The sequence below is a fragment of the Carassius gibelio genome, chromosome B23 (assembly GCF_023724105.1).
Source record: "Carassius gibelio isolate Cgi1373 ecotype wild population from Czech Republic chromosome B23, carGib1.2-hapl.c, whole genome shotgun sequence".
In the NCBI taxonomy this organism is placed as follows: domain Eukaryota; kingdom Metazoa; phylum Chordata; class Actinopteri; order Cypriniformes; family Cyprinidae; genus Carassius; species Carassius gibelio.
In genome coordinates this window covers 20,456,023-20,521,062 of record NC_068418.1, presented here as the reverse complement: position 1 = coordinate 20,521,062, position 65,040 = coordinate 20,456,023, and the positions used below count along the sequence as shown (strand labels likewise).

Sequence of the window (65,040 nt, the reverse complement as noted above, 5' to 3'; positions counted from 1 at the left end):
TAAAAGTACATTGGGCCTATTTTAAAGACTTTAGGGTCTAGGGCAGACTGTGATGAAAGATATTTTAAAATCCAAATGTGTGGACATCAGCGAAATTTCACACAAAACTATATGTTCATTGTGCATTTGTCAGTAGATATTTTATATGATATAAATAAATAAATATATAAATAAATAAATAAATAAATAAATAAATATATTATATTATATTTATATATATATATATATATATATATATATATATATATATATATATATATATATATATAACAGGGCTCTGTGGAATACTTGATTCTGATTGGTCAATCGCGACACTCCAAGATAATAACTAATTAAAATAATAATAAATGTTACATCTGCTTCACGTTGTGGTCCTGATCACTTGTTTCTGTAAATTGTGGGGACTTTCCATAGTCTTATATTACTTTTATACTAATATTTTGAGTCTATCACTAAACCCAACCCTACCCCTAAACCTACCCCTTACAGAAAACATTTACTATTAAATACAAAAATAGTCCCCACAATGTCAGAAATTTCAGGTTTTACTATCTTTGTGGGGACATTTGGTCCCAACAATGTAGCATAAACATGCGCACACACACACACACACTATAATTACCTATATTAATACAAATGTGGCTCTCTGTGTTCCAAAGGGAGAAGAGCATCTGTGGAACGATTATGAGGACAAGCTGCGTAATCAGGCATTAATCACAATGGAGTCTTACATGAGCCAGTTTCCAGATGTCAGGGTAACGACGGCCGCCTCACGTACTGGCAAATGCACCTTGCACAAAGCTTTCAATCATTTTAAAATGCAGTTTGTAAACCATTTTCTTTCATGATTCAGGAAAAGGTGGCCAAGCGAAACAGGAAACTCGTAGACTATGACTCTGCTCGCCATCACCTGACAGGGCTGCAGAATGCCAAAAAGAAGGATGATGTCAAAATTGGAAAGGTATTATTCTGCCTGACATAGAGAAACACTCACTCAGTAAGTTTGTTCATTGGCTTACTGATAAGTCGCATGTTCTTTTCTGCCAAACATGACATTACTACCAACATATGGGTATGATTCAGATTTAATGAAGACCAAATGTATAGGACTTTGTTTTTATAGGCAGAGGATGAGATGAACGCGGCAAAGGTGATATTTGAGGACATGAACAGGGAGCTGAAGATGGAACTGCCTCTTCTGTTTGACAGGTTATTATTTTTATAGATCTGGTTTAAATCTTAATGTCCATTACCCTTATTAATTTCTGTTTGTTCTGCGTTCTGTAGTCGCATTGGATGCTATGTCACAGTCTTCCAAGCCATCTCCAACCTCAGAGACATCTTCTACAAGGACCTTACCAATGTAAACCAAATGATTTCAAATAAGATACTCGAATCAGACAAAAAAAAGTGATTGCTCGTGTTCTGCAACTACCTGAGATTTTTTTTTCTTTCTGTTTTGGCCTCAAGAACAATGAGGTTCTACAGACTGTAATGAAAGAGCTGAGCACCCAGCATCCAGACAAGATCTTTGTCGTGAAGAACGTCAACTGGTATAAGGCTTTATAGTCTGTTAGTCTATTTAAATACCAGTAGCATAATACTTTATTTTACCACATTACTCTTTTTGTTTTCCTTTTAAGTGCTGGTTCCTTGAAGAGAAGGTCATTTAGAGACACGTTGTCCCCAAGATCACTTAAAAGCTTTTATGATTTCCACATGAGTTACAACCCCAGGGGATCTCTCAGGTAAAAAGCATCATTTCAGTTTCTCTGGATGCCTTGTAGATTTTAAAGAACTAACGCCATCTGCTGGTGAATGTGCATGATTAATAATAATAATAATAGACATAAAAAAAGTGTTGCCATTTATGGTTCAAGCAATGATTTACTCTAAAATTCAAAAGTGCTTGTTTACTACTGGTTGTATTTTTATTTATTAATTACAGTCAGTTTTGGCCCATATAAGAATAATGTGGTATCTTTGTTAGGATATTTCTTCAAACATATTTCTCTGCACACTTTCTGTTTGTTACAGGAAAGAAAATGCATCCAGTTTTAGGTCTGACAGACCAACATATGGGTCATACAGCCCTAAGCAGACAAGCCCCACCAGCCCTCGACCCCTTTATGAGAACGTCTCTGGTGTCAAGGATGCAAAAGGCAGCCCTGCAAGATTAGATTATTCTACAGAGGAAGGTACCTCGCCCCATGAGCCACGACTGGATAACACCAGCTACTCTGAAGATAAACCAGTGGAGGAAGACAAGAAAGCCAAAAAGGAGGAGTCCTCGCAAGCCTCAGATCAAGAGACGCCAAACGAGGAGGAGTCTTCCGAGGAGGACAGTGGTGAGAGAGAACTGAAACCAAACTCAAATATCGTTGAAAGCTCCAAGATCGAAGATCAAAAACCACCTGAGAAGGTGAGGAGTGATGGGCCTTCAGGTGTGGAGAATGGAATAGCTCATGACAATAAATCAGATGTGGAACAAGCTGATGCGTCAAACAATGTGAGTTCTGTAAAGGTGTAAACACATTATTAAAATACATGAGTGCATATTAGAGAGAGAGCGAGAAGGAGAGAGAGAGACTTCTTTTAAAAACATTCACTACTGTTTGTTATTACACTTTAAAGTTTGGAATAAATATGATTTTTTAATGTTTTGTAGTGTTCTATAAGCAACGAGGTTGCATTTATTTGATGAAAAAAAAAACAGTATTTCATATATTTTAAAATCAAAATTTTTCATGTGATGTAAAGCTGAATTTTCAGCATCATTTGTCCAGTCTTCAGTGTCACGTGATCCTTCGGACATAATTATAATATGCTGATTTGGTGTTCAAGAAAAATTTCTTATTATAATCAATGTTGAAATCGTTTACTGCTTAATATTTGTGAAGAAACAGTATTTCAGAATTGTATTGTTTTAGCATTCTTTGATGAATAGAAAGTAAAAAAAAAAAAAAAAAAATTTATTTGAGATTATTATTATTAACCTTTCATGTGCAGTCCATATGTATTTATAGTCATGCTTTTAACAATTCCAAATAATTCCTTCCATAATTTCTACTTTTATGTACGGTTTGAAAAACATACAGTATACAGTGTACTGCAGTGTTGTATTTCATTCTGAACATAACCATTATGTTTATTCTTAAAGAAACCTAAATATAAATCAGAATGAGGTGTCATTTTGATTTGTTTGACCTGTTTCAAGGCTCTTACCAAGAGTGACCATCCGTCAGGAGAGGTGAAGGAGGGAGCTACAACAGAGACCCCTAAATAGCAGACAAAAGGTCAGCATAATTTGAGAGCACTTCCATCTCACACTCATGTCGTGCAGATGTGTTTCATTTCATCCACTATGAGCAAATGGCTTAATGTGTTTCTTATTTCAATTTCATATCTGTTTACAGAGAAGGCACACTGAATATTGGCAGTACTGAATCGGACCTAGGATGTAAAATGCTGTACTAATTTTTTTTTTTTTAATCTTGATCTTTTGAGATATGTATTTTCAGATAAATATTTACATTTTGAGTTATAATTCAAGAACAGCTTCTTTTAGAAAATAATCACTTTCATGGACTGTCTTTTATCCTACTGTATGTGGTGGTCTTCCTTAAGGATTTTAATGTTTTTAGATACATAACTCAATAACTCAATGTGACATGCATGTATCTAATTGATTAAAAGAACAAATGTGTATAACGTAAGCTACTTGACAACCATCCATCATTAAATAAATTAATAAAAATTGTCACTCAGTTGCTTATTGTTTTTGGTCCGTCACGCACTTAAGCAATTAAACTAATGATCCAAATCACCTTTCTTTTTTTAGAGGTTGGTCGAGCATGCTTTTAGAATGGTGGTTGTTGTTGTTGGTTAATATTAGTCATTTAGTGTAACGCGACCATTGTTTGATTCTTCGTGGGAGCGAGCGGGCAGGAAGAAACGATCGTGAACGCGCCTACACTCCGCAAAGGGAAGTCACTCGTTTCAGAGAATCGACTCTTTCGAACTGTTCTTTGTTCCAAAGAAAGAATAAATGATTCTTTTCGTCATGACGCAAATACGTCACCTTGGATGCAATGAAACGTCCTGATAAAAGCAAACGTAGTTTATTCGTTTTTTTCTATTACTTTTTATAGAATTGTTATTTTATGTGCACCAGTTTAGTTTGTTGCAGCTATGATATAGGTCATAAAAACATAAAATACATTAATAATTAAACTTTTTTGTATTTAGGCTAGATTAGGCCTAAACAGTACTTATTTAGTCACAAAATGTACATGTTTTAATAAAATAGTACAAGTAAATGAAAACAATTACAGTTATTTTACATTAAGGAACTCTGTGATGTAAGCTATAATACGTGCGTTGATAAAACTGCCATACATTCAAGCTGTAAACCTACTTTTAGGGTTTTAGACTCGAAAACATTCAGTCCTATTCGTGAACGGATCGTTCAGGTTGGAATTGTGAACCAGTTCGTTCAAATGATTCACTTAAAAGATTCAAATCAAGTAAACGATTCCTTTACAAATCGGACATCACGCACTCACACAGTATGTGGATGAGCTTGTGGTGGATTCATACCGTTCTGCGTTGGCGTGCCTTGAACACTGCTTACTTTCCATGATTTCTCAGGCTAAAGTTTAACTCTGATAAAAGTTTTCTGAATCTTCAACTTAAAGCAGTTTATCCCCGCTTTTTGACACTCAAGCAGGTAAGTTTTTTTTTGTTCCTGTTGGGCTGGAAGTAACGTTAGATCTGACGGTTTCAAATGGCTGAACGGCTGAAGATGAGTTTTACAGCTCTTTAAAGTGATCGTTCACCGTGTGAGAGGGGATTTCCGACTACTATCGATCAAATCAAAGAAACAGAATCGTGAGGATTACAGCTTTAGGTGGTCTCTACTACAAACAAACAAACAAACAAACCATCTCGCCGGTCGCACCTCTGTCTTTGTGTGTGCTGTACCTGGCTACATCACAATGAGAACCGGTTAAAAATGAGCTTTGTGTTTTAACCCTACGAGATTTTAAAGAAGGAAAATGGATTCAATTTAGGAAGTGAGACTTGTGACTGCTCTCGCAGCATTTTATTTTTAACTTTAAGGTTCAACAGAGTACATTATATTCAAGTGGGTAAATATAGTAAAAAAAAAAAAATGAAAAGCTAATGCAAACATTTAATTTATATTAATATTGACATTATTCCCCTTAACACAGCAATAAAAAAATAAAATACATTTTTCTCCCTTAAATCATGCCTTATCTGACCTGTCTCCACCCTTGTGTGAATTTCTTCACACTGACTTCTTCTTTAACACTAGCATTTTATCCTATCATATATATAGACGTAATTATATAATAATGATATCTTTATATATTTTAAGATTAAATTGATGTATTATTAAAAATATTTAAAGTTGTGTCTCCATGTATTGTAACAGTAATTCAATAATTAAAATAGTTTGTGATAATGACATTGTTATCCTTTCAAGTATATTTCCAAACACAAGTGTGTGTTTTTTTTTTTTACGCTTGTCAACCACATTACTCTGATTTTGTGTAATAAGCCAAAATCAGCATTACATTCTTTTTTACTATGAATTTTGTAGTATGATGAATTTGAAGAACATTTTTAAAGTAAATATAAAGCATCAGTGATGTTGGGCACAGAGAACTAGCTCGTTCTTCTCACTTTTCCCATCACATTAGAATTTTATTTTTCAATAAAAATGAAGAAAGTTTTCTAAATGTGGAAGTAAAGTGCCAAACGAGTGTTTAACAATTATAAAAGTATTTATAAATGTAATCATTTACAATCTGTTATTATTGCATCCTGTTAATGTACAACAATACTGAGGTGCAACTAAGTCCTAGTATGCATCTGCCTATGCGATACCATGAAAATTAATAGCCTTTTAGTTCAATAACCTACCGTTCTGCCAATTTTCACCTGTGATATTATAAAAGTGATAAGAATTAAACTTGTATTGAGAAGTATGCAGATGTCTTTTTGGCGGGAGCTGTTGCCATGTTGAATCGTTATATTGGAGCTCCATTGATCATGGCTTTTCTTAGTCTTGGTGCGTGAGCTAAACTCACCTACTCAGAGTTGACTGAACTTCCACAATTCAGCTGTTCTGAATCTGACAACTCTTTGAGTTTCCCATCTCAGACCAAGTCAACTCAAAGTTCAAGTTTTAACACAAAGTTGGTTGAACCTCCTTATTGAAACAGGCCCCAGGCCGTCCAAGATGTTGATGGGGTTGTAGTGAATGGGTGCCGTCAGAATGAGAGTCTAAACAGCTGTTAAAAACATCACCATAGTCCACAAGACTCCAATTAAAGTCTTGTAAATAAAAAAAAACTGCTTGTTTGTAAGAAACAAATCCATCAAGATGTTTTTTACGTCAAAAAAACTTGGATGGCCTGAGGGTGAGCAAACTCTCAGGAGAGTGAACCATACCTTTAATTTAGCTGGAAACCTCAATTATGTGCAATTAATATTGTACAATTTATAATTATACAATGTTTAAACTAAAAGAAGCACCCTTATTATAGCATGACCTTATGATGTATAGCTGTAGAATTTTTGTTTTTTTAAAGCAGGTTTACATGAGTCTTTGAAAAGTACTTCTCTTTCAAAAAGTCATAATGATATTTAAGTCCCTGAACATTTGATACACAATTTCTTATTCCTCCACCCACATATAAATGTCCCTCTCTTCAAACAACACCAGTAGGCCTCAATGGGACATAAAGTGTACAGGTTGAGTGATGCAGTACATCTGTCTCACATCCCAGTGATGTTTGTCCACTTTTAGTTAATGCTTAAACGGATGTTTACTTAAGTCATCGTCTGTTACAGAATGCATATATGTAACAAGTAACCGTTGGACTATAATTTTCATGTTGAAACATGTCAACACTGTTTATTTTCCTTCATATAGGTGTCCGTTTCAATACAAATATGAATTTCACCGTGACTACCATTGCACTTACTGGTAAGTTCTGCACTTTGTCTTCTCATATAAAGAGCAAACTGCTTGATGAGCATTAAAGGTTTCCCTCACAGGCTTCGGGTGTGTCACTCATATCAAACAATGAATCTGAACAGTGCAAAAGGCTGGTTTAACAAAAACTTGGCACTAGCACTATTTATTTTACTTAATACTTGTACACTAGTCTAATCTGAACTCATTTGGGTCTAGAAATGTTTCATTGGAGGCGATGCTTAACACCGTGCCATGTTGCATTTCTCCTAATCGGATTACTCTTCAACAATGCTGAGCAGTTCCTCTAGTTGGAAATGGTTGTAATTCCACATTTGGTTCATGTAATGTTGACATACAGGTTTTGTGTGTCATCTTCAGTGTTGTTTTTTTCCTCCTGTATAGATGTTGCATCAACAACTGCAGCTCCTCCGGAAACAGACACGACTGTCATTGGAGGTAATTGATGTCTAGTGTATTACACTAATGACTAGGAATTATATACTGTGTCGGACAATCCTAGAAAGCTCTTTGGGGATAGTAAAGGTACATACAGTATACACAGTGTTTGCCCGGAGGTGTCATGATAATGTTACATATTAGAGGTTTGCCACCTGACTCCAGCTTCAAGCCTTTGGCTCTGGTTTGGGTCATTCGTCATGTACAACTTCCTGATTGCATGCAGATTTGGGCTTGTGATCAATTTTATATATTAGTAATGTAAGATTTTCTTTTGAAAGATCTCTTATGCTTACCAAGGCTGCATTCATTTGATCAGAAATATAGTCAAAACAGTAATATTGTGAAATATTGTTACCATTATTATTAAAATAACTTTTTTCTATTTTAATATATTTTAAAAAAGTAATTTATTTTTGTCATTACAAAGCTGAATATTCAACACCCATTACTCCAGTCTTCAGTGTCACATAATCCTTCAGAAATCATATAATATATAAAAAGTTTTATTTGAAATAAAAAAGTATTATTTGAAATAAAAATAACATTTGATGTCTTTACTGTTACTTTTGATAAATTTGTTGCATGCTTGTTGAATTAACATTAATTTCCTCAAAAAAGGTAAAAACTTTGTTTTCGTCTATTTATTATATAACAATAATTCAGTCTATTTTGCTGATTTTTATTCTGACTTGTTTTGGCATTATCGGTCAGGTTGGATTGTGTAAATCATACTTTATATTATATAATATATTTGATTTATTGCATATTTCTGGCTGATTTGTCTTTTCTCTTCAGTGGTAATTGCCCTGATCCTGCTGACTCTTGTTGTCTGTGGGATCCTGCTGTACAGATACCTGTGTCACAGTAAGGGTGTTTACAGAACCGCAGGTGAGCCTGCTCCTGGAGTGGACCCTGACCAGGTCTACAATGACACCGTCACTGAAAACAAGAAGGAATACTTCATCTGAACTGCTTGGCATCAGAGGGATTTAACCCATTATGATCAATACGCATGGACTGCTGAAGACATCCGAATAGTCTGTGTAGAGCGGTATATGTGCAAGACATATGGGACATAAACCACTAGTCTGTGCTGTATGAAAGAATGTTTAGTTGAAGGGATACAGGTCGAGTAGAAGTAAAAAGTTGTTTATTCATGAGGTTAATAAGCTCACCATCGGTTTCTGTATGGTAAAGTTACTGAGACGACTATTTTTTGTTACAAACAAACTCTAAACTCACTGCATCCAGCAGAAATTACAAGACTTAGTTATCAACAAATTATTTATCAGTAATTATGGAATTTTTTATCAGCTATTACTAGCGTTCAGGTAGCATAAGTGGCACTGCACCTCACTCAAACTGCAAACATTGGCGGCACTGTATAATTTAGATTTTATTTGGTCATAAGTCAATATAGTGTTAATTTGAGGCTTTTCAATGTGCCTTTTTGGATTTTGCATGGCTTTTTATTACTATTTTTATTTTTTTTTTATTGGCGGAACACATAGATTATGGATAGTTGGTGGGTCAACTGTTAAGAGTGCCTTGTAAAACATTTGCATGTATTTTACTTTTTTTTTTTATATATATATAATTCAAAGTGTATTTTTGTTACACAGGCATGATGTAACAGTGCCAAATATAATACCTGTCATTATTTGTAAAACAAACACATGCTGATCATAATATCAGATGCATAAATGATACTTGATATTTTTTGTGCAGGGTTACAATCATATGTTACTTTTTATGAAAATGAATGTAATTTATATATCGTATTCGGTGTAATATTTTTTTTAAATGTGCTATCAATATGATACTGCAGATATTGATTATAATACAATGTCAAAAACAAGTGTCTAGCTAATTTAAAATTGCTAGTAAAACCAAATGAAATTAATTCTGTGCTAATAGTTTTGTCAAAAATTGTATATTGAAAGATATTTAACTTCCAAAAATATAAAGTATCCTCTCCAAGATCTAGAGTCATTATTGCATTGAATGTGAATGGGTGACTTTTGACCAATATTTATAATAACCTTGAGATAAATTTCCAAATATACAACTCAGCAGACAAAAATATAAACATGAAACACTGAAAGAAAATTAACACATGAAACATTGAATATTACAACACAGATGTCAAAATTCAAAATAGTTTTTATTCTAAATTTTGTTTTATACTTAAGGTTTAGTATAAAAAAAGTTAAGTGCACCACATTTTCATTGGAGACCATTTTGTCATGTAGCAAACTAAGGACCTCGGTTCCTTGATGCTGCAGTGTGCATCCATTCTAACCCTTCACAATATATATATATATATATATATATCAAAAGGGTTCCCTGAACTGAAGTGCCCACATAGACATATACCATCCATGACTGTCATGGTTTTGAGGCTCAAGATAAGCAGTGTATCCGCTACATTGCATACACAAACACACGGTGCCACATGCCATGATAAAATGCTGTGCTAAGTAGAAATGGATATTGAGTTCTGAAGGCTTTGCCCTCATGTTTTTTTGCCTTCTGTTATTTTCATAGCGAAGTAAGAATAAATGAAATGGGATTAAATAAGGAATGGCATAAGGTCCGTTTAGGAAACTAACAGGTCAGAAGACTACGTCACAGAAAATTATAGAAATGGTGCTAAGGCAATGCCAGCATACTTGGCATGTTTTTATTTTTGTTTTTACATCAGAAACATTTCTTTCCTTTGTTTGCAGAGAGAAAAACTACCTGAATGGTCTTTTTTTATTCAAATGGGCAAAACCTTTAGAACGGTATTATAGTGTCGGATACCCAGTGATGCACCTAATACATGTAAAGCCTAAAAATGAGCCCCATTTGCCAAGCTAGCATAAAATGTCCTATATTTAAAAATTAAATCAGAAAATATATATGGTATAGTGACCAAAAATAATTTGGTATCAGTGAATGTACGGAGAATAAACCTAAGTAAGCATTTATAAGCGTTTCACCTCTGTAATATCTAGCAAAATAAGCAGCATTTTAGATTTACAGTCACATCTAAAATTGATAACTGCTGCAGAACCCAAGCATGTAAAGTCAAAGAGGAAACAGCTGCTTTTAAAGACCATTCTATCACTGTTGGGAATAGAAATGAAGATTTAGCCATTAAATAAATTAGAAGAGAAGAAAGCAGTGGAGACAACTGCTGGTGTAACTCAGTGCATTCTGTGAGGTTTTCCTTTTTTGATAGGTATTTTTCTAAATCACTTTAGAGACGAGAGAGAGCAAAACTTTAATCCCTTGAGAAACATTTACAAATAAACACCACAATTTCTCAGCCATTGTACTTGCTGCTACGTGTTACCGCACTGCTTTGAAAATCATCAATGCAGCACCAATTATAACTGATGCTATTCGTATTTAAACGCATATGTACAAAAGAAAAATGCAAAAACATTTCAGAATGGGTTGACCGTGCACATAAATTAATCCTGTAGTACTCCTTAAAAATGTAACAATGAAAAGTCTTTATTAAGAACAAAACTACTGAAAAGTACATGCAGAAACATCAAGATGCAACTAGGAAACATTTATATATTTTTAAAACACAGCCCCTAGAAAATGCAGTCACAGCAGTGGTTTGCTCTGCCCGGAAAGCAATCACCATCATCTAAGTATGATATGTTTATTAATTTCAGTATGAATCTGTGTGCAGATGTACTATGACAGAAGACTTACAAAAAAAGCAAAAAGCTTTTAGTGCATTCTAGTCCAGATCTTTGGTACAAGCAGCTTCCCACAAACACACACACAAAAAAGAAAACCCTTGATGTGCCAAATCGTTTAAAATACTGAAATTAAGTTGTCTCTTGATTAAGCCCTGACCTCTGTAAACAACTTCACCTTTGTGGAAAACGCTAAGAGTTTTGCGTAGAAGCACATATAGCTGGAACACACATAACACACGCTAAACTAAGTGAAACTGCTATATGTACAGCTCTGGGTATCCGACATTGGAGGGAAAATATTGGGGGGGGGGGGGGGGGGGGTCCTACTTTTCTGAAACGGTTTAGTTAATCTGGTTCTCTCTCTCTCTTTTACTGCATTTAGGTTCATTCATATGTAAATTTTAAATAATGGTGCAGTTTTGGCACCTGATAATATTTATATAAGCTTGCCCAAAGGTACGATACGCCGCCGTTGTTTGACGTTGTAAACACATCTTTCTCTTTGATTAAGAGTGCTTAAATCAGCATTTTACCTATCTGACAAGACCTTAATAATATGAATGAAAGGCGTGTAGTTAAGCTTACTATTCAAAGAGAAAGTTTCAAGTGCATAGCTACTTTACAAAGATGATCAAACTGACTCTTGGCAGTTCTCTTGGCATGATCTCTGGCTCAAGAAGACAACCAAAAACTAGAAAATGTACTGTAAAAATGAAGTTGTAAGAGTCAGTAAAGGTAAAAATGACCTGGTCTTCACCTTCAAAGTTGTTTACTCTCTAAATTAGCCAACCGATAATTATGGTAGATGACATATGATCACTAGAAGTTCCGACTTACAATTATCATGCGCTTTTTAATTGTGAATACGCAATAATTGTGTTATACATTTTGTAATTGCGATATTACACAATTATTTCAACAGTGGCGTATTGTACCTTGAGTAAGGGGCTCTAAAATATTACATTCCATTAGATTAAATCAGTATTGTGGCTTAGCCAAGCAGCCCCAAAGGAGGCAGGGGTGGGAGAACAGGTAAAGGGAACCAGGGAGAAGGAAGGAGGGCTTCGGTCCAGGCCCAGGGGGGTGCTCACTGTTACCAGATGGTGTAACCGCCACTGGAGCCACCCATGAAAAAGTTGCCCTTTCGTTGTGTCATCATCACATTTGCACCTTGCATGGCTGCCATCTGAGCCGCGTTAGGGAGGTGTCCAGGAGGTGGAGGCTTGAATGTGAAGACAAATATGCAAATCAAATACATATTTCATCAGCTACATTTTCAGGCACATCTATGCCAAGAGAAAATGTGAAGTCATAACTTATATTTCAGAACAGACTGAACCTGAAAGGAGTTTTGTGAACTGACGGTTGAGTTAAGGGACAAAACAGGCCACAATAGCGTCATGAAATCTTTTTCTTTCTTTTTTTAATTTATGTGTAAGCATGTTTAGTGCAACCTTTTCTTAAAAGAATTCTTAAAAAATTCTTAGAGGTTGAAAGCGGACTTTGTTGAAAACACTTTTTTTTAACATAATTAAAAACACACCATATAACATACTTTTCTAAATTATGAATTATGAATTATGAAATAATCTAAAAATCCCATTATGATGACATGGTTTAATACATCTAAAATACCTAATAAACATATACATAAAATATTTGTACCACATCTCAATGAATCAAATCAGAATAGGTCCTGCAACATCCACTGGGTTTTGCTTAAAGGAATAAATTACCCAGAAATTAAAATTTGATGTAAATGTATTAACTATCAGGCAAAGATTTGTAGATAGTTTCTTCATTGAAAAAGCATTGGAGAATGTTCGAATTTCACCAAATCTCGGAATGAGAGTTCAAAATATTGATAAAAGATCCACAGTCTGTCAATTAACATCTTGTGAAAAGCTGCATGTTTGTAAAAACAAATCCATTAAGATGTTTAACTTAACCATTGTGTCTGGCAAAAATATGATAATAATATTTCCTCCAGTGAAAAAGTCTTGTTGTCCTATTACTGCAAAATCCACAGAACTATTTTTGCTTGTAAACTGTGCTTGATCTGAGCATATTTCTCTGCTGATTCAGACAAGACAACTTTTTCACTGGAGGCGTTAGTAGTTATGGACTTGTATTTAGCTGAAAGCAAAGATTAGAAGTTAAAATATCTTAATGATGGATTTGTTTCTTACAAACACAGCTTTTCACGTCACAAGATGTTAATTGATGGACTGGAGTCATGTGGATTTTTGTAGTGTTTTTATCACCCTCATTCTGACGGCACCCAATTTTCGGCACTAAATTTACATTTTTAGGTGAACTATTCCCTTAATTGTAGGCTGCTAAATGCATAGTACTTTCTGGATGTTTATTGGTAATACTCACAGGAATGGAAGTACTGGTGCCAGGCCCAAAGCGAGCTCCAGCATCAAATCCACCTTCCACCATGACGGTGGAACCAGTGGGGTAGACGGGCCCCATTGGATAATATGCCATTGGGACACTATGGCCCATGGCCCCCATTGGCACAGTCTGAGCATGCATGGGCATGTACATCTGAGTACCATGGTAAGCTGAGGTCATTTGGGGCATCTGTCCAGGGGCTGGGGGAGGAGCCATATACCTGGCCTGATAAACCTGCAAGAGGGAATATTTCAAAATGTTAAACCATAAATTACTGCAACCATTTTTTGTATGGAATAAATAAAGTTTATAAAGTAAATTTTATTAAAATGATTTATCATTTTGATTTAATTGATTAAAACAAGTGATTCATCAAGCACATTTTCCAAAAATGATTAATGTTCTCAAAAGAATCTTTAGCGGGAATCTTTATCATGCACTCTTGAGTAATGAAACATACATTTTTGAAAATCCTTCTGAAGGGCTTCCAAAACAAATTGTATTTTTTTTTTTGTTTTTGTTTTTAGTACTAAATTAAAATGTGACATTGTAAAGAGACCCAATTGAATGCTTTAATGAGATATTCTACATTGACATAACCAGAGAGAGAGTAAGTTGGTTACCTCAGAGTATGGGGGAGGGGCATCTGGATATGGAGACACCTGAGGAGGGACTTGCATAGCAGGTGGATAGACGGGTGCTGTGCTCTGCTGAGGGTAAACAGATTGTGGATATGAACCTGATGGAGATGGAGAAAAAAATAAAGAAAATGGTTAAAACGATTCATGTTGGGTTAATGGCTTAAAATGATTCACAACAGAATCTTAAGTTGATTTACTGTAAAGTAGCCAGCAATATTTTGGTTTTGTACTAAACCATTCAGAGGTCTTCCTTAAACCAGAGTAGCCAGGCTTGAAATGTAGATTAAATTAAAAAAGTTTTTTTAAATACATTATCAAAAGAATAAAAATAATTTTGAAGTGACCCCGACATGATTTTAAAAGGTGTTGTGATATTGATCAAAACAGAAATTGTTATTGACAAATGACTTGCAATCAGAAATATGGATGTGGAAACGTATTGCAATAAATGACATTAAGCCACAAACAAGAAACAAAATGGCTAGTCTGCACTGACAGCTAAATTACAATAGAAAAATTAAGACAAACGGTTCTTTAATAAATACCAAACATTATATTGATGAAACACATTTAAATTATATTAATTAACTGATTAAATTGATGGCGTGAGATTTCTTAATGAGGTCACCTTTCCGATCACGTCACCGCACTGTAGCAGCCAAGCTAGTTATCCTTTACCCGTTTTCAATCCAAAACATTACCCAGTTCGCTAAAAAAAGACACCACCGCGTTAAATATTACAGTGTCCGTCAGGAGAACGTCGATGAGAGATGTTTTTGGCACATAATAAATAAGAGTTCAGTACGTGAAGTCGTTTGTTATGTAAGTCGGTTATGCTGGCTAACTCCATTGGTATAGTTGCTAGGAAGCGGCTAAGCAGAATAGCAGAAGAGCGGAGATGATCGTGTATTTACCTTTGTTGTTCATTGTTCTTCACTGTAGATAATATATTCTAGGGGACGAGAATTTAAACAGACCGAATTCTGCGTTTATATGACTATAAATATAAGGTTTACTCAAAGTTCCTCGTCTTTTTGTACTCGTTACTTCCTTGTTTTCGTCGGGCTACGCTTTGAGTATATTTGTGTTGGACGGAGCTACGTCACGCACGCGTCAGTTTTTGGACGCCACTCCCTGTTAAAGAGAAACTCATGACTCATATTATTGCAAAAACGAAAGTCTCTGTAAGACCACCTTATACTGTGAAAATAAACTTTATTGGATAGATCATAAAATTATAGAATATATATTGATGTGGACGTAGGCCTATTTATGAGTAAAATATTTGTGTATAGCTACATAGGGCAGGTGTCACAGATGGAATCTGGCACAAAGGCCATAGGCTACTTTATCTCTGTAATTATAGGAGTTTGAGTCAAAAGTCCAGTTACACAATCATGCATTTTCTCAAATGGTTTTTATGTCATTTTCAAATGCCTATAGTTAAAAAAGCTCTTAATATTTCTGTAATAAAACTGCACTATAGCAAACATGCAGACAAGGTAGATTTTACCAAACATTTTGGACTGTGATTTCAGGTTAAGAGCAGTTCTTAAAAATGTCAGATCAGTGCAATGTTTCAAATGCCGTTTCATATATCACAATTTAATATTCCATTAATTGCAGGCAGCTTCATTGAGACATCTTAGCCAAAAAACTGTAGTGTGACAACATGCCCTTGTATTAATTAAAAGTGTTGACAGTTTGGTATGTTGTGTATATGCTGGATTATTTATTGTCTATTGACTTAAATATCTGATGTGAATATTTGTATATTTTACTTTCCCAGTAACATTATTATTGATAACAGCGTGTAATATGAACTCCTTCTAAGGGTTAGATAGTATGGAACGATTATGCTCACTTGATGAACCTAATGTAATACTGTATAATTAGGCCCTGGGAAGTATACCAAGCAGAGCAGAGGTTTCATTAAGATTGTTTAATTTAATTGCGATATTCAACCCAATATATTACGTATCAGATCTTGAATGATGATCCAAATTTTGTTTTGCACCTGTGTGACTAAATTAAATGTAATTTAAGCATTTTAATAGATAGCCCCACAGACTTCTTAGACAGTATAAAGATGCATTTAGTACATCTAAAATAGAACTTCTCTGTATTAGTTGGGGCCTTTATACTGGATGAGAACCTAACAGATTCGTCTGTATTCAGCAATCCCAGTACTCCTTTGAGCTCCATGGCAATATGCTGCTAATGCATGCAAATGGAAGAGTTTGCCAGCTGGCTTGGCTATAGAGGAGAGACACAGAATGTGTATAGAGACACTGTGTCTCTTTCATAAACCATTTTATTATTATAAAAAAAAGGTCACTATGCCTTGTAAATCACATATAAGAACATGCATCAATATGCATTTCATGAAAAACGACATGAGTAAAGAACATCTTACTTTGAATGCATTTAATGGTGTGCATGACACTTTCAAAAAAAAAATAATAATAATACATGCAATCATCACAACAGTCAACACATTCAAATAACAATTCAACAGGTGCATTTGTCTGCAATGCCCTAAAATGGTCGTCTCTGAGGAACAATCAGAGGGAAAACTGTGCTTGAAGATTAAACTGCTTGGGCTGTAGCCAAACTCTTTTTTTTTCTCTATCACTCTATTTTCTCATTTGTCACTTTGGATAAAAAGCACCTGTTATAGGAATACAGTTTTGTAAGTGCTGAGATGACATGTTTTACTAATTACATTTTACATTTTAATTGCTCCTTTTGTTCTGTTTATTCATATTTTACATATTTAATGTGTTAGACTTTAAGAGATTTAAGTCTAATTATTGTCATAATTTTTATAAGTGATAATAATAATAAATAGTTGTCATTATTAATATTAGTATTAGTGCATACCTTCACAATGTACAGTAAGGTTTGAATAATGCAGTGAAAAACTCAATTGTCTATTTTGTTCTGTTTATCTGTACATTTTGACTTTACATTTTTTAGCACTGAATATAAATCCTCTAAAAACTGCATTAATAGAATGACATGAATATTAATATTTTAAATACTTTATTTTACATATTAATATTATTTTCGCTGCCATTATTATATTATATCATTAAAATAATATGTTTTGATAATAACAATTCATAGACATTAAATTGATCTCTTTATTAATATTATTGAAAGCATAACCTCACACTGTAGCAATATTGCACTCCGAATCAAGTGCAGTGAACTGCAGTAACACTGTGTACTGTCCCTTTAAGACAGCCATCGCTCCCGTTCTGTCGAGCCAGCGCCATTTTTTCAATGCAAGACTCGGCCTGCATAAATTATGTTCATGACGTAGTGCAAAAGAGCAAATTTGTGTTAATTTTTCGCCACTTTTCTGCAGATAAGGGTTTACCTTGCCTATTAAGATGCACTTGCTTCACCAGCACGACAGTTAACGGAGAGACGTCATTAAATATTTAGTTAAAAAGAGGACCAGCGCTTTCCCGAGCCTCCTTATCAATGCAAATAGCTCTTTTGTGTGTATTTGTAGCGCGCGTCGGAAGCAGTGAGATGAATTTTTAATTATGCATATTTAAAACAAACTGTGGCAAAGCTCGCCGAAGGAGGAGAAATAAAGAAAATATCCCACCTTTCAGCGGGTAAGTCGTGAATATGACCACAGCTTGCACGTTATTTTTGCACAACGCAAAACGAAGTCTAGGACTCGAAATGAGTTTTTGGTTAATATGCAATGGTCTTAATTAGCATAATTTATATATTTATGATAAAGAGAAAGGGAATACATCAAATGCCGTCCCGAGTCGTGGCATATTGGCATGCGAGGAGTGTGATCAGTTGATGAAGTGTATGTCCTGTGAGGAGAGTTTTTATTATTTCATTGTGAATGTGTTGTTGGGAGGGCTGCACTTGTTCCTCACAGGCCTGCTTGATGTGGAAATGCGCAAGGCTTACATAATGCTCTATTGTTTTTAGGATAATTACATGCGCAATTTTTTTAATCCAAGGCATGCATCTTAAATTGCACTTGCATAGTGATGTCATTCGAACATGGTCGGTCGAGTTTTATTTAGGAATAATGTAACAAATTCTTAAGAACTGTGATTCCAGTTACTTTGATTCTAATATTTTAAGTTGACAACCTTGAGAGCTGGCGTCATAGGCGTGACGTTACACACTACGTCATGATGACTGCTTAATGCCTTGCAAAGATATACAATGTCAGTCATAGTGTCTGACCAAACACCATAGTATTTACAATACTTGATGTTATTACGGTTAAAGAATAATACATGTAACATGTAATGTTAATGAAACAATGCAGAAATTGTCTTTTTTTTTATATCAGAAAGTTTACCATGGTGAAATTTTGTAAGTGTTTGCTGCTAGTCACAATCATATTTTACATTTTCAATAAACGTGAAATTCATTTTGTGATATCCTTGTGAGACGACTAAAGGTGAAGGACTCTACATTTCAGATTAAATGAGATATGTCATAATTAGTTGCACTAAATCACATATTTATTTTTTTACCTTTTAGAACCTAATAATGCTTTTTAAATAATAATTATTCTTCCATATTGTGAAATATTTCTAACTGAAATTAGTTTTTTGTCAAATTTAGCTGCACTAAATTACAAACTTTTTACCTTTAAAATGTAACTTTTGTAAACTTAAAGTATTTCCAATTAAAAAAATATATGCAGTCATTAGCCAACTGGTGTCTGAGGGTATTTTGGGGCCCTGGAGATGTTTTGACATGCCCTGCCCCATACATTTGTGCTTTAAGTTGCTTTTAAACATTTAAATAGCTAAGGCCATATAACACTGTAATCAGCACAAACTTGGCTATAGTAAAATGTGAGCAGCATGTATGTACGTGATTGTGTTTTTGAGAAAGCAATGTTTATGCATGGTTAGAAACAAAAAAGAAAATCACTTGAATAAGGCCATAAAACACATACAGAACATTTTTGTTTACAATAATTTTGAGAACTGGATTCACAGAAAACAATATATTCATTTTAAATTTAAAAAGTCACTTTTTGTATGGAACAGCTGTGTGCGACAATGATCATGAATCATAGTGTGAGTTACACCTGAGAAGAGAAAGGCCTGCATAATAAGCTGCATAATGAGCCTTTCAGTCAGATATGTGAAAACCGGAGACAGCAGAAACTGCACAAGAAAACAAATGAACGTGAGCAACAAAATGATCAGACAAAGATGGAGCAAACATGGTGACAGTGTGTATATATATATATATATGTGTGTGTACACTACCAGTACCACTACCAAGTTTTTAAACAGTAAGATTTGTAATGTTTTTTTTAACGTGTCTTCAGCTCACCAAGCCTGCATTTATTCAATACAAAGTACAGTACAATAAAATGTGAAATATTTGTACTATTCAAAATAACTGCTTTCTATTTGAATATATTATCAAATGTAATTTATTCCTGTGATTTCAATGCTGATTTTTAGCATCATTACTCAAGTCTTCAGTGTCACATGATCCTTCAGATTTGCTGCTCAAAAACATTTATTATTATTAATCACCCCATAGTGGTACAACGATTTGTGATTATTCGCATCCAAAAAAAAGTTCTTGTTTACATAATATATGTATGCGTACTGTGTTTAATATGTATACACACATATACAGTATATTAGTATATATTATATATATCTTTTTTATGTAAACAAATTTTTTCTTAAATATATACATGCATTGTTTTTGTATTTATACTAAATACATATAGTTTACACATACACATTATGTAAAGAAAAACTTTTATTTTGGATGCAATTAATCATTTTACAGCACTATCCCCCCCCCCCCCCCACTTAAATTAAATAAATAAATAAGTGGGTAAGTGAGCATGTTGATAGACCCTATTAGGAGCAACTATATTACATAAGCGATCACTAATATTGGCCACTATATTTTATATCAAAGATGCACACATGATCGTATTATGATACAAAACAAAAACATATCTGAGAAGCAAAATTAGTATTGTTAAGCACATTATAGGCCCAAACATGTTTTGAGGAAATATTTGCAGACAGAGTATTTCACAGTAAAGATGGGTCTAAACATTCTTGTACATTACTTTTATATCGTCTAAACATTACTTTTATTTTGTATTGTTTATAGAACATAAAACCATCCTTATGTCACAACAACACATTATCTAATGTCAATAAGAGACATTACTTAATTGGCATAAAAGATCTCCTCCGCTGGATCAAGCCACACTCACCTTAATAACTTAATATTTAAATCCTAGTGTAATTGAATTGAATTAAATAGGGTCAACTTTTATATTATGGTGGATATAAAAGTATGTAGTGCTGTCAGGAATTTTTATTGACCAGCTTCTTTGTCTCAGGTGTACTGCGGAGCTGTTAACATCCCCTTCAACCACTATGCAGAATCAGTGATCTCCTCAGAGCTTAGACTTCATCATGGACACTGAGGATCTCCCTGCAAACAATGCGCCACTCACCGTCAATGAACAGGTATTCCTGAGGCAAAATCCCCATACGATTCTCACTACTTACATGGAGTGTAACCAAAACACAGATGTACCTTAAAATTTCATCACGTCCAGCCTCATGCCCCATGTGTGTGAGTGTTCAATCTACGTTCACAGCTCAAGCAATTCTCTTTTGGTGGTGAGGTGTTTGCAAAAAGCATCCTTGTTGTGTTGGTTCTTTGTGTCTTAACGTGTGCTTGGCATCTCTGTCATCTTTAGCCATTCACTGTCTGACTTCAGAAGTGTTTTCTCAGCTTTTAGGTTCCTGCACTTTGAAATTCCCAGCACAAGACAACCAGGTATGCACTTTCTCCTGTACTGTCCTGTACTGCTCTCTGTGCTACGCTGAGCTGAGCTTCCCTCTCTGCCTGAGCCCTGCATTTGCTCCTGTGATGTTTCCCTGATCTTTACTGAAACCTGATAGAGGAATGTTCTTAATAAAAATCAAACATTAAGCTGAGCAAAACCTTTGAAACTGTATCATGCTATATTACAATACACTACCGTTTAAAAGTAACAGTAAAAACAGTAATTTTGTAAATTATTTACTATTTTAAATACAATTTCAGTTTAAAATAGCTGCTTTCTATTTTAACATTTTAAAATTTGTGCTGTCAATAGATAAAAAATTAAATAATCATACAACTTTTTCCTGAAATCATGATTAATCTCACATAACATTTAGTTAATATACCTTTTTATTGCAATAATTTAACATTTAATCTTTAAATTAATGTAGAAACAACATAAAGACAAATATTTTTAATATTTGTTTCACGGTATCTTTTTTACGGCTGAAGGCGATTATCATTGATACAAATACTACTGAAGTCTCTAAGAAATTGTTCTTTTTTCTAATTTAAGTGAACTCAAAGCAATCTTGACACGAACCCGTTATAATAAATGTCCTATTTACCTGTGTCCTTCAGCAAGTAGGAAATATACAGACGTTATCAAACACTCAATTTTAAATTAAATATAGATGAATCCAAAAGTTATTGATCTCCTCGTTTTTCTTTTGTTATTTGATTAGCAGACATCACAGCAGTTGGGTTAATAGTTTATTTGGCTGCTAATACTTTAAGAGCTGCTGCTGCTGAACGTGAAGCAGATCTGACATGCATGCTTGTAGTTTAATTCATGCTTTAATATGAAATGAAACAGGCTACAGCGCGCACTTCCGTATTTGCACATTCAACTGAAGAGCATGCACAATGAGCACAGTACAATGGCTGACAGGACAGGAAAATTAGTTTTTACTGACATATGGCCTGATAACATCTCATTTGACCACCGTTCACTGTTCACTGTCTACTGAAGCTCCTCGTCACCTGTACGGTTTCCACGCTTGTTTAAGTAGCACCTGTCGTTGAGGTGATGCTGGAGTGTGTCTGAAAAGTCTCCCATTTGACGTGGTCGTAAAGGCATTCTGTGTGTAAATAAATGCAATTATCATCAAGAAAGAAAAAGACAGATGCAGCAGTTGTGAGTAGGGTGACCAAAGTTTAGCTCCACCCCTACGTTAACGACATTAAATGTTTTTAACGCTGTTAAACCGGAAAAATGCATTAACGCACTCATTTCGACAGCGCTATTTAATTTATTCCTGTGATGCAAAGCTAAATATTCAGCTATTACTCCAGTCTTCAGTGTCACATGATCCTTCAGAAATTCTAAAATGCTGATTTGCTGTTTAAGAAACATTTCTTATGATGTTGAAAACCATTGTGCTGCTTTATATTTTTGTGGAAACCATCTGTTGGTGCTTGTTCTTACCTAATACTATTGAGCCTCTTGTACAGCTGTTAAATGCTTATGAAGCATATGTGCCAAATAGCGCTGGGCGATATTGCAAAAAAATCAGTAAATATCAAATAATGAAGGTTTGTTTGTAGGCACTAGTAACACAGCATAGTAAAGAAAAGCAATATTTACCAACCTACATGTTCATTTTTTTGTTCCAAAATATTTTAATATGTTAAAATGTGCATGGATGTTCCTCTGTTTTTTGAGTTATACTGCAAAAAAATTAGTCTCTTGAATTAAAATGGACAGTTTTAACTGAACTACGAAAATGAAAACATCCGCTCAAAGTTTTTAGGCTACTGATGAGACTGGAGGTTTTTTTTTTCTTATGTGAGTGTTTTTATTATTATAAATAGTTTTGAAAAAGTATTTTTCATTTCTTTAATTCTTAAAACATTTATTAATCTGGGTAAAAATGGCTGTGTGCACCTTTAACGACCAAATAAAAACCACAATAAATGAATTGCCTATATTTAATATATCGCCCCACTCTAGTTGTAAAAGTTTCATGCTCTTTTGCTCAGCAAATGTCACCAGTAATTTAATAAAATGTCTGAGAGATCAGAATACACACACAGGTGTAAACTCCATAACAGATCATGGCCCATTTTCATCTTGTCAACACTGCCCCTCATTACCGCTGACAGGAGAGCATTTATAACCAGTTCCTAACACCTTTCTCCCAGGTCATTGTCATGTCAGGACAGGAGACCATCCGTGTGCTGGAGGTGGAGGTGGATACAGCCTTGTCCTCTTCAGGGGCTGATGGGAAGCTGGAGTCAGGGGGCGAGGAGGCTGCTGTTCAGACCCTGGTTGTAGCTGAGGAGGCTCCATTGGACAGTTCAGTAACCACAAGCACTACCACAGCTGGTGAGACTAATAAAATTGACTGATGTAAATAGCCCCTTTAGTTTGGTATCATAGCAACCCAGTATTCAAAGCCACCACCATCAAAGAGACATTTAATGTCATAATTGTAAAATATGCATGGCTTGATTATGCTTCCTCTGCATGGAAATATCAGGGCAATTTTTTTAAAGGTTTTCAGCAAATCTACCTCTTTTGCATGTAGTGTCTATGGAGGTCTCAGCACCTGCAGTACAGACCGTGGTCTCCAAAGCCCCCATCATTGTGCCTTCAGCCCAGCCACAGACCAGCGTGCCCATCACTGTCCAGGCCTGCCCACAGGTGATCTCCAATTTCCATTTTTTGTCATTTGAAATATTAGGGGCCACTTTCAGTGTCAGTTTTGCTTGAAATTCTAGATCATTTCTGACTCTGGTCTTCACGAACTCAAGGTTGTTCATATCATGACATTTCTAACTTTCTAAATTAATACAAATATATAAATATATATATAAATTCAGACAAATAAATTCAGATTACGAATACAGACAAAACTAAAATTACGTTTTTAACATCAGCATCTTTTATCTTTTGTAACCATTTACAAAGTTTGTTTGAGTGTGTGATGCCTTGTTTAAAATGTAAATTACAACCTCTAGACTTCTTTGTTTCAGTTATTTGCAATGGTAAAAAAAATAAAATAAATTTCCATCTAATGTTTGGTTAATATTATTTATAAAACTTATATTAACAGAACTGATTTATAAAAGTTGCTTTAACAACATTGGTGCAAAATGTCAGAAAAATACCTATAAGTGTCAAAACATTTGAAAAACCTTTCTCAGAATAATTAAATCTATATGTCATTACTCCGCCAGGTCCTGACTCAGGATGGTTTGGCCTCTCTGATGACTGGCATGCTTGCTCAGCAGGGTTCTCTGGGTCAGCCCCTCCTCATACCTCTGAGTATGGCTGGATCTGTGGGGGGTCAGGGGGGTCTGGCAGTGCTCACCTTACCCACCGCCACTGTCGCCACCCTCCCTGGTCTCGCTGCCGCCAGCCCTGCCGGAGGACTGCTCAAGCTGCCATTTGCAGGACTGCAAGGTACTGATCCTGCACAAAATTCTAATGCCATGCATGGATTGAGGGCAGCTTGAGGGTAGTTCAGAATAATGAACATTTTAATGGCACAAGGTGTTTTACTGAGTAGACAGACTCAGAAAAGAGTTCTTTTTGACTGTTATAACAGCTTGTTTTCTTTTCCAGCTGCTACTGTGTTGAACTCAGTCCAGACGCAGCTGCAGTCACCTGCGCAGGCAGTCCTGCAGCCCCAGGTGTCTGCTCTGCAGCCCGTGCAGACCACACCAGCCACCACTGCGTCTGTTGTGTCAGAGCCCAGTGCTTCGGTCGCTACACTTCAGACTGCAGGCCTGTCCATCAACCCTGCTATTGTGAGTAGGGAACACTTCTGCTGTGGATAGAAACATGTAATTAGGTTCAGTTGTATCATATATGTGCAAAATGGGATTTTAAATGGAAATGTGCATATTGGGACAAAATGAGGTGCTAACCAATTTTTAAAATGTTTTGGCTAGTATTGGATATTCAAGAGGTAGTTTCTTGAAAACTCTTTTCATGTCAACAATCATCTAAAAAATAGTTTTTGATTTTAGCATTTTTTTTTTTTTTTTTGTGGACGAAATAGTATATATATATTTATATATATATATATTTTTTTATATTACTTTTTATAGATATTAAATAACAAACCCTCACACACCTTAAAGTAATTGATAGGTGCGTTGGAAAAAAGACCAAAAAAGGTCCAACTTCAAAACAAAGCCCTTTGTTTATTTATTTAGTTAGTTCAAAAAAGTTTTCAAAAGTTGAGTAAAGTTTTTTTTTTTTAGGGCCAGATTTACAAAAAAAAACGCTAAAGCGCTGGGAAAATTCTGTGGGTGATTTACTCATAATCCACACATTAAAGAACACAGACGCAACCAGATAATATCCATAATGACCAGCGCAATCTACCAAGAGCAGCACAATCACCACCTTCTTTAACGCATGCTTTTTTGGGCGTTGAATACTTATGCAAATACCACTAATTTGATGAGTGCAAACGTTAGTCTGGAAGGGAAACTCCTACAAATGTACATTTGATTACTTACTAATATGTTTGAATATTTCTGTTAAGATTTGTATGAATCTTATTTCTGAGAAGATATAGTTTCTATAGTCAATAATAATATTAATAATTGTTGTTGTTGTTGTTATTATTAAGTAGTTTTTTTTTTAGATTATATATATTTATATAAGAAGAAGAAAAAAAGAAAATAACAAGGAAAGAGAAATATTTCATAAATCATTTGCACACTAGATAGAAAATTTATGGAAATATTCTAAAATCTTAAACTGAAGCTCTAAAACACTCTCTTGCTGCTTTTTAAATAATGGCATTTTCTTTCAGGAAATGCATCTAGTCTTAAATGACTAAAGATGATTCCATAATGAATTCAGTCTAATCTGATCAGTAGTGTTTTTTCCCCTTCAGATAAGTGCAGCTTCTCTGGGAGCTCAGCCTCAGTTCATCAGCTCTCTCACGACAACTCCTATCTTCACCAGTGCCCTGTCTAATGTGGCAGGACTCACAGGTCAACTCATTACCAATGCACAGGGCCAGGTTAGTATTACATTTAAATCTATTTGTTCATTTACGGTAATAGACACATTTTTCCTAAGGGAAAATTTTCTTACACAATTTTTTCATATCCGTTTCATTATGTTCATACCTGTGTTTCAGGTAATTGGCACACTTCCCCTGCTGGTCAACCCTTCATCCCTGGCTGGAGCTGCAGCAGCCTCTGCGTTACCTGCTCAAGGCCTGCAGCTCCAGACTGTGTCCCCACAGCTGTTCCTCAATGCCCAGGGCCAGATCATTGCTACAATAGGAAACGGTCCAACAGCTGCTGCCCCGTCAGCCGCCTCCATCCTCCCAAAAGCCACTGTGCCCTTGACACTCACCAAGACCAGCACATCGGTACTGAAGTGCTGCCCACTGTGGCTCTTCACTAGTCTATAAACACACAATAAACATTTTTGTACTTTTAAGGATAAATATATCTTTCTTGTGTTTGCATAACACCCAGTAAGATCTTAGCAACTGCTTGGCATCCATCTAGTAATGCCAAATAAAATGCCAACGTAGGATCATTGTAAAATGTGTTTCCAAAAATGTATCCATACATACAATTAACGCCAGTTTCTAGCTGAAAGAACACACGTGGCATTAAAATACCAACAACTTTCAATAATTACAGGGCCATTTTATTGATTAATAAAGCCTACCTTAACCTTTTAACACCACTTAGCAGACGTTTCATTTCTGAACTGGCATGATACATGCAACAAGCGGTGTAGTAAAATGTAAAAAAAGAAAACTGACTAAGCTTTTAATGCCACTATCAGAATGAAATATTTGTGAAATGATTGTCATATTTGGTAATTGAATATGATTCGTTCTCTAGGGTCCTGTTGGGAAAGTGGCGCCATCTAAAGTCATTATTGCTCCCCAGCCGCAAGTGGTTAAATCAGTCACATCCCTCACCGGTGCCATCGCCTGTGGAGACATGCCTACCGTGGGGCAGCTTGTCAGCAGTAGGTTTATGCTTTTCTAGTACTTCACATTACTGTTTATGTAATGTTTGCAGTGCTGCTTTGACAACCTTCTTCAGTCACGTAATTGAATAGGAGTGATTCTGTAAGGTGTGTTTAGATCAGATTTCAGTTTTGAAGATTGATGCTTTAGTGACTCGTGGGTAAATGACTCACGTTGTTTATGATCTGGAGAGAATCCAAAGTCCTAATTCAATTTTTGTTTTCATTAGAACCACAGTCTGCTGTGAACGAAGAAGAGGCCATTAATCTGGAGGAGATCCGAGAGTTTGCCAAGAATTTTAAGATTCGACGGCTCTCTCTGGGGTTGACACAGACTCAAGTGGGTCAGGCTCTCACCGCTACGGAGGGTCCTGCCTACAGTCAGTCAGCAATCTGCAGGTTATTCTCTTTTCTATCATTTGTGTCTGTCTGTCTTTACTAGTCTTAACAGGACTGATTGGACCACTCCCACTTCATTTAGGTTGTGTAAATTGTGCCATTAAAGATAGAAAAAAGTAACTAGTGACACATGAGGCTCTTCTTTGTATCCAGCATTTTTGTTATGAAGCATAGTTTATACTAATCTTATTTATTAGGGGTGTAACGGTAGGCAAGTATTGATGGTTTACTGCATACTGCGGGTTTTGCACCTTTTCATAGGACCAGAAGTAATTGTGGAACTCCCCACTTTCGGGCTTTTTTGCACCACAGGAACTTGGTGCGATTTTAGTACCGGACTGCCTTTTTCGAGGACTAAATTAGCTCCTACTACGGAGCAGGGTCTAACCAGCTCAACTGGTACTAACCATGATGTAAGTAGACATTGATTGGCCAGACGCATTCGAAAACGCGCTCACCCGCCATGAGTTAAAACGCTATGTAACATACTGTAAACATTGTGTCAACATATTTCACAAGTATGATGAACAAGGATAAATATATGAACGCTGAAGTGCAGGCACTTGTAGCAAATGTAGCACTGCCAGTTGTCGTTGGAGATTCTTAAAGCTGCAGTAGGTAACTTTTGTAAAAATATATTTTTTACATATTTGTTAAACCTGTTATTATGTCCTGACACTAGAATATGAGACCGATAATCTGTGAAAAAAATCAAGCTCCTCTGGCTCCTCCCAGTGGTCCTATTGCCATTTGCAGAAAGTCATGCGGTCCGTAACTTTGTTTGTGTTCAAAATGTAGAAAAATGTATATAATAAGCGAGTAACACCATGAATCCATTTTCCAAACCGTGTTTTTGGCTTGTCCTGAATCTCTAGGGTGCACCTATAATAAGTGTTTATATTCGGACTATTTTAGATTGCTTCGGGGGTACCGCGGCGGAGTAACCCAGTACCTTTATGATTCTTCATAGACATAAACAGAGAGAAGTAGTTCCGGCTACGATGTTCTTCCGCAAGACACAAGCAGTTCTGTTTATTAACCGTAGAACACAAACCAAAATTTTTAACCCAGTTGCACTCCTATAATCTAAGTGGATGGGAATCACGGCTAAAACATACAATAAAAAAACACAAAAAAACAAGAAAAAACCACATTAAACCCTGCGACTTGTGATGATACATTGATGTGTAAAGACACAAAACAATCGTTCTGTGCAAGAAACTGATCAGTATTTATATAGTTTTTTTACCTCTGATTCACGCAATATTGGAACTGTTTGAACTTGCCTGAGCTGTTAATTTTAACAGGTGCGTGAGGAGGCTTCTTCTTTCTTTATGGCAATCTCAGTTAGGAGTGTCATTGGTCCACTTGAGAGATAGGTGGCGGTAATGCGCTTATAAGTTTCCGATCTGCAATAAAGCAAGAAGAAGCCTCCTCAGGCACCTGCTTACATATTCATTATAAGTGTTAAGGTTCTTGTTTATGTGTGTGTGTGTGTGTGTGTGTGTGTGTGTGTGTATATATATATATATATATATATATATATATATATATATATATATATATATATATATATATATATATATATATATATATATATATATAATATAATATAATATAATATAATATAATATAATATGTATGTGTGGGTGTACTTGTTTTTCTATTCTGGTGGGGACTTAAACCTGAATACACACAGACTCATGGGGACTCGTGTCACGGTGGGGACCTAAATTGAGGTCCACATGGGTAAACAAGCTAATAAATTACACAGAATGAAGTTTCTTGAAAATCAAAAAATGCACAAAGTTTCCTGTGAGGGTTAGGGTTAGGGGTAGGGTTGGTGTAGGGTGATAGAAAATATGGTCTGTACAGTATAAAAACCATTACGTCTATGGAGAGTCCCCACAAGGATAGCTGACCAGACATTGTGTGTGTGTGTGTGTGTGTGTGTGTATGTATATTTTACAGCATTTGTTAGGAGCTTTTTTTTCTTGAAAATATTTGGCATGTATTATACCTGATATATATCCAAAATAATCGAATCGAATCAAGTGAGACAGAATTTAATTGAATTGTGAAATATGTGAAAACCCAGCCCTAGTTTGAAACTGAGGAGCATATAAAGCAATCTGTCACACCAAATCATAGAGAGTCAAAACAGAATTTATTGTTTGAATTTCCTGTTAAAATAGACAGAATTTGAAACATAAGATTTTGTTTCTTATTGAAAGTAACATAACACAAAGCTTATGTCTATTATAGGACGGGAATGCGTGATATAATGTCTAGTGAATTTTTATTCGCGCATCAACTGAAACAGCATAGCCTAAAAGATCAATCTTGGGATTGAAGAGTTGATATTGTTTCATCAAAATGGAGGTGTATAAAATGAGGAGTTAAAACAATGTTGTATTTGTGCAGTACACGTGACACAACATCTGTACTGAAAATGTTCAGTATGAATGTGTGTACTGTACCATCACACCCCTTATATATATATATATATATATATATATATATATATATATATATATATATATATATATATATATACCTCAACCATCCATGTCCATTTAATGTCTTACATACACCTATTACACTCCATTATCTTGTGTTCCTCTTGTTTCAAGATTTGAGAAGCTTGACATCACTCCTAAAAGTGCCCAGAAGTTGAAACCGGTGCTGGAGCGCTGGCTGGCAGAGGCTGAGCTCTGGAATCAGAAAGGTCAGCAGAACTTGATTGAGTTTGTGGGTGGAGAGCCCTCCAAGAAGCGCAAGCGGAGAACCAGCTTCACACCGCAGGCCATCGAGGTCCTCAACACTTACTTTGAGAAAAACTCCCTTCCCACTGGCCAAGAGATTACAGAGATCGCCAAGGAGCTGAATTACGATCGAGAGGTGGTTCGGGTCTGGTTTTGTAACCGTCGACAGACTCTGAAAAACACTAGCAAGATCAACATGTTTCAGGTCTAGCAGGGCCACGGTACATCTCTTAAGAGTGCAACAGAAAAACTTTTTGGACGTTGATGTAGTGGTGCTAGTTGTGAAATGACTGAAATGACTTACTTGCTGTTGCGATGAAGCCAGCGGCACTAAAATTTTGGACGGTCCTGGAATAGTACCACACATAAACTTTCTATTGTTTTTTTTGTTTCTGTTATGCTGCATGCAGTGTGACTTTTTGCCGTGCCAACACCGTTTTCAATGCTAAAAATGGCATCTGAATTACTTAAAATATGGAAAAAGCTATGAAATCCTGTAGTTGCCGTTTTTATAGATGAAAAGAAGCACTTCATTAACACAAAAAAGAAAATGCCTTTTTTTTTTTTGCACAGCTAAAGTTGACCGTTAAAAATTGCTTTTTGCTGTAGCAATAACAGCTATAGCTTTTATCTACATATAGTACATTTAGAAGGTTTTATAATTTTTTTTTAAGTCAATTTCCATGAGTGAAGTGGTTCCCCGTCTTTGTGTTTAATAGCCTACTGTAGATGTGATTTGGTCAATGGACAATCATAGTACTCTGCCCTGCTTTTACGTGGCTAAATACAATTACTCCATTTCGGCTGTCGTCGTTATTTTTATATTCAGAATTGTATGATTTCAACTGTTAGGTCAATCTGTTGATTCAAATAGGAAACTGTAACCGTATCAGAGATAACAATGACTGATGTAGAAGATGTCCTGTGGATTTAACTTACTGTTTTTGCCATAATCAGTCTAGTAAAGCAGATCTTAATATCTGGAGATGCTATTGAAGAGAGACTTACATTTATATCTATATGGGGCACTTAAGAAACATTTCCTGAACGTTTGTTTTAATGTTGATCGATGAGCCGCCAAACAATTGTTAAAGGATATTACTAATATAAAGGCAGTTCTTCATTTATGAATTTAGATTGTGCTCTCGTTTGTATTCCGTCTCAGCAATATTCACGGGTCATATGAACATATCCCTATTTAGTAAAACAGTCCAGACAGAAGTGTGTTTTAACATGTTTCAGATGTTTGTTCTAAGCATAAAGCTATATTGTTCTTATGGACTTTCAATATTTATCTTATGGATTATCTTGATTGGTACAATACCATACATTTACATTTTAATGTTGTGAAGAAGGAACGATATTAGACATAGTGTTTTAACTAATGGCATACATAAACTAAACATGAAAAAGCAGCATCTGTTCAACAGTTTAATCTGCACAGAGCTTGTCGATTTTTTTAAATGGGGCATAAATGCATTTACAGATTATAACAATTGTATGGTACTCCATTAACTATATTTATTTTGTATCAATTGTAATGTTTGGTATTAACTTGTTATTTGAATAAATGAACACTAAACAGATTTGTTGTATTTGAGTAGAAAATCTTGGGAAGCACCATTTGACATTTTTCCGTTCATGATTATATTCATTACACTCGGGCTACTAAGAAAGTTAACAAATTAATTCTCACAACACGAGTAACCTGTAGACATCAAAGTATATGGATGAAGTTAATTTTAAATATCTTTTCTGACAACTTGAAGGTAATATGTTGCAAGGAATGTTTTGTAGGCCTTAGGTTTTTGTTTTGAGTCTTTAGTTTTACTATTGTGACACTGTAGCAGGGCATTTACCACCATAATACTACTATCAAAAAAAATTTTGTGGCTTTTTCAAAATCAAATCATGCTAAATGTTTTTTTTTCCTACATGTGTTCAAAATTATTTTTCCTAACATATATCATAGAAAGTATGATGGTAATGAGGAGCAATCCATGGTTTTTCATGGTTTCTGTGGTCTTAAAGTAGCACTGATAAACCTATTGTTACTATGCAAGAAATAAAATTGCCATTGCCATAGTAACTATATTTTTCACCAAATTACCATCACTGCATTTATAGCCTTCTCTGAAATCATAATACATTTGATGTCTTTAAATAGTGTCGTTTTATTTTTTTTTAGTTTATCCATTTGAAAGTGCAGTGACTAATGTCAAGTGACAGTTTTATTGTTGCAACAGCTGTGCTATTTTAGCAGAATTTATAGTGATGCAGAACATTTGGGCACTTTTTTGAGTAGTGAATTTGATTAGTTTAGTAATTTTTAGTGAATGTCTGCATGAAGTCCATCTGGAATTCACACAGGGGGTCCTACCAGAGCAAATATAGTAATGACTATAAAGTGTAATAATAAATCTTTATTTTTAATCTGCATCTATTGTTTTCTCATTTCCCAGCTAAAAAATAAATAAATACAAGAAAATTGCATGGTTTCCACTACAAATACCATTATCAACATCACAAATCATTAATTATTAACTTTCTATCTATCTATCTATCTATCTATCTATCTATCTATCTATCTATCTATCTATCTATATATATATATATATATATATATATATATATATATATATACATATATATATATATATATATATATATATAGATAGATAGATATATATATATATATATATATATATATATATATATATATATATATATATAGATAGATATATATATAGATAGATAGATAGATAGATAGATAGATATAGTGTGTATATATTGTTATATCATTTGTTTTTAAATTATTAATTATTTCTTAATTATAAGTTCTTGAAAGTTAAGTTTATAGTTAAAGTTATGGGTTATGCGTAGAAATGCTTTAGCGCCACTGTTCCTTCTCTGGCTGTTTGTTGTGCTGGAGGGGAAGGCAATGCGCCTCCGTGGCGATAGGGGCCGCTAGTACATCTGATCCGCTCACTGTTCCAGCCGTTAGTGAGGAAGGCTACTACGGATATTACGGCAATTTCTACAGAGTAGAAGAGATAAACAAACATGTAATATTATACGTAAGACATTTTTCAATCAAAATCCATCCAATCTTTATCCTATACATTTTCTTCGAATTTTTCTCAGCGTCGTCACTTTTCACAGCGTCCAGTGAAAGAAATTAATCTTCTTTCGAGCAAAACGAAGTTGTCTTACCAATCCAAAAGAAGGACGATGGCTGGAAAAATGGCGTGAAACGATGAGCTTTACCGCTTTCTTTATCTGACTGCTGTCAGAGGTAATTTACACTCTTAATTATACAGTTTACGATAAAACAAACGCTTTATTTTAAACGAAATAAACCCATTTGACTTATTTAATGTAATAAATGTGTTTGTCATGTGTAGCACTGTATTTTGAGGATTTGTGATGCAGTTTGCTGTTTATAGTAATGGTACTTAAGTAATATATCTTAATAATAATACCTAATAATAGTAATAATACTTAAGGTCTTTCTTAAATTGTAAAACTATTAACATAAGTCCCAGTTCACAATTAATATGGTATGTAACATTGTATGTAACTAATCCATGTTTTTCCCTATTTTGTTTTTTTAGACAAGTGTCTGTGATCATCCCTAAACCCTAAAGGGAGACTGTCTGGACTGTGATTCATTTGCTCCTAAGTTCACTTGAATTAGACGTCTAAAGTCATGGCTTGGGCTCTGAAACTCCCTCTGGCCGATGAGGTGATCGAGTCTGGTCTGGTCCAGGACTTTGATGCCAGTCTGTCAGGGATCGGGCAAGAGCTTGGAGCTGGTGCTTACAGCATGAGGTCAGTCTGTGTACTAACTTAGTCTCTTTTATGTTTAGGGATGTTTAGGTCATTTCAGATTATTGGTGTGTTCTGAGACCAGTGGTGCTGGATAAATGTCATCCTCTGTTGAATTGTAGCTCTTTAAAGTACTGTATATTCGGTTCATTTGAAATTTTTGCCTTTTTGAGAAGTGTTGTTTAATCTGTTTTACATACTTACTATGTCAAAGCCAACAACTTCTGCTGGGCTGTTTAGAATGTCATGATGAATGTGTTTTGGCACATTTTGTGTCTGATCTTCCAGAGAGGCACACTCTGTGTCTTGTATTCCCTTACATAACTGTTGTGCAGAAAATAACCATTTAGAAAAGTAGAGGTCTGTTTGTGCCGGTGTTATCCTGTGTAGGCTTTGATGGAGTGTTTTATTCCATATTTAGTGTTTCATACATGTTTTAATTTACTGACAAAAAGTTCTGTATGACATGACTGCAGTGCAGTCTGCATATAATATTTTATTCTGCTAGTTTATAAGACAAAAAAAGATTTTTTATTTTAAATGGTTCAAGTAAAATGCATTCCCATGTTGATAGACAGATTCTAGCCTCATTAGTTGGTCTCCGGGTAACAAAATAGTTGTGTTATAAACCACATGTTCCAGTCCTGCTTTGCCATCTGTGATGATTTATTCCAAGATGTTTGAGTATCATTAGAAATGTGCCTTTTGAGCTTTTGAAATGTAGCTGTATGGTAAACCAAAAATGGTAAAATGCATAAGTTTTCACTTTTTTTCTTTCTCTTGTTGTTTTTCAGTGATGTGCTAGCGCTCCCCATCTTTAAACAGGAGGAGTCTAATTTACCTCCGGAGAGTGACAATAAGATTCTTCCCTTCCAGTATGTACTGTGTGCCGCCACCTCTCCTGCTGTCAAACTACATGATGAGACGCTCACCTACCTCAATCAAGGTCTGATCAGCAACACTGGCTGAAGAACATCTGAACTTTCCTTAGCTTTTATGTTTAGATGTCAATATAAATCTATTACACTGAAAACAAATGGTATAGAAACTGTTTTTCAGGCAGAAATTGGTTGAAAATTTCTCAAACAGTTAAAATAAATAGCAAATTGAATTAAACATGAAATGTTAAAATTATAAAAAGCTGAATTAGGATTTTATTGTAAATCGTGCTCCGATAATCTTTGTTTTATTTATAACTTTGAATTTTTTTTATTTTTTTTTTACAGAAACATACATTTATTCATGTTAATAGTTTATAAAAATGAACAAATTAAGTTTAAAAGGTTTGTGCTTCTGAAGATTTAGAAAATACATCACTGTATAAAACTTAAGGCCAGTGAATTAATTAAATTATTCATTTATTTATTTATTGCAAAGAAATTATTTTGTTCAGCAAGGATGCATATTAAATTGACATTTATATGGTTCCAAAAGACTTAAGAAACATTCTAATGATGCTAAAACGACGGGAATAAATTCCACTTTCAAATATATTAAAATTGAAACCTTAAAGTGCAATATTTTAAAATTTTGCTGTATTTACCATATTTCTGTTGAAAAATCTGCCTTTTTTAGCATAAGATACATTTTTCCAATAAAAATCTTGCTGACCCCAAACCTTTTGAACAATTGTGTACTTATATATACACTATCATTCAAAAGTTTGGGATCAGAACTATTTTTTTATTTAGTTTCTTATGCTCATCAAGGCTGCATTTATTTGATCTAAAATAAAGGGAAAAAAAATTATATTGTGAAATATTATTACGATGAAAAATAATGTTTTTCTGTTTTAATATACATTAAAAACTAATTTATTCCTTTTGATGCAAAGCTGAATTGTTTCTGCGTAATATTTTTTCGAAACATGATTTTTTTTTTTTTATTCTTTGAAGAATAAAACGTTAAAAATAAATCTTTGCTAACAATATACACTACAGTTCAAAAGTTTCGGGTCAGTAAAATTTTTCTTTCTCTGTTATTCAGCAAGGATGCTTTAAATTGTTAATAAGTGATAGCAAAGAGTTATATTGTTAGAAAATACTTATATTTTGTATAAATGCTGTTCTTTTTTAACTTTTTATTCGTCAAAGAATCCAGTTTCCAAAAAAACATTTGGCAGCACAACTGTTGCCAACATTAATAATTTTGATAATACATCAGCATATTAGAATGATTTCTTAAGGATCATGTGACACTTTATACTGGAGTAATGGCTGGTGGAAATTCAGCTTTGCATCACAGAAATAAATTATATATTTTTTGGTTGAACATAAGACAAACATATATACCTTAACAACGTCTGTCCACATTCACTTTCAATGTATGGAATAAATGTTTTTAATGGTATTGCAAAATTATTCCCCGATCGGCTGCAGGACAGTCTTATGAGATTCGAATGCTGGACAATCGGAAAATGGGGGAACTTCCTGAGATCAATGGGAAAATGGTGAAGGTGAGGATTTGCTGGCTGTTCTTTCTAATCCCCCATAATTCATTCTTCCCACATACAGGATTATGCTGGCCTCAAGGCTGAATCACTTTAGCTGTTGAGAATCCTTTAAGTGTTCTGCTTAATCTTGCTGTTTTATATCTGAAGAGAGCTTGCTGAATCATGTGCTTATCTCTACCACTGTTTTTCTTGTGGTTACTCCCTACAGAGCATCATCCGCGTCGTGTTTCATGATCGCCGCCTTCAGTACACTGAACACCAGCAGCTGGAGGGCTGGCGCTGGAACAGACCGGGAGACCGAATTCTTGATTTAGGTAAATATTGTGACCCTTCTGCTAACACAAAATGTAAAATCAGTAGTATAATAAGATGACTGTGAATAATTAGCATTTAAAGGTACGTTTGCTACCAATTTGTCAGTGTTGTGGAACTGCAGGAATTAAACTTTAATAACATTCTTACAACTGAAATCCTCAGATATCCCGATGTCGGTAGGGGTGGTTGATCCCAGGGCAAACCCTACACAGCTCAACACTGTGGAGTTCCTCTGGGACCCCTCGAAAAGGACCTCTGTGTTTATTCAGGTATCATAGACTGCTTTTGCTGACTTCAAGAACAGCTTTCCTAAACACTGTGAGTGGAGCCTTAAAAATCCCAACACAAGGTTTCACGTTTGTGTTTGTGTGTCTTTAATTTATCCACTCATACACACTCAATGTATTTTGTCAATGTCATAAGGAAGGATTTTGACTGTGTTAAAAGGATAGTTCATCCAAAAATGTCATAAATTACAAAACCGTATGACTGACTTTCTTTTTGTGGAACAACAAAGAAGATATTTTGAGGAATATTTCAACTGTTTTTGTCAACACATACAGTTTTCTAAGTTTTTATTTATTTTAAATATCATTCACTGATTCTTATTATTGCCTTTTTTGTTTAGGTCCATTGTATAAGCACAGAGTTCACCATGCGTAAGCATGGAGGAGAGAAGGGAGTGCCGTTCCGTATTCAAATTGACACTTTCAAGGAGAATGAGGCCGGGGAGTACACTGAGCATCTGCACTCCGCCAGCTGCCAAATTAAAGTTTTTAAGGTGGGCTGAGGCCTCTGAAAACATTTAGAATGTGATAATGCAAGTACTGTTCATTAGTGCAGTATCATTTTTGTGTAACCTTGGAATCGAAACCAAATCTTCTTAGAAAATGAGATGCTAGTACAAGGTTTGTTTTATGTTCAGCCTAAAGGTGCGGACAGAAAGCAGAAAACAGACCGAGAAAAAATGGAGAAACGAGCACCGCAGGAAAAGGAAAAATACCAGCCTTCATATGAAACCACCATTCTCACTGAGGTGTGTATCTGCTTCCTTGGAAAAAATGAGTTCGTCAGGAATAGTAAAAAAAAAAATAAGAATAGATTTTGGTTTCAAGTTTTTAATTTAATATTTTTATAATATAAAAAATCTTTTATAGCATTATTTTAATATTTGTATTTTTTAAATAGCTTTTTAATATGTGGATTATTATTTGGTTTATTATGTATTTATTTAGTTCTCTTTATTTCTGAAAAACATTGGTTTTACTAATTAATATTATTCTCTGTTATTAGTTAGATCATTTAATGTATTAATGATATTTTTAGGTGTTTTATTTACAATTATTATATTAGTATATTTATAATAACAACTTTTTTTCCCTCCCATTTGATTTTGATTGTGATATCTGGTGTTTTGTATTTGTCCAGTGCTCTCCGTGGCCTGAGATTACATACGTCAACAATTCCCCATCACCAGGTTTCAACAGCACCCACAACAGCTTTCCTGTGAATGAAGGGTAGGAAACATTCATCAGCGTTGTCTGAGCTTTATATTGCTAAAGCTTAATAGAATATTGAATAGGAAAATAGCAATTTTCGATTAAAAACGATGCAGTCATTTGTCTTCTTTGGAATCACATTTACTTTCATCTAATGGCTTATGGTTTTGCCTTGCAGAAATGGTTCACCCACTCACCAGCCGGAGCCTGTGGCACAGTTAGCAGATGTGAGTGTGTCTGTGTTCGTCTTCTCTCATATTTGAGATTCACTGCTCTCAGTAACATTCATTAAATGTTTCTAGTCACATTCTAGGATCAGCATCACTCTGTCCACATACATACATATATACACATGAGATATGAAAGGCAAACTACTACAGACTGAGACATGGTCTTGGTTAGATTCATTCCAGTGTTCTCTTGTGTGTTCTCATTTATGCATTCTACATTTTCTCATTTGAACAATGTTTTATGTTTGTACAAGCAAATGTATCTATGTTCCATTGGCATTTGTGTGGGATTTAGTTCATAACTGATCTTAATATCCACTTAACTAGTTAAGTAGTTGAGCTGTGTTGGTCAATAGCTACCATTCAGTATAGTGTGTGTGTGTATGAAGGCATGCTCCATGCTTCCATGTACATTTTTAATGTCAGGAGAACTCCAATCTTATTTTCCATACTTATCGTTGAAGCTGCTATTATAAAGTTAGTGTTTTGTTGCTTTTGCATGTTCATTAGCACATTTCAGAGTGTATGTTGCCCTTTGTAGGTTTTTGTTTTGTTTTGTTAGAACTAATAGTTTATAATATAGCATAGGGATGTGGGTGGGCAGTATGACCTAGGTATTAGTTGGTTATTTTTTCTGGAAATTCAATCCAAATTGATTATTTTATATTTGTTTTTATATTTGTTTAATATAATTAATTTAATTTAGATGTAAGGTGTATATATATATACATAAAATGGATAAGTGTAAAATTGGTAAATTAAATCATTTATAATGCTAAGTACTGAATGTAATTTTATTAAAAAATGTAAACTTGCCACAGAAATACTATGACATTACATGATCTACAGTTGGACACATTTCTACTGTTATATTATCATACTGCTCAGCCCTTACATAATTAAAAAAAATAACACATTTACTTCAGTTCAAAAGTTTGGGCTACGTTTTTTTTTTTTTTTTTTTTTTTTTCTGAAGGAAATCAGTATATTTATTCAGCAAAGATGCCTTTAATTCATCTTAAAAAGTGACTGGAACAAAATTTGTAATGTTACAAATGATTTTTATTTCAAACAATTGCTTTTCTATTGTTCAAAGAATACTAAAAAAATATCAGTGACACTGAAGATGAGTAATTTCTACAAAAAAATCAGCTTTGCCATCACGGTAATAAATATATTTTTTAAATTATAATAATATAGAAAACATATTTTAAATAGGAATATTGTGAAATATAATTACTGCTTGTACTGTATTTTAAATGTGTAAATGAAGCCTTTTTTAACTTTAAAAAGCTTTCTGACCCCACACTTTTGAACAGTAGTGTGTAGATACAGGAACCAAATTAAATGTGAGCAGCCTTAAATCAGCTTTTTACAGGCTTATCTACAATAATCATTCAGTTTGGTACCTTTTCCTGTAACAAACCTATTTTGATTTCCTCCTGCTTTTGTGATTGTATGTTGATAAACTGATAGTCTTTTAAAATGACTCCAATCCTTTATTTTTACATTAGTGTACATGCTGATGTTATGTGAGGTTTTAGCCCATTGTTTGTTTGCTTTTCCGTTTGTAACGTATAAGCCCCGCTAGTCACCACATGCTTCCTCATAACAAGATAATAACACTCGTGACAAATCTGAGATTTTAAAACTGAGAGACGTTCTGCCTTACAGTTGTCGTGCCACCTACTTACAAGAGACAGTGAAAGCAATCAGGTACATGAATTTATTTGCTAATTTGAATATGTTGAAATGTTTATTTGCCAAAGGTAACACTTGGTTGGTGTGCAAAGGTTTTATTAAATCTGTTTATGAACTCGGTTCAACTCAGGCTGGACAGTTTAAGGGGGAGTGTCTGACTTCAGTACAGGGACTGTACAATGGAAAAACAGACTTACTGTGATCAGTTTATGGTCAGTGTGCTAAGGCCTATTTTGTCCTTTCTCTTTGCCCCCGAACAAACAGAATCTGTTGCCAACGGCAACGCCACAGGAAGCACAGCAGTGGCTCCATAGAAACCGTTTTTCGCCATTCTGCCGTCTCTTCACAAACTTCTCGGGTAAAGGGACGATCAGGCTTACATAAGTGTGCATCACATTTCATACAGGCTTCTGCTCACTCAGCAACCATTACAGTGCCCCACCATTCCTTACATCACTCTCATTCAGATGACACATGCTCTCCAATCTCATTCACTCTTCATGCTGTTTTTAGAAAAAATCTTTCAGAATAGTATGAAAAACAAATTCTAGTGTGAGTGTGTTAACGGTCCTGTGATGTTACTCAGGGGCTGATCTGTTAAAACTGACCCGAGAGGATGTCATCCAGATCTGTGGACCCGCTGATGGTATTCGGCTATTTAATGCACTCAAAGGACGGTAAGAGTCCGCTGCAGTAGTCAACTAAAATTAAAGCTATAAACATATTTGTTACTTTAAATAGTCAAGTCACCATTATTTATGTAGTGCTTTTTACAGTGCAGCAACTTTACTTTATTAAACAGGGAAAACGTGTGACGTTCTCCTCTGGCCAGACAAAACCAGCAGTTTAATTCTAGGCTGCGACAAAGTCTGCAAAAAAAAAAAAAATCTATAGATGTTTAAAAATAAAAACTAAAAATAAGACAAAACACCAAAATTTTACTAAAATTAATTACAAAAACAAAAAATATAAAAAATACAAATTAATTAAATTACTAAAAATACTAAATTATTTATGTATGTAACACAGACACATGTCTTATACTCACTAAGGCTGCATTCAGTAGATCAAAAATGCACAAGAAATGGCAATATTGTTAAATATTATTACAATTTAAAATAACTGCTTTCTGTTGTAATACACTTTAAAATGTAATTTATTTCTGTGATATTAAAGATGAATTTTCAGCAGCAATTGCGGCAAGTCTTACTGCTTTGTTTTCTGGAAACCGTGATTCATCACATTTTTGCTTTTATAAATATCCTTTTGTTCAGTTTCCATATTTAGCTTTTTTCTTGGCTGTTGATGTTTACACATACTGTGCATGTTCCTGTATAGGGTGGTCCGTCCAAGGCTCACCATCTATGTGTGCCAGGAGTCCCAACAGGCGCGTGAACAGCACCAGAAGCATGAGAACGGAGACGGCTCTAGCAACACCTTCTTTGGTGAGTTAGACATGAAGTATATTAAGATCAAACGTGATTACATTGGTGCTCAAATTTTACACCGGTTTCACACTGCAAGCGTGAGCAGCGTGTATTTTTTTTCGCCATGCATGTTAAGCAATGAGTGCATTCACACCGGCAGCAGGAGCAGAACGTGAACGTTGACAACAGCTTATAAGAAATGCACAAGAATATTATGGACACACACTGAACTTGGTTAATAACACATCTGGGTAAGAGCCTATGGTTAACATATGTATTATTAAATTTTTTTTTTTATAATAACAGTGTAAACAGCGCATTCTTATATTTGAGTATGACTGAAATGACATGATAGGAGCGATTTTCCCCTCACACAAATTCCCGTGTTATAACTTTCAAGACTTCAAAACATTCAAGTTTATAACTTGACAAACCTCTAAAAACTAATTTATAGCTGTCTTTTCAAAGAAATGTATAGCTTTGGAGCCGCTGTGGTGACGCTGTACAAACGCTTCTAGTGTGAATACTCTGGTGCATCTGCAGTTACGCTCACACGCTGGTCAGGCGCCGCTCACGCTCGAAACAGGTGTTTGGATGCGATATTATTAGGGAATAATTTTTTTCTGTACCTGCACGGCCTGGTTATGTCAGGCAAAATAGAAAAGCTTAATAGAAAAGAGGCAGTAATGTTTTATTTTCTTTAAAATAATGTGCACTAACAAGAAGACCTAGGACATGTGGTGAATGGTGTCAAATAATCAGGTAAAATAAATATCACGTCTGTATTGATTTCATGTCAGATGTTTTTTTCAATTTTCCAGATTTGTCTCCCTTCTATCCTGTTATTATTTCAATGGCTATCCCTTTTTTCTGCAGTGGTTTGTTGGTTAAGGTCTCCTGTTTCTTTACCCCCATCTTAGTGTATCATGCTATCTATCTGGAGGAGTTAACAGCTGTGGAACTGACTGAAAAGTTGGCTCAGCTCTTCAGCATCTCTCCACGGCAGATCAGTCAGATCTTCAAGCAAGGACCCACTGGTATCCATGTGTTAGTCAGTGATGAGGTGAGGGCTTCCACGGGCTTTCTTTTTCTTCAATGTTTAGTCCAGAGTTTCCCAAATGGGGTTCGTGAAGCCCTAGAGATTTGTAAGGGAACTGCAGGAGTTTTGTGAGCTGATGAGAAGCCAATGATTGAATGGAATGTAAAATTAAAATAAAACACGAGGCTATACAAGTAATGGAAATAAAATAGAAATAACAATTATCAAATCAAAGACTACAATTTAAATAATTAAGCAAAGTCTTTTGCACCATGTGCACCTTGTTGCAAGTTTTGGAGAAACACTGTGCTTTTGGTTCACTTTTTACACATTTGCATGATTTACAACATTTTCCACCAGTATCACCCAAAATAAACATTTTACGATATGAAATGTTAAAAGCTTCAAGAGTTTGAACGTTTGAAAGGTAAAGTGGTAAGAGATTGTTTGCTCATTAATAAAATTTTGTCATTTACTCATCCTAAAGTTGTTCCATTTTCTGTCGAACATAAAAGAAGAATGTGGCGAACTAAACAGTTGATGACTTCCATAGTATAGGAAAAAAATACCTTGGAAGTCAGTGGGGACCAACAACTGTTGGAATTCATTCAGGTTTGGAACAATTTGAGGATGAGTAATTTTCTTTTGGTGATCCATCCCTTAAGATATAAATATTGGTAACTTGTAGTCAAAATTTTTATTATCAAATATATTTTTTTTTCTTACAGTACAACTGTAATTTACAACAGTAATAGATTGGTGTCTTTAATATTAGGGTTCAAACTAATAATAGTAATGAGAAAGATCATGAAAGAGGTCTTAGTTGGTTTCAGCAGGAGCAGAGATATTTTCGTATAAGATGAAATCATATAACTGTTAAAATTGCCATACATGATAAAATAATTGCAATGCAGTTTTTTGGCCAAGTTTTGCAGCCCTATTTATGAATAAGTTTTAAATAAACCAAAATAAAGCATTGACTGAAAAAAGTTTATATTAAATATTTAATCTGTTTGCCTTCTTGTCATTTGACCATTGGCCAAGAGAGAACTGTTAAAAACGTTGTTAAATATTTGAAATATTTACTTGAAGGTGCAGTAAATATAAGTTTGTTAACTTAACTTCTTAAATATCTGCAAACATATTATGGTATATTTTAGTAGTCAAAAACGTACATACAGTACCTTTAATCTTTGGTGTTTCTTCAAGTAAATGTTTTACGTACAAGCAGTTCGGTTGACAAAAAAAGTTTAAGAACCCCTGCTATAGGCACTTAACTTGCATTTCTTTAGATTTCTTTGCGCTAACCTGTGTTCACTATAAGAACATTCCCTTCACTTTATAAGTGTGGCAAAGATCACTTTACTGTTGATATTTGCTTTCTTGAACTTTGAAATTCATCCTCTAACAAATCCATGTTAAAGTTGTCCCTTAGGTCTCTGTCCCTAGAAGGCAGTAGTTTATTCAAGGACACATCAATGATGAGGCATGATAGTAATCCCAGGATTGTGACCCCTCCATTTTCCAGTGCAACGTTAACCCTATTGCTACTTAATAGAGGGCAAGCTTACTGCTAATGTCACACTTTGTTTTGCTTTGTTTGGTCTGAAGATACATTGCAAGAAATGCAAGCTACTTACCGAAGGCCATTTCTGCAGAGCTTGCAGAATTTGCTGCTGTGCTTGCAGTACATACATCGCTTGTCGTCAATCCACCATTGATAGCAGTTCATTTTCACAAATCAGAGCAGATTGCTTTCATACCAATTGTACACCATACTGGAGTCCACAAAACCAAGTTTGCAAAACCAAATGCACTGAGTTTGGTACCAAAAGCTCAAGTGTGGAAAATAAGAGACAGCGCTTGATGTTATCCATCAGTAATAGAACTTAGGCTAGACAGCATATTGAATTTATAATGGATGAAAACAAGGCTTTGAGGGATAGATTTACAGTCTTTACAATCGCAGGCACTCTATAAAGGTCCTAGATCACACAATTTTTGACACATCCCAGTTTCCAAAACAGTTTTATAGTTTTTGCCTACTAAACTTTATTTTTAAGAAAGATTTTTCATCCGCTGAACAATTGTATGTTATTAAACAACAGTAGAATCCATTGATACTTATGTCCCTCACAGGTTCATTTTCTCTGGTGATGAATGCCATACTTCGCACAACATTCATTTTTGAGTTCAAAATCTACTTCAAAATCCAATCAACAGCCGATGAACAGAAGTTCAAGTTCAAGTCTTGATACAGAAGAAAAGATCTGATGTTACTTCTGTTTTATCACAACTTTAAGTAATATCTCTTAATCTTTATGTTCTCATTCGAACAGATGATTCAGAACTTTCAAGATGAGATGTGTTTTGTCCTGGACACAATGAAAGGTATGAGCAAGCCAGTTTTTTTAAAAGTATTGACAAGTTGAACCCACATGTCTTTGTTTCTAGGTAACCTGTGTTTTATAACTTGTACTCTTTCGATTGATTTTGCAGCTGAAACAAACGATGGCTATCACATCATTTTGAAGTGAAAACAAAGGATGAGGGGGAGTGAACAGGCCCCTTATGTTTTTCCTAAGATTCAACCCACAGCCCCTTCCCTGCACACTTCCTGGACCTCACTGAAGATCGTTTGGCTTGGAATAATAATGGAAAGGAAAAAAGGCACCTGACCCGTTTTGAAACCTCTGCTGTTTTATCCATGGAGCTTGTGCTGCCTTTTCCCTCCAATTTCCATTTCACTCCCAAAACAATCGCAGAATTTCTATTTTACTAACTTTCTTTGCGTCAATTTGCTTTACCAGAAAAAAGTTCATAATGTGCTATGTACGGCCTTAGTGGCTCAAACAGAAAATTGGCTGCCGTTGAATACAGTATTATTTAGTGTTGTCTACCTGGATGTCACCCCCTGAGTATTTTGAGCTGCATGTGCTATAATCCCATGTGAAGTGCAGTCCACATGCCTCAGTGAACACATGCTTCATAAACAACATAAGTAGAAGGTTATGTCACAGAGATCCATGGTAGGCCCAGAGATTTCCAGGACACTTATGAAATTGCCTGTGTTTATGATGAACGTTATCGACAGTTCTCTCACCTGTGAGGAACAAGTAGACAGTCCCGTTCTTATGTTGTCCCACTCACTTTTAGCAGAGGGACAGAATCAATTAAATTTGCTCTATACTGCCACTATTATCAAGTTCAGTTTTTATGGCAGGTTCATGGAGGGCGAGCATCTTGACTTAACGCATTGCTGCGCGAATCATTTATGTTTTGTATGAGTTAATTGTTGATTTCTTAAGCCTTTTGGACGCGACTGACTGTTGAGCATGATATTAGGTTCTGTAGCTTTGATTCCAGTCGATTTTTCAGGTTTTGCTGCAAATGCACGTTATTTACTGGTGGGAGATGAATGGCAGCAGTGGGCATTATATACGTGTGTCTTTTTATTTTTATTTTTTTATATTGTCCTTAAACCTCTCCCTCTTTTCGTTTTTTCATCGTTGCATATGCTAAAATTGTTTTTTCAAGTGTCAGATTTGCAAGAGCACTATTTTATGGTATAAAAGAGAGATCATGTTTTACTTTCTTTTTCGTTTCCTTTTGGATATGACCACTGATGTACTAATCTTTCAGGTCGGGGTAAAGGAGAGAAACCTTGCACTGCGTGAGAAATGGTAGCCGGGTTAAGTGCTAGACGCAAATAGACCAAGATGTTAAAGATGTGAGGTATTGTCTGTCGTGACCCTTTACCGTGTCATTGCAATGATTAAAATGACTTACCTTGAAATTATCTGTTTTGTATGTTATATTAACTTTCTTCCTCACACAACTCTGTCTAAAACCATTTTAAGAACTTAAAATGACTTAAGATTTATGAGGTGAAAATGCTTCACAAGGAATTTTGAATTTCACAAAAAAAAAATCTGGTTAACATTGAAGTTCCATCAATATAGAAATATATTTTGCATAAAGGAAATTAAAAACATTTTCAAGACCATCAGTATTTTTTCATTATTATTATGACAAAATAATGAATAACTGTGTGACCCAAGCATGTCCTTTTGTGAAATTTACCCACCTATATATTTAGAATTTATTATTGTCAGTCTCTCGCTAATAGTGTTTGACTACAGTTTAAAGTCAACCCGACTTAGTTTCCATGGAAACCGAGCTGTAAAAAAAAAGAGGGAGGACTACAAATAGGACCAAATAGCCTAGCGTAAATGTCATAGATGGGACGTTTGTTTAAGGGACAGTTGCCCTTTATTGTTTTACACGCCTTGATCCCAAATATAACCGCTCTGAGAAACAATATCCGTTTTCCTATCCATAAAGACAACGCGTCTCCCAATGCTAACAATAGGCTCTTTAGAACTACATTTCCCGGCAGCCTCTACGCCGGTACTTCCATGACGTCACAACAAGTATATATGTGTCCCGTGCGGCATTCCTTCCTCTATTGTTACATTGTAACAAACCGGGGCAGAAGAGAGGCCCATAGGGTCCTCGGGCCGACAGATACTACACATCATTTTTGTTTTTTACTTTCCTTCGGGGTGGAAATATAACGTTGCGATTTGTCTAAACATAGCGCAGAACACAACCACCTATCAGGAGGGAAAAAAACCCCGAAGGCTCGGCTCTATTTGTTCTTTTTGAATGCAGGCATTTTAAAGGATAACCTAAAGATTTTATCTGAACTTATTGGATGCATCTGCACCGGGATTTGTAATTTCCAATGAATAAGGTCCTTGTCTGCCTTCGTCTGCCCCGTTTTAATTTTTACAGAGCTTGACTGCAACGTTGAACGCTCGCACAGCCTTCTTGATACACAAAACCCCCATTTGTAGTATATGTCAAGACTAATATCCATTGTTTACTATGCTTAAATATTCGAAAATCACTATATCTTCGTGAATAAACTGCTATTTCCTTATTGGTCTGGCCATTTCGATGGGCTGAAGTCGCTTTTGTCTGTCATGTTGTAACCTTGTGGAAGTCTGAAGCTGAAATAGGTTCAAAATCCCCAAAGAACAGAACCATCCAAATAAAGGAAGCACGAATCGAGCGACAGCTTCACCGGTTTAAAGGCTCTCTATTTCTGCCCAAGGTAAGCTTATGAGAAAGCTTTTGTTTCACTTCTGCCTGTCTTTCCCATACAGCCAAGCCTACGAGGAAAAACTAGGAAAAATGGGTTGATCATTGAACCGGTTGCAACACAGCATGCCATTTTCTGCTCTGTCATAAGACCCTCTATCTGTGTTTTCCAGTAAAGAATATAAAACTATAGGACAGACCATATGTGATGTGTCATTCCAATCATATTGGGTCACATTGTGGCAAGCCTTTTTAACATTTAGGCATATTGCTTTAAACCCAACTAGTTTTTATTGTGTTCACCTAGCACTCATTTTGCTAGTACTGTTTCATTACACTCTATTTCTCTGCTACGAGCCATTAATCCATTATTGGTAACAATTTTTGCAGTTGTGTTTTATTGATAAATGTGGTTTAGTGTTGACTATTTTACCCGTGACTAGTATTTAACTAGATTTGTTGCTTGTACTTATTCAATGCATACTTTATTAGTATTATCTGCACCAGATTTATTAGTACATATTTGTTAGGCATGCTAGTTTGGGACACGTATACAAGAGACATTTATTTCACCAATCACAATATATTTTTGTGTAATGGCTAGTCAAATTGGCTACTTTTAGTGAATTAGTAAGATACAACTAGTATTAATTGGAATACATACTACATCTCTAATGAATAGTATCCATTGCATGAAGTACCTAACAATTTGAATAGATAGTTCTATAAATACCATAATACATTACAGTACAATAAAATGAATGTATACCAAAGACTGTTAAAATTCCATTAAACACTAAAATATAGATAGCTATAGAATTAACTGACATATTTACAGCTTGTTTCTTCAATGTTAATTTTTTAACAATTAAGTGCTATCAATATTAAATGATATACTAGTTAGTTTAAAGGAATAAAAGATTCCACGGCCCGATGTTTTATAATAGTCGTTATTGCATGCTGTACCTGTTTTATAAATGTATTTCTAGCTAAAAAAAAAAAGATTTCTAATAACATGGACACCATAGTGTAAAGTGTGATGTCATACTGTAATTAATCTTCCACTTTTTGTATTGCTAGACCTCTTTAAATTCCCAGCTGCTGGTTGTGGATGGACGTGATGCATCTACAGAATGGGAATAATGTTTGCATTTTAAGAAATTGCAGAGTCACCTATGCAGAGTTTGTCGATGCTGGAAAAGAAAGACGTGATGTTTGAGTCATTTGTCTAGGATGGGCTATTTCAGTGCAGACCAGTCAAACAGGCTGATGCATAGTCAGTACTGTAAGGTGATTATTCACGCTTTCTGTCCACCTCAAATAGGCCACAGGATGTGGGAGGAGTTCTGCAAACATATTTCAGATTTCCATATGCATCCCTGCTTTTAAATGACCTGTGCTGCATTCATAACCTATTCCTTCAGTTATTTGCATCATTTGCAAATGCTATTGGAGATGGATTTTGTTTTCTGATATTTTTATAAAGATGGAGCATCCCTGGATGTATGGCATATAAATATGGTGGTAATACAACTAATCTTCTTGCTGACATATTTGGCATATGCAAACATGCTCCTACCTCTCTGCATGATATTATTTTTAGTTACATAGTTACATTTGCTGTTTGAGGCCCATATCTAGTCCTGCCAGTTTTGCACAAAAACAAAAAACTAAATTGAGTGCTTTTAAAACCCTATTACCACTTGCCAACCATCATAACTAACAAATAAAGCAGTAATTACCTCTTTACATCTAAAACGGTGATTTTTGCCATGAAGTTGCATATCTGACTAGTTTTAAAACTTGATGCATGTAGCATCTATATAGTAAGTCTCAATTTGCAAGATGAATGCTTTTAAAATGAAGATTATGTCTAGTCAAGATTATGCCATCTTGCTCAGTGGTTTTATTAACATTTATTTAGGTTTTATATACATGTAATCTACCCAAACATTTTGGGCTCAGATGAGGTGTGTTTGTCAGCATCCTTTACAAATCTTTGCTGTGTAGGTTTGGTAACATTTCAAAGCTTTCTGTTTTCACTGCATGGACACGCACATATATACACACACACGTTAGAACATATGCTTTTAAGACACTTTGAGTGTACATGATGGTGTCCAATAGTAGTGACACGCTCTGAGGAGAAATCTTGGCATGCTTCACTGAATGCAAAGTAATTGGTAGACGTACTGCATTATTTGCTTGCAGCTTCTTTACATCATTTCTGTGCATTTTACTGCATCACCACGGTAGCATTAATTATAAAAGGAACACATGAAAGTGAGGTCGGTTTCACAGCAAGCAAAAATGGACTCGCTCCTTAGCATTTCTTGTTTCTATGGATACGGTTCATTCAAGAGCGGCACACTGTGTGTCAGACACTGATGCGTAAAGCAGCGTATACTCAACCGGCATCTCTCTCATTCAATCATCCGTTTGTTTTTCGCAGGTGTTTTTGAATGTTTCAAGGTCGTAACGCATTATTTGTTGGCGATAGGTGATTGGCTGGCATGAATGTGGCTTGAATTTGTCACTACCCTGCCGGATTATTGAATGAATGATTATAAAAAAATGAATCAATGAGACATTCATATACTCAAGCGGAGTCAGGCTAATGCTATTTCCTTAGCAATTATAATCAGAGTTCATAAAATTAATCCAGTTTTTATGGATTTCACAAATCTGTGGGATTAATTCCATTATGCCGTGAGTTTAATTGTCAGTCATAATTCATGTAATCTTTTGATCATGCCGACCTTTCCTCAAAGCCACCACTAAACTGTTCTTATTCAAGCCAGCAAAAAGCCACTGACTGTTTAAAAACAGTGTTTAATCATGAAGAAAATCAGAGCCGCTCAAAGCAGTTGTATTACACAGCTCCCTCGGGCTAAAGAGGTGGTCTGATCAAACGTACTGACTCGGCCTTGTGTGACCTGTCTGGTTTGACTGAACTGGTCTCGTCATTGGCTTGGGCTTGCAAAGGCTTGTTGTTTGTAAGGTTTTAATGGGGGGTGAAAGGGACCCAAAATGTGGATGCAGTTTTTCCAAGGCTGTTGCTTTAAACCAGTTACCATGGTGATGTTTGCAGGCTTCATGATTTTTAAACAGGACTTTCAAGCTGGATGAAGAAAGCAAATGTCAAGGATTAGGTAGCAAAATAGACGATATTGCATAATCTTCCAGATTTTTTGGTTGCATTTTTATGTTATATTTGGTCACTCTGACCTTTAGAATTAGGTATTTTAAGGACTGCAGCTGTTGTTCATTGGCAGTAGATTTTGGAACAAGCTTTATGTGGAATGACAAAAGTACATTTTTCATATCTATCATATCTGTTTTTGGTTGTGTTTTAACTTGTATTTTGAAAGTGTATTCAAAATAATTTAAGTAAAAATGCTACTCTTGGACATATACATATCCTACTTGCCATGTACACTATTTAATCATTATTGTTCATGTCTAAATTTTGCCAGCAATAGTCTGTTGGACAAAGCTTTTACCTATATGTAATACCTCCAGACGCAGTGTTTCCATGGAGACAGTGTCATCTCGTGGCCTGAAGCGCAGATTCGAGGAGGTGGACAGCGGCTCGCCGTGTTCCACACCCAAAGATTCGGATGATGACATCTCTAGCAGTGACAGCGCTGATAGCTGCGACAGTCTCAATGCTCCCTCCAGCTCTCTCACACGTAAGAACACACCATAAGTTAGTATTATAATTGAGTTATTATAACAACTACTATTTGAACAATTTCCCTGCACTTTTTGTTCCTAGCCCCTGAGCTAATTCCACCTATAACATTTGCACTATTGCAGCAGTTGCAAATCAGAACATTCCAGTGTTTCTCAATAAATTTGAATGTCGTGGAAAAGTACATTTATTTCAGTAATTCAACTCAAATTGTGTATTAAATAAATTCAATGCAAAGATATTGAAGTAGTTTAAGTATTTAGTTCTTTTAATTGTGATGATTTGGGCTCACATTTAACAACAAATTAGAATATGGTGACATGCCAATCAGCTATTTAACTCAAAAACACTGAGCGTTCAAAATGGTCTCTCAGTTTGGTTCACTAAACTACACAATCATGGGGAAGACTGCTGATCTGACAGTTGTCCAGAAGACAATCATTGACACCCTTCACAAGGCCACAAACATTCATTGCCAAATAAGTTGACTGTTCACAGAGTGCTGTATCCAAGCATGTTAACAAAGTTAAGTAGAAGGAAAAAAGTGTGGAAGAAAAACGTGCACAACCAACCGAGAGAACCGCAACCTTATGAGTATTGTCAAGCAAAATCAAAGAATTTCAGTGAACTTCACAAGGAATGGACTGAGGCTGGGGTAAAGGCATTAAGAGCCACCACACACAGATGTGTCAAGGAATTTAGCTACAGTTGTCATATTCCTTTTGTTAAGCCACTCCTGAGTGTCACAGTCTTCAGCTGGTGTGCCCAGGATGGCGACCAGATGACACTGTTTTTCTGTGAGCACATGGCTTGTGTTGTGTTTGTTTGGTGCCATGTGCTCTCTCTCCTGTTGTCTGATCCCGCCCATCTTATGTCATTATTGTTTTAGTTGCTCCACCTGTGTCTCCCTCGCTAGGTTCCCTACTTATTCTCCTTGTGTCTGCAGTCCTCTGCTGGTTCGGTCTGTCATGGTTGGGTCCAGGGATGAGGCGAGGACTCAAATGGAGGAAGATAAGAGCATTTATTAATCATAAAATATAAACAAAACTACAACAAAAACTACCCCAAGGGGAAAAAAACAGCAGGCAGGGCAAGGCAAGGCAAGGCAAGGCAAGGCAAGAGGAACATACACACATCCAACAATACTCTGAACAAAACATTAATTAACAAACCAGTAGAGGACTGCAGACACAAGGAGAATAAGTAGGGAACCTAACGAGGGAGACACAGGTGGAGCAACTAAAACAATAATGACATAACAAGATGGGCGGGATCAGACAATAGACAGGAGAGAGAGCACATGGCACCAAACAAACACAACACAAGCCATGTGCTCACAGAAAAACAGTGCCATCCTGTCGCCATCCTGAGGCGTCTTACCTGGGCTAAGGAGAAGAAGAACTGGACTTTTGCCCAGTGGTTCAAAGTCCTCTTTTCAGATGAGTGCAATTTTGCATTTCATTTGGAAACCAAGGTCCTAGAGTCTGAAGGAGGGTGGCGAAGCTCTCATGGGGAAGTCTTGGCCAGTGTTAATTTTTCACAGTCTCTGATGATTTGGGATCCAATGTCATCTGATGGTCTGATTGGTCCATTGTGTTTTTCGAAAATCACTGCACCCGTTCACCAAGAAATTTTGCAGCACTTCATGCTTCCTTCTGCTTACCAGCTTTTAGAAGATGCTAATTTCATTTTCCAGCTGGATTTGCCTTTGCCCACACTGCCAAAAGCCCCAAAAGTTGGTTTAATGACCATGGTGTTGGTGTGCTTGACTGGCCAGCAAACTCACCAGGAAAATGAGAAACGAGACCACAAAATGCAGATGAGCTGAAGGCCACTGTCAAAGAAACCTGGGCTTTCATACCACCTCAGCAGTGCCACAAACTGATCACCGCCATGCCGAATTGAGGCAGTGATTAAAGCAAAAGGAGCCCCTACCAATTATTGTGTACATGTACAGTAAATGAACATATTTTCCAGAAGGCCAAAAGTTCACAAAAATTGCTATTTTTTTATTGGTCTTATGAAGTATTCAAATTTGTTGAGATAGTGAATTGGTGGGTTTTTGTTAAGTGTGAGCCAAAATCATCACAATTAAAAGAACAAAAGACTTAAACTACGTCAGTCTGTGTGCATTGAATTTATTTAATACACAAGTTTCACAGTTTGAGTTATATTACTGAAATAAACTTTTTTCACAACATTCTAATTTAAGACCTTTAGTAAGTTGTGCAACCAAGTTGGCAATTTACATTTGTTTGCAATAGCCACAGCACCCTTATCCATAGATGTTTCTGGACCAACATTCTTGTTGAAGCAACATTGCTTTTAAACTATCAGATTTTAAGAGTGGGTTTAAGGTTAGGCTTAGTCTTATAGCTATTTAGATGTTCGTGATTATGGATGGGGGTCAGAGTAAGGTTTAGTTTACCTTTTTAAAAGAATGCTTTTCAAGGACCAACAAAGAAAATTGTTTCAGGAACATGTCCTACTTGGGCATTGTGGCTAATGCAGCAAGACTTGAGATAAAAAAAAAAAAACTCTTAAACACCAATTTGGGATAAAGTGAGACTTGGTTTGAACCACAGAATTGTCATTTAAGGAGGCATAGGATGAGTACTAATGCAATAGATCAAAACATTATTGTTTATGGTGCCCCTTTATCTTGTTTCTGTAGCCCCCTCGATTCTCAGAAGACACAAAGCATCTTTAGGTCGTAAGCAGGTACGCTTTGATGCGGTGACAGTCTATTACTTCTCCAGAAGGCAGGGCTTCACCAGTGTGCCCAGTCAGGGTGGCAGCTCCCTAGGCATGGCACGCCATCACTGTGCTATACGACATTACACCCTTGGCGAGTTTGCACGAGAACAAGAGAGCAGCCACAAGCATGTGCTGCGTCAACACCTGCGGCAAGAAAAGCTCAACGCTCGCAAGTTGAAGGTCAGTTGTGTTGTTGGTCATTGTTCTGTTGTAGCTTCTGTTCTTCCTACAGGATTCTGCTTTTGTTGTAGAGTAGCCATTTTGTTTTGATTTTAAGACCTCTTTACCTGACTTTTCCCAGCTGACACGGAATGGAACTGTGGATTGTCCCGAAGCAGAGTTGCTTACTCTAGACGACATATCCGATGAGGATCTGGACGTTGAGAGTGTAGAAGTGGACGAATGCTTTTTCTTGCAGCCTCTTCCGACCAAGAGACGTCGGGCACTACTGAGGGCCTCAGGTATTGCCCGCATAGATGCCAGAGAAAAGGCTGAGCTGCGTGCCATACGTTTGTCCCGGGAGGAGTGTGGTTGTGACTGCCGCTTCTACTGCGACCCTCGGCACTGCGGTTGCTGCCAAGCTGGAATTAAGTGCCAGGTAGGACAATAGTTAAAATTCTTAAAAGACTTAAGATGAGTCCAGTTGGCCCAGGGGTGTCCCATCCTGCTCCTGAAGGGCCACCTAAAATACATGCTCTTTCTCTTTTATCTTGTTCCAAAGGTGGATCGGATGTCTTTCCCATGTGGCTGTACCCGTGATGGTTGTGGTAATACAGCTGGGCGCATTGAGTTCAACCCTCTTCGTGTGCGTACCCACTATCTTCACACGGTCATGAAACTTGACCTTGAAAATAGAAACCTGTTGGGTGTAAGGTCTGGAGAGGTTTGTGGGGAAGAGACAGAATTAGTCTCTTCTTCATCTCTGTCTCTTTCTCCCTTGGACTCGGATGTGGAGGTGGAAAGCCAAAGCATTCAGGAGCTGCAAGAGGAGCAGTGCGATAGCCTGGAGCGTGAGAACGAAACAGCCGTGCTTCATCTACAAAGTGCAGAGGAACGGGAAAGGAGACTGGAACAAGAGGAGCAGCAGGTTGAGGAGGCTCAGACCACTGACCCAACCCTTTGCCTCCTGCAGGGTGCCCTCACCAGCCAAGCTGGGATGGAGGGCATTGAAGGTGTTGAGGGAGTCCTTTTAGAAGGCCCTTTTCCTGAAGGTACCACTCTGCTGTGTATTACAGAGAACCATGCGGATGAACAGACCGAGCAGAGGCTGCTCAAAGAGCCTGCTTCTGTCCTCTATTATCAGGTAGGTCATGTTGAGACAGCAGCCTTTGAGACACTTCCTGCACAAGTAGAGGAGGTGGTGAGTGAAGGTGGGGATCCAGATATGGAGAGCGATAGGCAAAAACAAGAAACCTGCGGGCAGGATTCAGCCAAGAGCTTGTCTGTTGAAGTACCTCCACCTCTCAAGGATGGGGGCGAAGAACATCTTTGTCCAGAACAGGCCTCAAATGAAGGGGAATGCCTCGAGACGTGCCTGGCTCTGGATGAAAAGGCAGTACAACTTCCTCCGGAAGTGTAGCGACCGTCCCCTCTGCAGATGTTTTGCACAAGTTAGTCATTAAATTCAAAGAGAGCCTACTCCACACAGTGCGATATGTTACAACACTGCATAATGTTATTCAATGTTAAAGAAACAAGTTACCTTCATGGGTTTGTATCCAATCTAGCTGGAGATAAGCATGTACTGTGTTTGAAGTAGGTTGTCCGTTGTAAAATAAGTTATATAAAAAAAATACTAATAAAAAAATAGAATAATTTACTTTAAAAAAAAAATGAAAAAAGAAACTCAAGAAAAGCTGAGGTCCTGATCTGACAAGTGTTTGTTTTTCCAGTATGGTATCAGTTTATTAATTGATACTAGTGGGGAAAAGTGGCCTTTATGTCGAGGAGCAAGCATTTTCAGGATTATCCAGGGCCTTTGTTTCGCCTTTCCAGTTCGTAGAGTTTCCGAAACGGCACCCCAATAACTAATTGGCACTGTCAGGAGGGTATATGCTAACGCTATGTTCATGTCTTGTCGGAATTATCACAATTATGAGATGACAACTATTAGCTGTTCATATACTCAGTATCGATGACAAAGCTTATAATGTCAAAATGTATCAACGCAAAGCTTTGTTGTTTATTAAAAAAAATAATAATAAAATCACAATAACCTTGGAATGGATCTTCCATAAAATTAAGTTTTTTCCAACCTTGGAATTACAAAAGTTTCCAAAGGCCTTAAATGGTTTTTAATACTCAGAATCCTGTAATTATGGTAATTCGTTAAGGGCATGAATGCAACATTAGTAATATGCTTATGAATAATGCTATCTCAGTGCTCACGCTAAGACAAGGGGTTGCTAATTTCAGAAAAGGGTGTTGTTTGTAGCATCCTTCCTGTGAATAGACCCAACGATCCTGGAAATACTTGGTTTTCATGTACTGTACAAGTGTTTTGCTAAGAGCTAGCATGAAGATGAGTGAAAAAGCTGCTTGTTCTTTGTATGCACGTTGAAAACTTGATTATTTTGAACATGCTGAGAGGGGATCAGGAGGATGAATGTGCAAGCCATTTGCACCGCAGTTATTTACTGATTTATTGTAGTCTTGACCTGACACCGTTTGAAGCTGTAGCCTACCGTCCCAGTTTGTGGACGTTTATTTATTTACCACCGCTTTGTATTGTTGGAGCGACGACAATGTGTGTGAGTATCGTCATCTACAATCATTTATCTTTTAATTTTTGGGGGGGGTGTGTTTTAATTTTTCAGTAGTGATTGAGATCATACACATTTATTGCACATCAAAGCCTTTAAAGATTACAGAAGACATTTATGGGTAAATCTCATGAAAACACATACAGGTCACATTTTTTAAAGAATTTTTTTGACTTTATTTTACCACCATCAATGGCATGTTTTTAACATTTTGTGAAATGGAGGCGATTATATATTTTAAGTTTGACTTGCACATTGGCTTTTTTTGTTTATCTCATTAGGCCACAGTTTTAACCAGTCCTGATATTTAAGCAACATTACAAGTCAACAATGCACCAAATTTTTTGCGTCCAAACCCTCATTTAAACCCTGTGAAGACCATCTTTCTTGCCTCTGTATCCTTACTGTTCTTCTGTGTTGCATTTTATAGTCCATCCCTCTTTCATCCCTCTTTGTTTTAGAATATGAAAATGTTGAAGAAAATTTTACTTGGATTTGTTTTATTGTTGTTTTGTTTCACTTCTGTGTAACGTTAAAGTCAAAGTAAAAATGTAAACGGTTACATTAAAAAAAGGTGTCTTCAAATAGTTAAATGAGTTATGTGATGTTGCTAAATTATTTAAACGTGAGGAACCCAAGAAATTTGTCATTTTGCAGTGTGTGTGTGTGTGTGTGTGTGTGTGTGTGTGTGTGTGTGTTTGCACGTGTGCCAGAAAGATTCATGCTGCTTTGTCAGATGAACCAATGTTTATGACTGCAGTATGGGGTCATTATATTTCAAAAGGTGCTCTTATTTTAGTTTTTACATATTAATATTAACACTATATGTAGAGTCAATGTAGAGAGAGAGAAAAAAGAAATGTTAAAAATCCACAGTGGTTGTAAATGCAAATGTTGCTGTTATCTCTCTGCTTCAAGTTTACTCATCCTTACTACACCCTTTAGTCTGGAGTAAATGAGATGCTTAATTATGTGATTGCATTAGCTAAAATGCAGCATGTGAGGCTAATCATGAATTTGTTAGCATGGTTGCGCCCTCATATGACTTTGCATTGTAAAGCTCCAAGCATTAAGTTTGATTCAGACCTATATCTGCAATAATTAAGTGTTTTGCAAATGACCAATCAAGAAGGATTTTGTTTTATACTGTTACTGTGTTTAAAAAAAATCTTGCTTTATTTTTTGCCTCATTGTATGTTAGCATGTCTCTTTGTCTAAGTTTACTGAATGATCTTGATGTATTGGCTATGTGTGTTTGATGTCTTTTTTTGTGTGTGTGTGTGTGTGTGTTGAACACGTGGAGAAATAATATGCCACCTCCACACATTCCTTCAAACTAGTTTGGTCTGTAGCAGTGTCTGAGCTAGAAACTGGTGTGTCCTTAACACGCTGGTATGAGGGCCTGCTATTGTCCAAAACATGAAAAAGAATCAGTCTTGTTTGTTGATCATTATTTTGATGTATGAACATCCACCAGTCCAGTGGTCCTAAAACTACTGGCTTTAAAATGAGGCCTGAATGTCTCACATGCTAATGTACCTAGCTGTAGCTGAAACGCTAAGTATCTTTTAGTCTGACATATTTTTGTTCTTCATGTCACCTCCTTTAAGTACTCAGATTTGAGACCACTACAGTAATTGAAAAACAACTTGCATTATGATTGTATTCGTTTATGTTTGTGTGCGTTAGAGGCGCTTTATTAATAAGGTTGAATGGTGTTGAATTCTACCTGTAAGAGTGACTTATGCTAACTGTTGCCTACAGAGGAGACAAAACATACAACGTTTTATATGAAAATGTGAGTGAAGTAAAATCTAAAATGAATAAAACAAATGTGTCCATCTTAATGTGAGCTTGTTGAGTTGCATGAAATCAACGTATTAACTGTTATTCATGAAAGAATCAAAATTACCTTGCCGCACAGGAACGATCGGTTTTCAAGTCAAACTCAACCGACTGTGAAAATCACAGGAAATAAAAATTTAACTTTAAAATACAGATTGTACAGTGTCGAAAGTATGAAATTGTTTATCGCTACTATTCGTGTTAACGTGGTAATATAAAATATTGTAACTAACAAAGTCGTCCGTCAGTCAATTTATTTACAATATCACATGCTATTTTTAACAATTCTGAAGTAATTTAATTGAAATTATTTAGTCAAAATAATCATATTTAGATAGAAAATAGAATTAATCTCTTTTAAGAAGACCAAATTAGTGGAAGTTGACACGTTATGAGAACAAACTGATTGACAACGGGTCACGTGATAAATTAAACTTTGCATTTAGCGCAAAGCGTTCCGTTCCACTAGAGGGCGAAACTCTCCTATGAATGGAGCAGATCTAAGCGAATCCTGGCAAATGTTTAGTTCGCTGGCTTCCATCCAGGGAAAACCTGCCGTTTTCCTCTCTTCATCATCAGCCATAAATATTATGCTGCATGAGGGGATGACATTTTCTGTCTTGTTAATTGTTTGACCTTGTTCTTTTCTATCTATCTATCTATCTATCTATCTATCTATCTATCTATCTATCTATCTATCTATCTATCTATCTATCTATCTATCTATCTATCTATCTATCTCTGTCAAATAATGAGGCCTACTAAGCCATCCCAATATTCTGAACACGTCATTGTTTGCAGTCATCCTGTTTATTTACACCCCAGATGCTGACTGTAAAACCAGCAGAACCAGCCCATCTTTCAGCTCAGCTTTCTCACTTCCAGTCATTTGTCACTTTAATGTTCGCACAAGACTGTTTTTGGTTCCAGAATATGAGTAATGATGATAGCATCACCGACATGCTGTGAACCCATACAGGGCTTTCAATAAACACATGCATGTCTCTAAAATTCCACACAGATATTCAGAATGAAAAAGGAAGGGATGGCCTGAGGAAAGTTGCTGACATCCTGGTGAGGAACTGCTTCTACGGAAATACCAGGCTTATATCAACGTTCAGTTTGCTTTGTTGTGCATTTTTAATTTTAGCATAGGATGGAGGGGGCATTATGCCAGTGTCCATTAAATCATGCAAATTGAAGTTAAATCTGCATTGTATCTGTTCATCTTTTCAACATCACTTTATGCCTTGGCTGGAGAACAAAGAAATGTTCCAGTATCCCCTGAATGGGAGGAAACAGCTTGGTGGGTATAGCGACCAAATGCCTCTGTCTCAGGGGTGTCTGCACTCTCTTCCTGTATGCATTAGCAGCAGAAAACATTGCCTCACACAGCCTTAAATATTGCTGAAATGTTGTGTGGTCCTTTAAGGATATCCCCAGTCATTGCTATTTGCTGTTCACTTATGATTTTGACGAGTTTTTTGCAAAACATCTGCTTGCTTCACCAAAGGAATGCAGATAGAAAGGGCTGTTCAATGCATTGGAAATGCCAAAGTGTTAACAAGTATTTGCTGAATAACTAAACAAATGATGCGAATAAGAACACTTGAACCTTCAGTTGCAGGTTTGTGTAGATAAGAGGAAGAATGTGTAAGGAACACAAATAATGCTTTCAAGGGATTAACATCCTTTAATATGACGAGGCAGAAGCATGGGGAAAAATGATTCTGAGCATCGTCCTTAAAATGTATGACATTTCCAGGAAAAAAAAGTAATTGGCTTTGTGGCCCTTGATATTTTTGAGTTCCTGTCTTTGGGTTTTACCTATTTTTATTTCTTAATTATCATTTTTATTGTTATCTCATTATTTTAATGCAGTGGTGGACGAAGTACACAAATCAAGTACTTGAGTAAAAGTACAGATACGTATAATAAAATATTACTCCAGTAAAAGTAAAAGTACTCCTTTTTCAATCTTACTCAAGTGAAAGTACAAAAGTACTCAATTTTTTATGTACTTAAGTAAAAAAGTACTGAAAGATAGATGTTTGCAATTTTATATAGGCTACTTAATTTAATGTTATATTAGCACATATTTTTTTATAATCCTACTGCTCAAAATACCTGGGATTTTTTCCAAAATAACCACTATATGGAGTCAAGATATATTTTTGTTGTTGATATGGACTACGCTGATGAGAGTAATGTTCACTGTGAAGCTTACACTGTGATGTACCTGAGAGAAAACAGAGTTGACCATCTGTTTTTCACCAATAAGAACAAAGTAATTTAAAGTTTGTTTTACAGAACATCAAAGTTACAGTACAGACCAAAAGTTTGGACACACCTCCTCATTGAAAGAGTTTTCTTTATTTTCATGACTATGAAGATTGTAGAGTCACACTGAAGGCATCAAGGGCTATTTGACCAAGAAGGAGAGTGATGGGGTGCTGCGCCAGATGACCTGGCCTCCACAGTCACCGGACCTGAACCCAATCCAGATGGTTTAGGGGTGAGCTGGACCGCAGACAGAAGGTAAAAGGGCCAACAAGTGCTAAGCATCTCTCGGGGAACTCCTTCAAGACTGTTGGAAGACCATTTCAGGTGACTACCTCTTGAAGCTCATCAAGAGAATGCCAAGAGTGTGCAAAGCAGTAATCAAAGCAAAAGATGGCTACTTTGAAGAACCTAAAATATGACATATTCTCAGTTGTTTCAAGCTTTTTTGTTATTAATATAATTCCATATATAATTCCACATGTGTTAATTCATAGTTTTGATGCCTTCAGTGTGAATCTACAATTTTCTTAGTCATAAAAATAAAGAAAACTCTTTGAATGAGAAGGTGTGTCCAAACTTTTGGTCTGTACTGTAACTTTATATATGACATGATAATAAGGCCTGAAGTTAGGAAGAACATTAAGGAAAATATAATTATATTTTCATAATGATTTTTTTCCTTCTCAAACCTTGTCTATGGTTTAAAAACTACCCTGGCCAAACGGGATGCATCTCTTCCCACTTTAATAATTACTGTAGTTACCATGTTCTGAACATCACACATCCTTTCTTTTCTACCCAGATGTAGTCTCTCTTTCTCTCTCTCTCTTCTCTCTCTCTCTCTCTCTCTCTCTCTCTCTCTCTCTCTCTCTATATATATATATAGGTGGTTGAATAAAAATATTTGGACATTATTTATAAAAGTTACCTCAACTTAGCACCAACAAGCTTGTTAGCTAGACAGATAGCATCAGCTAACAATATTTACTTATTTTCAGTACGGTTATGAATAAACATTCATGTCTGTCTACTCGTCTAGTTAATCCAAACAATATACATATGTATATCGTTACTGTTGATAAACAATATAAAAACAGACGTCACATAGGACATTTTAATAAAACTGTTAACATTATGGCAGCGGGGAATTTGAACGTGCATGAGTTATTGTATTTAATCTGTGTTATTTAAAGTTTTTTTTTTACCTAAAATTGATGTGTCTGTACTCGAGCATTTCAGTGGGCTTAAATAGATCACTCTTTACAACGGATTTAGTTCCCAAACAACTGAAAATTTTGACCTAAATATGATTTTCAGTTACAATAATTAATCCAATATTTCGACATTAATAACTTACTTTTAGCAACATCAGACGCACGCGCGCTCACAAGATCTCCCTGTTCTTACTTCTGGAGACTCGCACTAAACGGTTCATTTGAATCAGTGAGTGGTCGACTCCAGAACAGCTGCAATCGGATCATTCTAATTCCTAAACGAATCGTTTGGTGCGATTCGCGATCCGATTTAAAGGTTTATTTTGAAAAGACTCAGTTCATTCATGATGAATCAGACACCGCTTCTGCGTCTCGGAGCACGTGATATATTATAGGGAGTAACGATATGTTTTATGAAATGTAGTGAAGTAAAAAGTACGATTTTATGCTTCGGAATGTAGTGAAGCAAAAGTAAAAGTTACTCAAAATAAAATCACTCAAGTAAAGTACAGATACTTGAAAAATGTACTTAAGTTCAGTAACGAAGTAAAGCTACTCCGTTACTGTCCACCACTGTTGTAATGTGAGTTTTATTTGTTTAAAATGTTAAATATCTTTTAAGTTCCAGTTAATTTGTCGGTCAACTGAGATTCAAGGCAACCTGAAACGAAGACGTCCAATCAGAACACTACTACATTTATCGTTTAGCAGAGCGTTGATTTGGACCAATGAGATTTCTCTGTGGGCGTGGCTTCCCAGGGCACAGCCATAGATATTGAGTAACAATGAATCGGTAACAAATCAATCAAACTATTATTCAAATGGCCAGTGTTGGGGAAAGTTACATTTAAAAGTAATGCATTACACTAATGCGTTACTCCCTAAATAAGTAACTAATTACATCACTTTTTTATGGAAAGTAATGCGTTACATTATTTTTCTGTTAATTATGAGTTAATTTTTAAATATGAGCAGGGCTTGATTGTTTTTAATATGAGAAGTTCTATTTATAGCAAATGTAAAACATTTTCACACCAAAAAGTGTAATGACTAAACCTCAGCCTGAAGGAAAAGTAAATTCACGTCTGTAGGCTACAGTAGAACACAGGATTTTCACTCTTTAGCAATAAAAAAAAAAAAAAAAAACAATGAAGCACATTTGTTAGTTTATCTAATGTCATTTTTGCTTATTAGCATGGTTGAACTGGATCATCAAAGGTCCGCAGCAAAGACATTAGTTAATAAAATGGTATTAGATACATTTGTGTTATTTAACATATTTAATTATTGCAAGTTTGCGTCATATTCAATTTTGATGAATACTAAATGTTTTTTTTTTTTGTTTTTTTTTTGCTAGTGGTATGAATTAATGCACATTCACAATTAGTCTAGAACTTCATCATGTTCACACAGTGCACACATGCCAAAGGTACTTCCGAATTCTCCCAATATGTGGACAGGAGACTTGACAGTCAATAAATGGGAAAACATTTTTTGAACTTTTTTTTGAAAAAGTAACTCAGATATTTTCTTGAAAACTGAAAAGTAATGAGTTACTTTACTAGTTACTTGAAAAAAGTAATTTGATTACGTAACTCGAGTTACTTGTAATGCGTTACCCCCAACTGCAAGTGACTGACTAAAAATGCTAACAAACTTGCCATTAAGTATTTTTTCTTAATGATGAGGAGCGGGACCACAGTTACATCCAAGTGGCAATTAACTAAAGCTAAACTGTATGAACTGTTTAAATCTGAATAGACGTGTTGGTGTGCCAGTCGCGTCCCACAGTCTCTTCAGTTCACCCCAAACAATAGGCGAGTTTGCAGCATTATTTTATGTTGGTTTTAAAAGCATTCATTAAAAAAAGTTGTGTTGAAAAATAGGTTTCTTGTCTATTTCCAACATTTTCTGCACTATGCGTGGCAAAAATAGGTAGGTTACAATTTACCACAGAGAAGCACGAGCTGCTTAAATTCGTGGGCAATGTGAATGATGTTATCATGGGCAACAAAATGTCAGGAATTATTTATCCATTTGTACACTAGTCAAATTTTCAATGAAAATGTTATGCTACTTTTTGAGTAGTAAGCCCTTGCTATAACCTGGTCAATGAATTGTGCTTCATTGTTGTGAAGCCAAAAGAAAGACGTTTTTAGACTGAAGTGAAAGTTAATTGGCTCAGGCTGTTCTTACAAAGTTTCAAAACAGCTGGTTGTCTCTTACCATTTGGACTTGTTTTTTAAAGATTCAGCGCTACTGTGTATATTTTTGCTATTAGTGTGACTTGACTAAAAATGAATTATAGATCACAAGTTCAGTGGTCACCAAAGCACAATGCTATTTAAAGGGTTTCATCAGCATAAAGACCCATAAAACAATGCTCTCTGATCACAGCCAGCTCAGCATCATTAGAGCTTCACAAAGCCGTGAGCCACAATGATTTCCTTCATAACCGCAGCTTGAGGGAATTCTGTAATTCTTACAAAGAGAATAAAACAATCTCCCATTGACGCCACTGCACTCCAACATGCACACTCAGAATAGATTTAACACCTCCCTCTGGAACACGCTGAATGGAGGAAAACTTAACGCGAGGAGAGAAGTAAAGCTGTAAAAATGCGACTCAAGAATGATGGAAAGGTATGTTTTGCCATTTTATGCACT

The 65,040-nt window shown here is 35.8% G+C and overlaps 5 protein-coding genes across 10 annotated transcripts in view; 4 read left to right on the top strand and 1 right to left on the bottom strand.

Annotated features, from left to right (window-relative positions):
* Window positions 1–9,249, top strand: part of bin2a (bridging integrator 2a) — a 12,704-nt gene extending 3,455 nt beyond the window's left edge. Inside the window, exons 6-17 of the mRNA XM_052593293.1 lie at window positions 660–755; window positions 854–961; window positions 1,124–1,209; window positions 1,288–1,363; window positions 1,471–1,553; window positions 1,644–1,748; window positions 2,038–2,509; window positions 3,218–3,296; window positions 3,417–4,729; window positions 6,965–7,018; window positions 7,412–7,465; window positions 8,264–9,249. Coding sequence (XP_052449253.1) covers window positions 660–755; window positions 854–961; window positions 1,124–1,209; window positions 1,288–1,363; window positions 1,471–1,553; window positions 1,644–1,748; window positions 2,038–2,509; window positions 3,218–3,286 — 1,095 coding nt within the window. The 3' untranslated portion in view covers window positions 3,287–3,296; window positions 3,417–4,729; window positions 6,965–7,018; window positions 7,412–7,465; window positions 8,264–9,249. The remainder of the gene's footprint in view (window positions 1–659; window positions 756–853; window positions 962–1,123; window positions 1,210–1,287; window positions 1,364–1,470; window positions 1,554–1,643; window positions 1,749–2,037; window positions 2,510–3,217; window positions 3,297–3,416; window positions 4,730–6,964; window positions 7,019–7,411; window positions 7,466–8,263) is intronic.
* A 1,698-nt stretch (window positions 9,250–10,947) lies between these two features.
* Window positions 10,948–15,308, bottom strand: dazap2 (DAZ associated protein 2). The gene is made up of 4 exons (XM_052593295.1): window positions 15,128–15,308; window positions 14,196–14,311; window positions 13,555–13,806; window positions 10,948–12,394 (listed from the first exon to the last, which is right to left on the bottom strand). Exons 1-4 carry the CDS (start codon window positions 15,138–15,140, stop codon window positions 12,266–12,268), a joined length of 510 nt encoding a protein of 169 aa, XP_052449255.1. The 5' UTR covers window positions 15,141–15,308; the 3' UTR covers window positions 10,948–12,265.
* A 2,178-nt stretch (window positions 15,309–17,486) lies between these two features.
* On the top strand, window positions 17,487–31,807 carry pou6f1 (POU class 6 homeobox 1). 3 transcript variants are annotated; one of them, XM_052595111.1, is made up of 12 exons: window positions 17,487–17,845; window positions 20,602–20,731; window positions 21,003–21,047; window positions 23,241–23,424; window positions 23,627–23,742; window positions 24,279–24,504; window positions 24,667–24,851; window positions 25,955–26,083; window positions 26,204–26,440; window positions 26,928–27,057; window positions 27,288–27,456; window positions 30,090–31,807. In XM_052595111.1, exons 2-12 carry the CDS (start codon window positions 20,678–20,680, stop codon window positions 30,430–30,432), a joined length of 1,818 nt encoding a protein of 605 aa, XP_052451071.1. In that variant the 5' UTR covers window positions 17,487–17,845; window positions 20,602–20,677; the 3' UTR covers window positions 30,433–31,807. The 3 variants fall into 3 exon arrangements, with proteins under 3 accessions (XP_052451071.1, XP_052451073.1, XP_052451072.1); XM_052595113.1 differs by lacking the exon at window positions 21,003–21,047; XM_052595112.1 differs by lacking the exons at window positions 17,487–17,845; window positions 20,602–20,731 and adding an exon at window positions 20,820–20,840.
* A 1,349-nt stretch (window positions 31,808–33,156) lies between these two features.
* Window positions 33,157–46,508, top strand: tfcp2 (transcription factor CP2). 3 transcript variants are annotated; one of them, XM_052593962.1, is made up of 18 exons: window positions 33,157–33,298; window positions 33,384–33,516; window positions 33,836–34,052; window positions 34,844–34,995; window positions 36,428–36,504; window positions 36,710–36,815; window positions 36,979–37,085; window positions 37,445–37,597; window positions 37,742–37,852; window positions 38,245–38,333; window positions 38,494–38,542; window positions 40,220–40,261; window positions 40,511–40,604; window positions 40,833–40,923; window positions 41,585–41,691; window positions 42,594–42,736; window positions 45,052–45,103; window positions 45,212–46,508. In XM_052593962.1, exons 3-18 carry the CDS (start codon window positions 33,931–33,933, stop codon window positions 45,247–45,249), a joined length of 1,533 nt encoding a protein of 510 aa, XP_052449922.1. In that variant the 5' UTR covers window positions 33,157–33,298; window positions 33,384–33,516; window positions 33,836–33,930; the 3' UTR covers window positions 45,250–46,508. The 3 variants fall into 3 exon arrangements, with proteins under 3 accessions (XP_052449922.1, XP_052449921.1, XP_052449923.1); XM_052593961.1 differs by having other exon boundaries at window positions 33,228–33,516; XM_052593963.1 differs by lacking the exon at window positions 40,220–40,261 and having other exon boundaries at window positions 33,228–33,516.
* A 621-nt stretch (window positions 46,509–47,129) lies between these two features.
* Window positions 47,130–58,878, top strand: csrnp2 (cysteine-serine-rich nuclear protein 2). 2 transcript variants are annotated; one of them, XM_052593960.1, is made up of 6 exons: window positions 47,178–47,831; window positions 48,899–49,108; window positions 51,341–51,510; window positions 54,187–54,449; window positions 54,571–54,867; window positions 54,991–58,878. In XM_052593960.1, exons 3-6 carry the CDS (start codon window positions 51,354–51,356, stop codon window positions 55,846–55,848), a joined length of 1,575 nt encoding a protein of 524 aa, XP_052449920.1. In that variant the 5' UTR covers window positions 47,178–47,831; window positions 48,899–49,108; window positions 51,341–51,353; the 3' UTR covers window positions 55,849–58,878. The 2 variants fall into 2 exon arrangements, with proteins under 2 accessions (XP_052449918.1, XP_052449920.1); XM_052593958.1 differs by lacking the exon at window positions 48,899–49,108 and having other exon boundaries at window positions 47,130–47,831.
* The last annotated feature ends 6,162 nt before the right edge of the window (window positions 58,879–65,040 follow it).

Bases quoted from the DNA above. Each gene is read 5' to 3' on its own strand.
- dazap2 (XM_052593295.1), bottom strand. The intron at 13,807-14,195 runs GTAACCAACTTA...TCCCTCTTGCAG, and splicing joins CCCCTCCCCCATACTCTGAG to GTTTATCAGGCCAGGTATAT. The intron at 12,395-13,554 runs GTGAGTATTACC...TTCACATTCAAG, and splicing joins GCACCAGTACTTCCATTCCT to CCTCCACCTCCTGGACACCT.
- pou6f1 (XM_052595111.1), top strand. From the start codon at position 20,678: ATGGACACTGAGGATCTCCCTGCAAACAATGCGCCACTCACCGTCAAT. The intron at 23,425-23,626 runs GTGAGACTAATA...TTTTGCATGTAG, and splicing joins CACAAGCACTACCACAGCTG to TGTCTATGGAGGTCTCAGCA. The intron at 26,441-26,927 runs GTACTGAAGTGC...TTCGTTCTCTAG, and splicing joins TCACCAAGACCAGCACATCG to GGTCCTGTTGGGAAAGTGGC.
- tfcp2 (XM_052593962.1), top strand. From the start codon at position 33,931: ATGGCTTGGGCTCTGAAACTCCCTCTGGCCGATGAGGTGATCGAGTCT. The intron at 36,816-36,978 runs GTAAATATTGTG...TGAAATCCTCAG, and splicing joins AGACCGAATTCTTGATTTAG to ATATCCCGATGTCGGTAGGG. The intron at 40,924-41,584 runs GTAAGAGTCCGC...GTTCCTGTATAG, and splicing joins TTTAATGCACTCAAAGGACG to GGTGGTCCGTCCAAGGCTCA.
- csrnp2 (XM_052593958.1), top strand. From the start codon at position 51,354: ATGGAGACAGTGTCATCTCGTGGCCTGAAGCGCAGATTCGAGGAGGTG. The intron at 51,511-54,186 runs GTAAGAACACAC...TTGTTTCTGTAG, and splicing joins TCCCTCCAGCTCTCTCACAC to CCCCCTCGATTCTCAGAAGA. The intron at 54,868-54,990 runs GTAGGACAATAG...CTTGTTCCAAAG, and splicing joins AAGCTGGAATTAAGTGCCAG to GTGGATCGGATGTCTTTCCC.